A 71,619-nucleotide genomic window follows, 5' to 3' on the forward strand; every position below is an offset into this window, starting at 1 on the left:
CCCCAAATATCCATTACCATCAATTTGAGCAACAATTTTATTGTAGCAACAACCATAAAATTAATACGAGGCATGCAGCAAGAGGTTGTTTTTCACTTCCTGTTTCATAAAACCAATGCAATGCAGCGTACTGTAATATTCAGAGCAATGAGATTATAGAATGTTTTGCCATCAGACGTTACACATGTAACAAGTGCAGCTGTTTTTAAAAAGAGGTTAAAGAGACACCTGATGGCACAGAACACCTGATCAACGTAATACCTGACTGTGCTAAGATTAATGTGAAACTTTCCTGGTCTTTTCTTTTCTCAATCACTGTATATACTGTTTTCAGTAGTGTTACTATTACCCCTGAGCTGTAAAATTATTATTATTATTAGGGGCCGAGCCCGTACGCAGAGGACTCCTCACTGAGGAGTCCTTGCCCCTATTATTTTTGCTGCGTTTATTATAATTATTAGGGTCCGGGCAGCTAAGCTGACAGGACACTATTGTAATCCTAGGTATTCTTTCTTCTTCTTTCTTCTTGCGAGGAAATCATACTTCCCATGGGTGAAAACTCACCAAACTTTGCACAAAGGTCCAGTCTCATGCCAGATATCCTCAGCTGTAAACTCAAGCCAATAGTCCTGATGGTGGCGCTACAGCAAGCGTCTAAAGTTCAAAACTTTGAAAATTCATAACAAATCAACCATACGTGCTACAACTTCACACTTTCACCAAACTGTAGCCCCAATACTGAAGAAACTTTTGTACATTTAAACCTATTAAAAATTATGAAGTTCATCACTCTGTTTTTTCAAAAACTGTAAAACTTCTTAAACCTATCTCCTCCCACAGTTTTTGCTCAGTTGACACCAAACTTGCTACAGAGCATCTTCAGACTGTCCTACACAAACTATGTTTCTCAGATTTTTGATTTATCAAAAATTGAGCCTACAGTGCATCAAAATGTTTGACTGTAAACGGTACTGTAAACATATACATGCAAATTCTTGCTAAATAAATCTTCAATGTTCATGAAAAAAAAGACAAAATTCTAGAGTCATGGTAGATGATGTGTGGCAAATTTCAGAATTTTATCTCAAAAACTGAATTTTTGACAGCATTTTGAATTTTGCTCTAATGTGAACAATTGGAGTCAATGTAAAAATGGCAATTTTAAACATCAGTTTTTCACTTATGGAGCAAATCAATCATTGCTTTAAAAACAAATTACCAACATCTCCATGCTGTCTAGATGCAACATGTGTATTTTCAGATTTTTGTTTCGATAACTGAATTTTTTACAGTGGTGTGAAATCTGCTTTTCCATGCATGGACAGCTGCTAAACCTGCACGTCTGGCTTAGTCAGTTTGTGAAGCTACACATGAATTGTCTCTGACTAATTAGCTCAGTGAGATAGAAATTGATTCTTAGTCTCAGAGGTTGTGAGTTCAAGCCTCAGCTGATGCAAAAGGCAGATTGTGTTGCTGAATTCCTAAATGTCTTCCAATTCTTCTGCTTGTTGCTCAGAATTGCCTAAAAATGTCCGGACCCGACTCATCGCTGCGCAGCATCTTCCGCTCCTCTTTGAGTTGGAATTTGACCCCCTAAACATGCTCAAAAACTCACCAAAATTGGCACGCATGTCAGACCTGGCGAAAAATTTTATAAAATGAAAAAATGAACCCCTAAAGTGCCAAAATGTGCTCTCTAGCGCCACCTAGGCGCACTAAAATGGCCACTTATTTCTGACATTTTTGTGTTAAATATATTGTTTTTTTGGTTCATTTTTGTTTTATTTTGTAGTTTTCCTGTTTTTTGTTTGTGTTTTGTTTCTTTCTTCCTTGGATTTTTAATTATGTATTTGTTTTCCTCTGTGAAGTAATGTTTGCTTGTGTGGACCCTAAAAATAGTAGTTGCTACCTTGGTAGTGACTAATGGGGATCCAAATAAATAACTAAATAACGTGTGTTTATGTTTAGGCACAAAAACCACCTGGTTAAGGTCAGGAAAAGATCATGTTTTGGTCTAAAACATTCAGTTTTGGGGGCACAATTGTGGCGGGAAAAACAGCAATGTTTCAGTGAAAACATGCTTTTTATGACACTATCCCCAGTGACGGTTCGCTGCCTAAGACCGACGTTTGGAGGGTTAGGGAAACAATGACTTCCTAAAAGACAACTGCTTGTGTTGTTAGTTGGTCTTGAACTAACATCACCTTCTTGTTTTTATGTTCTCTTATTTTGCCTGTTTTGTTTTTTACTGTTTTTGATTATATTTAAATGTCCTTGTATAGTGTGTAGCTATGTGCACTATAAATAAATTCACCTTGACTTCCACATGGGCATGTGAGTGCTGTTTCAGGACAAATTTGAAAATTGGGAAACTGTCCTTTAACACTTCTGAAACTTGGAGCGACATCACTTTTCTTGTGCTGCTGCCAGACGTCTTTCTCAAGTGTTTAGACCGTTGAACCCTGAGCTAATTAGTGCAATTGCTTTCAAAAACATGGGGGAAAGGCAATGAGCAACTTTGTAGGAAATGTCCAACAAATTGCAAAAAAGAATAGATTTCAAAACATTACTTTTTAAAAAAAAAAAAAACTGGAAAAAAATATGGTACAGAATTATTAGAATTCTGAAGCACTTTTTTCAGGCCGTTTCCTTATTTGTTTATAACTTTTTTCTTTCTTTTTTTAATTTTTATTAAATTATTTTTCAACTACTTTTCTTGTTTCTCCATTTTCTCTTTTTACTAATTTCTTGCAGATTTTGGGGTCATTTATTTCATTGCTCATTGCCTTCTCTCCATGTTTTTTGCTGAGGTTTCAAAGGGTTAAATCAGACAAGGAAAAAAAACCAGGCCCTTAATTTAAACAGTAACTGTAGCTGACATTGCTCATGTGTGGATATAATATACAACAGTTGGGTTCAGTGCAGGTCAAACTGAACTGCATGTTGTACAAAAATACTCAGACATAAGAGTGCTTGTTGGGAATAACTCTCCCTTTAAATAATGAAGTCACCTTGGAGCATTCGTCAGTTTGTTCTGCTTGATGGGCCAATGTCAGGACCAAGTTTGAGAAGTTTCACTACACAATCACATATTCTCTGTTACTGGCATATAATCAAGTGTGTCCCTGAGCATGAGCAGCTACAGTACAATAAATACAGAGCAGGTAGACACAGAGGAGACTGAGAGAAACAGCACAGGAACGTTTGACTCTAAATACACTAAGTAGTTCAGTCGGTGGAATCAAAACAATGGTTCCCCCTCTTTCCTCTCTCTACACCTCCAGCCCTCCCCCAGACTCTTGGATGTTCTTGGCCTTATCTCCAACACCTCTATCCCCATGCATACAATTAACCCTCCCCCTCTCCCTGCACTCCATCCCACCTACTCTTGACCATTACCTTCATTAACATGAGCACAATGGCTAAATAGAGAAAAGGCAGCGAGCAAAAACCACAAAACTGGTCTCTGAGCTCATTTCTATTCTTTCGCCGCTGGCTCGGTTTGACCTCCTTGTTTGCACATGTGGATGTGGTTACACTCAGTGATTCTGCTCCTTTTCTTTCTTTATCTTTTGTACAGCACACTGGCTGTCAACACAAATTAACTTGGCAAGGCCCCACATGTCTTCTGGGTCATAACGTACTGCAGACCTTTAACACTAATGTGCAATGTGTTAAGCTGTCTAATTTATCCCACCAGAGAATCAAATCAAGATGCAGCAGATGGGGCAGAAGATTAGAAGTGCTTATTGGTATCACTTGAGCCAGAACAAGGATGCAGCGGCTTGGAAGGAAGAGCAATTGATTTGGGAAAATTGCAGATGTTTTACAGTTGCCTGACTTATTTCAGCGGCTGCTTCTGGACAATGTGGAGCATAAAACAACTGGTGGCTTCAACAGTTTATCAAGCATGGTCTGTGTTAAAGGGACAGTTCGCCCCAAAATCAAAAAGACATATTTTCTTCTTACCTTTAGTGTCATTTATTAATGTAGACTGTTCTGGTGTGAGCTGCAGAGTGTTGGAGATATCAGCTGTAGAGATGTCTGCCTTCTCTCCAGTATAATGGAACTAGATGGCACTCAGCTTGTGGTGCTCAAAGTGCCAAAAAATACATTTGAAAAACTCAACATCAATGTCTCTTTACAGAAATCATGACCCGGTTACTTACGATATTCCACAGACCTTGTTGTGAGCAGCTGCATGCAGGAACTGTTTTCTTTCTACTGAACTACACCCACCAACAGCATTATGGTGCAGAAGGAAGCGTGCATCTACTGCTAGCTCACCTAACAACACTAACCTAGCTAACGTGACAGCTCAGCTGAAGAGGATGCCATTAGGTGGATTCCTTCACCTTCTTGCTTAGTGACTTATAGCCAGTTTCTACTGTAGGAACCTTTCCAGGGGCGCAGGAACTATATCAGAAACCTTACTTTCATATGACTGGAGTAACCAGGGGCTAAATGTAGTTTATCTGCCATAGTTCCCAGTGACAAAACAGTCTGGCCCAGGAACTGAACAGTGCCTGCTGGCTGGGAGACTGTGGAGGTATCGGGTGAAGTCTACAGTGTTGAATAATGCTGATTGGTCTAACGCACAATTCATGGCTGCTGCAACCCCTTCACATCATCATTCGCACACACTGAGCAAGTACAGAGTGCCACTAGTGTCACTGCTGGGGTGAGGGCTGAAGACTTCTTGTAAGATTCATTGTCAGGTCTCCAGAAACAGCCAGACAAAGAGTGTGTGAACGACCTGAGAGCACGAGTGAGTTCAAGAAATGGAGCAGCGATCAAGTGATGATAGGAAGTAAAATTTAAAGGGACAGTTCACCTCAAAATGAAAAAAAAAAAAAAAAAAAGTTGCAGAGTGTTGGAGATATCAGCTGTAAGGTTGTCTGTCTTCTCTCCAATGTAATGAATCCGGATTGCACCGAAAACGCATCATCAATGTCTCTTTATAGAAATCATGAGCTGGTATGTCATCATGTAGGATTTTCTTTCTACTAGACTACACCCACCAACTGTAACACCGTGCAGAAGGAAGTATGCATCTACTTTTAGCTAGCTCTTAGCTAGCATTTAGGACTACAACCAATGATTGTTTTGGTTTGATTTTTATTTGATTAATCTGCCTGTTATTTTCTCTATAACTGATTCTTTGTTCAGTTTTAAAAATGTCAGAAAATAGTGAAAAATATCCGTCCCAGTTCCTGAAAGTCAAAGTTGATGTCTTTAAATGTCTCGCTCTGTCAGTCCAAAACCAAAGACATTTAGTTTACTGTGATATAAAACAGAGAGAAGTAGGAAAATCGTATTTTCTGACATTTTTTGCATTAAAAAGTTACTTTAAGAATTTATTGATTTGTCAGAATAGTTGATTATTTTTCTGTCTGCCAAGTAATCGTTAGTTGACTTATCGTTGCAGCCCCACTAGCACTACTGAGCTAACTAAGGCTACAGCTCAACCAAAGAGGACGCCATTAATGTTTACATCTCTTGCTGTCAAGAGCCTCTTGTCCATGAGTAGATGCACGCTTCCTTCTGCACATTGATTCACCTTATTCGGGTGGGTGTAGTTCTGTAGAAAGAAAATAGTTCCTACATGAAACTGCTCGCAACAAGGTCTGTGTAACCAGGGGCCTGTATCACGAAGCGAGATCAACCTATCCTGGGTTGACTAACCCTAAGAATGGCAATCAGGATAATTGGTATCACGACACTGGATGTGAACTCGGTAACTCAACCCAGGGTTGCTTTATCAAGAGCCGTGAACGCGCACGCAGTGGACCAATCACAATCATGAGAGAAGCACAGCGTCACTGAGCGTCCTCACAGAGCGCCGTATGTGAGGGGAAAAAGTATTTCTCATGTGAGGATCAGAGATTAATTCTACTAAAATATGAGGAGGAGAAAAGCAACATTAGAGAAAAGGCCAACACCGTGGCAGCTGCAGGAGGAGGAAACATGCGTGGCAACGCATAACGGGATGAATAATGTTTAGTTTTAGTTTAGATTAGTGTATTTGCACATAATGTTAAAAACAGACAGTATAACATTTACAAGATTAAAAAAAGAAAAGTGCTGGAGAGGTTAGAAGCCACTAAAAGCTTATCAAAGAAATTCCTGTCAAAACATCAATGACATCACATGATAGTGAAGAAAAAGAAACGGGTGAGGAAAGAAGAAATAGAGGAGGAGAGAGGGAAAAATCAAGACAACACAAGGCAGCAAATAAAATGATGTGTAGGTTAAATGACTCATCACTGGTTCAAGTAGCTCCAGTACCTGTACCTGTACATCTGACACTGATCACACCCTTGAATCCCATGAAATCAATGCTGCGCAGATGAACTGCGTGTATTACAATTATCGTCTAACATCATTGCGTCTGATAAACTGGTCTTCTTTGTCATAACGTTATATATGCTACAATAAAGCTTAAAGCTGACGCCACAGTTAAATCATATCAACACCAAACTGATAGTCTGAATAAAATCATCCTGATATTGAGCTGTGTTAGAAATTAACAGCTGTGCAGAAATATACCTAGTGTCCCTCTTTAAAAACAAAAAGGAAAATCCCTCAAACACCATGAAGTGTAGACATGATAGGCTACTTTCCACATTTCCAGCAGCAAAGCTGTCAGTTAGGCCCATTATCTTTAACAGGGATCATTTCCTCCAACAAAACAAAATGTTGGCACTAATTAATGGTGCTATTAAGTGTCCGCTAATGATCAGTTTCTTTCTTATGAAGGGCTGGGATGAAAGTTCCACTTCTTTCCACTCCTTTTTGAACAATCTTTTCATTCTGTTGTTGTTGCTTTCTTTTCTGTTTTAATGTTCAAAATAAACTTTCAAATCAAAATCAATCAAATGAATTAAACTTCCCGTCATGACTGGGCTGCATTTCTGTCAGCCATCAACAGCTGATTGGCCAGTGGGTGGTGCTTTTTATAGGATCAGATTCAACCCTGAACTTACCCTGCTCCGGAGCAGGATAGCCGTTCAGAGTAAGTTACCATGGTGATCTACCCCGATAAGAACTGAACCGGCTTCGTGAGACCGAAAACCCAGAGTTAACCCTGAAGTTACCTCGCTAAGACATTAATCCTGCTTCGTGATACAGGCCCCAGGTCATGAATTCTGGAAAGAGATATTGATGTTGAGTTTTTTCAGCACCAAAACAATCTGTCTCATCTTGGAGATGAACTGTGCCTTTAATGAGCTGACATGACGTGCCATTATTAAATAACCCATGATAATGAGAAGCAAGACTGAAGCACATGATTGATGCTGGACGACGGTTTATTGAACAGATTTCTTGACCTACAAACTGATTATAATGCAGGCTGCCAGTATGAACAGACGTGTAATGAAAAATAAAAATAAATACAGGAAGTACAGATGTAAACCAAGATCTATTGTTTCGGGTGGTTACTGCAGCAGCTCTCATTGAAGAGAGGTCAAACTTCATTTAATGAACAGCAGCAGACAAACATAGCTTATCAAGGCAGATATTTCCCAATCTGCCGAGGCAGTAGGTAGCTCTGGAGTGAAAGATTGTACAAAAATAAAACATCTTCATTTATATTCAGTTTCCATGTAAAGAAACCCTGTAAACATTTCTCAAAGATAGCACTGAAACCTAACCAAAGGGTGCACGATGGTTAAGACAATACATTCAACAGTGTAATGGGAACTATTTTAGTGCAAATACAGTGTGAGTGTGAGAAAACTCACAGTTAATATCATGGTCATCACCGGTAGAAAAGGAGGTATTTTTGAAGTAGCAGTAAACCTCGACAAAACTACCAAAAACTTTGGTGCATAAAGTGTGTTTACATTCAATAATCGAAAAGAAAAAAATGACTGGAAGCCTGTTTGCAGAGGATGTTTGAACGAGAGGGAGTAAACTCATCTCTGAAAACAAATACCGGCTGCTATTTACATTCAAAGAATTAAAAAAAAAACACACCAGGATTCTCCCGGATTAATATCAAGCATCAACAACAAAAACATACATTTAAGGCATAAGAATCTTACTACAATGAAAAGTGAAAAAATAAAGGACCCCGGGTACAATGCTTAGCAAGGATTAAAAGGAGAATGGAGGAGAATCGGCTTCAAACAGAAAGCCACCAAACAACAGCTTTGAACTGCCTTCTGCCTGCAGGGCAACATGCAGGGTTTAAACGGGCCCACGGCTCAGTGTCTTTTCACACACGTGCAAATGTCCAGGAGGGAGGAATGAGCTGTGGTGGTGGGGCAGAGGGGGGACACAAAGCATTTAGATGCTAAGCAAGAGTACGTCACAGTCTTTGGAACATGAGGTCAAATAGTGTAGGTAGTATGTTTGAAGTAAAATGCACAGAAGGAGAGATGTGAGGCGTTCGGGGCCCAGAAGTTCTTCAACAGAGCTCCCGTGCTGTGTCAGAAAGCCCTTTGTTTAGTCACCCATGAACCAGTGACACCCCGTGATGCAAGGCTCGCTTCCACATGTAGTACGTGGAGCGAGGGGTGAAGGGGAAGTAAGACCTGAATTCTTTAAATGTGGGGAATGATTTCTCCTCGAAGCGCTGCTGCAGGAACAGCTTGGCCTTGGCCTTGAAGTTGGCCAGAGCCACAACATCCATCGCAAACATCCGCTCGTCTATGGGTGCCTTGTGGTGAAGGGCGTGCTTTGTAAGTGGGGCATCAAAGGAGGGCATGGGGGAAGTTTGGAGATATTTAGGACTCTCAACAAACGGATGCACGTGCTGACTACTTTCAGCACTCCTCTCCGTGACCTTGTTTTCTGTTGCTGCGTTCTCCAGACTCTGTGGGAGGTTTATCACTGCGCTGGACGCGAGCATCTTCTTCTTGCGGTTCTGAGTGCTGCGCCACAGCCAGTAGAAACAAGGGGACATGGACGGGAACTTGAGCCTGAACTTGGTCAGGGACCATTTGGACTTTTGGATGTGCAGCTTTGCGACATCTCTGAGCTGTTTTTTACTCATGTAGGCCCGCCTGAAACTTTTGTGTTTCCGCCTGCAGATTCTCGCTCTAGGTGCAAACAGCTGGTTGGTGTTAGGCAGGACTGGCGACAGACTTTTGGGACTGTTGCTCTTGTCGGCGTCTGAGCTGTCCTCGCTGCTGCCGACGCTCCCTTTGTAACCGCGGTTGAACATCAAAGCTTCTCTCCTCCAGTTGTAGTAGGTCGATCTGGAGATCCCTGGGAAGTTTCTTTTGAAGACCCTGAAGGGGAGGGAGGCGTTCATGGTGATGCAATTCTGCAGACAGCGCTTAGCTTCCTGCATGTGAGCTACGTTTTGGGCCCGCTCCAGATCCAGCTTGCCGAGGCTGAGGCCAAACATACTGGCCACGCTGTCGTGGTGCTCCGGCTCATCCTGTTTCGCTTCAGGTGAAGACCAGGCTTCCTGTTCCGTGCTCTCTCCAGGACTTATCTCTCCGGTTGACGACGAGGTGGAGAAGTTTCCTCCAGATTTCAGGAGCTCGTGCTTCCAGTTGTAGTACGACGACCTTGAGATCTCAGGGAAAAACTCTTTGAACTGGTGCAGAGGGATGAGCTTCCCTTCCAAGTAGCAGGCCTGCAGGAAATACTTTGCCTCGTACCTGGCTGCAGACTTTTTGCAGTGCTCCTGCGTCTGCCTCTTCCAGCGGTAGAAGGTTCTCTTGGTGATGTTGTACTTTCCCTTCAGGCCTGCGTAAGAAAGCTGCAAGTCCTGGTTCAGCAGCTCCTCGCTCTTGGTCGGCGACGCCCTCTGCTCGCTGTCAGGGCTCCCAAACGTGAGGTCGCTCCTCTGGGCTAGCGCCACAAAGTGGTTCGGCCTGAACAAGGACTCGGACTGCATCGCACCAGACCACATGATGTGCAGGGTTAGTGGCTCACAGTCTTTCGGCCAGGTCCTTGGACGTATGACGCGGTTGAAATAGGGTCGGATCTTGTGGTTGAACATGGGGTAGATGGAGTAGATGTTAAACATCAGGACTGATGACAGCGCGTACACGTGCCACATGTTGGCGTAGGAGCCCGGGAAGCAGGATGCTTTGACATCTGCGTCAAAGATGGCCTCCAAGACTGTAACAGGCAGGTTGAGCATGTCCTCAGACTCTTCGGCGCAGAGGCTGAAGCGAACAGCCTGAAGCATCATTTTGGAATCGATCATCCCAGACAGGTAGTATCTCTTCCACAGCACCATCTCCAAAACTGTCCGGACCTGTGGGGACAAAATTAATGAAATCAGTCCTACGACACAGCTCGAAAGAATCTGTATTAATGCTCTAAGTGAAACACATTTGGACCCTAGAGACCAAAATCACTGCTCACCTGTAGCTCCAAGCTGAGTCCAGTGTTGCCCACAAGCAGCATGCTGACGGCATCAAACAGCAGGTTGCCTTCTCCCTTACAGTTCAGAGGCAGGAGGCCCACGGGTGCATCAGGCGGGTACAGGCCATGGGCCGTGTCATCCACACCCGCCCACTCAGGGAAATCATGACAGAGGCTCTCTGGCAGCTGAAAGGGAGCGAGGACCTGATCCACCTCCAGGGCCACTCTGGTCAGAGCGTCCAGGCCGGAGCTCTCTGTGGCCTCCTGGAGCTCCCCCAGCACAGACAGCACCACCTCCTTCCTCTGAATCATGCCTGGGGATGTGACGGGAGCTGGAGGGAAGAGGAGAGTTAAGATAATGGAGGAGGAGAGGGAAGCTCAGATAACTCTGAGAAGTTCAGAGGTATAAAACAAAAGGGAAAAGGCTGAGGAAACGTGTTCTTTGTTACCAGGAGAATAGATTATGTAGATGACTGTGGTCTATCCACACTCAAACAACAGCTGCAGCTTTAATCAAAACACTGCCGCTGCAGTTAATCAACACTTCTCACGTGTTCCTAATTCACTGCAACAGATTTGATTCCTGCACAGTCAAGAATCAAACTGATCTGTAAGAACTACTGAAATGCATTGTTGCTGTTACTCAACTGTTCCATCAAAGTTTAAAATATTTGTTTCAATCTCTGCAACAACAACAACAATGGCTGTTTAAAGGTCCAGAGTGAAGGATTAAGATGCATATATTGGCATGAATGGAGTATAACATAATGAGTATGTTTTCTTTAGTGTATAATCACCTGAAAATAAGACTCGGCATGTTTTCATTACCTTAGAACGAGCTGTTTATGTCTACATCAACTCCTGGTCTGCAGACGTTGCCATGATGCACTGGCATGTTTCTACAGCAGCCCAGAGCGGACAAACCAAACACTGGGTCTAGATTTGGGTTTTTTAGTTAGCCACCAAAGTCAGCAATCCCTCTGTGATGAGAGCTTCAGAAAAACACTGATTTTTTAACGTTAAACTGCTTTATTCAGTGTTTTTATCGGTTTAAACCGCCATTTGTTTTGGAGAAGAGACGTCTGCCGATAAATCAGCTCCCGGTAAAAACCTCCTGAACATCTGGATCAAAAATAAGGCGAGAACATACGAAGCCGTCTTTACTACATGTTAAACAGCATTGGAGAAACATTGGTTTGAATTGTGAAACTGCTCTACTCAGTGTTTTAACCAGTTTTAATCACTGGGTTTGTTGTTTTGGAGGAAGAGACCTCTGCAGATAATATGGCTTCTGGTAAAAACCTCCTGAGCGCCCAGATCAGAAATAAGGTGAGTGCATAGCCTGTAAGTTATCACAGAAAAAGGTGTGCACACATAGCAGGCTCTGGGCGAGCAGCATGCCAAACAGCATGGGCAAAACACTGATTTGTAACATGAAACTGCTTTATTCAGTGTTTTTGCTAGTTTAAATGATCTGGTTTGTTGTTTTGGAGAAGAAGAGACCTCTGTGGATAATTCGGCCCCCAGTAAAAACCTCCTGAACATTTACATCACATATAAGGTGAGCACACACTAAGCCCTACTCACTATGTGCCAAACTGCATAGGAAAAACACTGATTTGTCACATGAAACTGCTTTAGTCTGTGTTTTGACTTGTTTAAATCATCACATTTGTTGTTTTGGAAAGAAATTGGCCTCTATTGATAATTCAGCTCCCAGTAAAAACCTGAATATCTTGATCCAAGTTATCAGAGAACAGAGCTGAGCATAAATTAGCATGTACTGGGCGAACGACCCATTTGCTCTGTGCCAAACAGTGTAGGAGAAACACTGATTGTAACATGAAACTGCTTTGTTCTGTTTTTAGCAATTTAAATCACCAGGTTTGTTGTTTTGGAGAGAAGGGGACCTCAGCGAGTAATTCAGCTCCCAGTAAAAATCTCCTGAAATCTGGATCACAAATACAGTCAACACATACTAAGCCCTGTTTGCTACATGCCAAACTGCATAGGAAAAACACTGATTTGTAAAGTGAAACTGCTTCATAGTGTTTCTACTGCTTTAAATCACCCGACCTGACCTGATCTCAGAGGAAGAAATCACTGCTGATAATTCAGCTCACATTAAATGCCTCCTAAATGTCTCGATCTAAGTTATCAGAGAAAAAAGGTGGTGTCCAAAAAACAATGCAGACGGCTTTAATCCGTGTTTTTACCAGTATAAATCAACAGGTTTGATGTTTTGGAGAGCAAGAGGCCTCTGCAAATAATCCAGCTCCCAGTAAAGCCTCTTGAATATCTGGATCAGAAATAAGGTGAGCACATGCTAAGCCCTACTACCTATTTACCAAACCTCATAAGAAAAACACTGATTTGTAGCGTGAAACTGCTTCATTCTGTGTTTTTACTGATTTTGATCACTTGGTCTGACCTGATCTCAGATGAGGAGACCCCAGTGGATAATTCGGCTCCCTGTAAACTCCTCCTGAACAAGAAACACAGAAGAAAATCTGTGGAATCAAGTTTCAGCTGGTTTCAATCTGAAATCCTCACCACTGAATCCTCTAAATTTTACACACTGTTCCTTTAAAGTTACCCCTAAAGCACATCACATTTGATAGGAAGTCACTAACTGTAGTGTGCTTCAACTTTCTCGCGTTACACTAGCTGCAGAATATCACTTGGGTTGTTTAAACTGATCTCAGATCAAATTCAAAGTCATTACCTGCACGGCCTACTTTGTGCTGCGCAATCATTTTGGCTTGTTTTCCGGCCTTACGTGATTTATTTGCAGGTTTCTGTAGTTTCAAACATTAAATTGAACCTGCCGAGTTTAAACTGTTGATGTGGAGTTCATACGGGACTTTAAAAGAACATGAAGCGCGCATCTTAAATTAAAAGTAACAAATCGCTCCTGCTGAACCGTAAAACGATGTTAAGATAAAGTAACTTCTCACCTGAATGTCCAGAGACTGAAGAAAGGCACTCAAAGGAAGTCTCTTGTTTGTGTCGGGGGCCAGCTGATAGTGTTGATCTCTCTCCGGGAGTTTTAGTCCATTGTGCGCGTGCAGCTCCGGAGCGTCCTGTCCTCCTCCGCTGAGCCGGTGCAGAGATTTCTGGGAGCGATAAGCAGCACCTCCCTGCAGGAAAGTGTTACTCGTCGATTCGCTTTTTTGTCTCTGCGTCGAGAGACACCTCCTTCCTTCCCTCCTCCCCTCCTCCTCCTCCTCCTCCTCACAGCCAGGGTCAATTTCAATGTGAAGTGTTAACAAAAGCCAATGTATCAGAGGGCCATCAGAACACAGAGGCAGACTTGTAAGGCAACAGGTATCAGTGCTTTTAGCTTTTATCTATATGTTTTCTGCAGATGACAACAGGTCACTATCAAGGTTATTTGTCAAGTGCATTAAAGGACAGTCAGGGTTATTTCTCCCTCATGAATTAACTACTTTTATGTGGTCGCACACATATTTCTTCTGTAAAAACACGGAAAAATCAGACCCTTTGCAGCACTTAACTTTCCTGTACAATCACCGTGAACTGATTTTGTTTTCCTGCGATGCAATGTAAGGGCGGGTTTGTGGATTAGAGCCGATACGTGCAGACAGGGTGTGGACATGAGCTTTATGAGAGGAGAGGGGGGCCCCTGAGCTCCAGGTCTGCTCCACTGTATCACTTTTAACACCTCCTCTCCTGCCTTTTGCAGGATTTCAGTAATCAAGGCCTTTTGTTCCACACACGCACAACAATCCCAGCGACTGTCCCCCAACCCCCCACTGCCTCTACTGTAGACACACACACACACACACACACACACAACAGGGGACAGCAGCATTTGGCCCCCACTGATGTGTCCACTCTGAGCACTCTCACAGACAAGCTGGTGCCTGAGTTCACTGAGGTTCAAGGCTTTGACCTGGAGGCTTATCAGGTATTTGGACAATGTGTGAGTGTGTCGGGGGGGCTGACAAAAGAACAGGCACAATTTCACCTCTCTGACACAGCGAGCTGAGATAATGCATAGAGGCACCCACGTGTTAAAAGCTATGGTAATATGTGTGTGAATAAAAACTGAGCTTCCCTTACTCGCCACCTTTGACCTGGAGTGTTCTGGAAGTCTGTTGAAATACAGGCAGTGAGATAACTTTACATTTACTGTACATTTTGAAATGAGGATGACGACGTGTTACAGAGGAAAGCTCAAAGAAAGGGTCACACTGAAACCACCTAAACACCTTTTTCCTTTTATTTAAGGAGCTCTATCTGCAGTGGGCAATTTATCAATCAGTGGAATATTAAGTGTCCTATTTTCTGTGCCCTCAGTTCAGATTTGAGCGTTTACGTTTGCTCAGAAGATGCTCACATTGCTGCTTTTAATGATCTCAGGGTCTCACAACACATCATGCATATATGCGCAGATTTCAGGGGGGAAGCAGGGAACAACACGTCCCCCTCACTGATCATAGAACCTGTGCATTTGTCCCCCAAGTAAATATAAAAGGAGCAGAGAACTGTGGCGTCATTAAAGACATTAACGCCACAAATTGTTGCATAAAATTCACCAGAAAGCAAGAAATGAAGTGTCTGTTGGCATCTTGTGTTTCTGCAAACAACAGATAGGTTACGTTTGCACTAGAGGATGACTCCCGTCCCATCCCGCTCCCGTGTTGTGTTTCAGTTACAGTAAAAAAAATAAAAAAATACAGTACATGGATGACACAGTGCCTGCCTTAGTTGAATATAAACCCAAATATGACACCCAATGTTGTGTTTTGATGTTTATTGCCTAATTATTTTAACATTCACTCCACCTGTTGTGATGCTGTTCAGAATGATAAACACATTTGATTTCTGATGTGGTCAGACAACACGTCATAAGAACCAGTTCTGAGAGAGAAAAATGTCGTTAAAGTATTGCAGTAGAAGCAGTGTTTGGTTCCTCTGACTGATATTATTATATATGACATCATTAGATTATTAATACTGAAGCATCAGTGTTAGAGCAGCTGCTGGAGGGGGAGCTAGTTTCAACTACTTTAGAAAAACTTGACTATGATTCCCAGTCCCGCCCACTCCCCTTGACTTTTTTTCCCATCCCGTCCCAATCACGTGACAAATAGTGAAACTCATTCCCATCCTGTGGGAATCCCATGGGAACCACGTGACCTGTGGGATTCCTGAAAAAATGTCAGCCTCTAGTTTGCACATTATTATGTAGCAGTGTTTCAACAACTCTATGCAGAGCCTACGCTGTAGCTTACGCATGTGGCCCAAGCTGCCGCGGGCATCTAAACTTGTGTGGTAGTGTGTCTGTGTCACACAGATGATGATTCAAAACTCACATTAAACACACATTAAACACACATTAAACATGGCTTAATAGAGACAGTTTCAAACACAAGTACACAAATCAGCTTCACTATAACTCGCAGCATTCACAGACAAACACGTCTTTATCTGGACACATTTTCCCCACAAATACAACATGCTAACGTTATTAGCACAAGCCTATGGCATTTCACACTGTATAAATTAGCTCAGCTGCTAGTGGACTTTTCCTCTACTCATATAAAACCAGGGGCAACAGCAACATTTAACAAAGGTAACGTTACATAATTCAGCTCCATTACAGCTCACAAGGTTCACTGACAAAACAACTGTCTTATACTAAACACGTTTTCCAAACAAATACAACATGCTAACGTTATTAGCACAAGCCTATGGCATTTTACATTGTATAAATTAGCCTAGCAGCTAGCAGAGATTTCCTCTGCTCATATGAAGCCAGGATAAATCACACACAAGACTTAAAATGCTATTTTAGTGGAGGCTTTATTGTCTTCACAATTTATTGTTTCTGATCTGTTGAGTCAAAGTAAATAAAAGCTTTGTTTCGACACAGAACATACACACATAGCAGGACTGTCACAGAAAGTGTGATGTCACTCTCTGCTCAGGACGTCATCACTCCACCATGTCTTTACATAGCAACTAGTGGATTGCTGCTATATTCGTCCCTGAATGTTGCATACAGCTCCTTTAAAAGACACTAATGATGCAGTTGGTGATTTCATTGTAGCTAAATGTAAGAGGGCCCAAGAGACTTCCAGGTATGGAGCTGTTATTAAAATTTATGAATAGAGGTGATTCAATATGACTTCAGTACTCTGACCTTGTAGCAGCGTCTCACTGCTGAAATATACAGTAGTCTCAGCGCTGTACAAATTATGAATATGATACATTATCCACAGATCCTCAGCTCTGAGTATGAGTTCAGAGACATTTTATGTACCTTGATAACCTTTAAAGCATTTCACAGCTCACCAGTGGCTCTTGCTCTCTTACACTTCCTCTCTGCCTTCATCTTCTATTCACTTTAATGCCTTCGACAAATTTCGGGAAAATGTCGACCTGTCAGCTTTCAACCTTTGCATCCTGTTTGTGAAGGATGAAATCAAGGAAATGAACATATTCACATCCGAGCAGATCCATGCCATGTGGTAGCTATGTATCAAGGGCCTCTAACATATCCTCGCACGGCCTCTCTGCTTCCTTTAGTTATCATTTTGGAAACTTTGTGTCTGTGGCAACAGTCAGGCAAATACAACTACAGCAAAAACCCACTGCAATTAAAGACAGACATTTAACAACACAGTGCTCCACAACATCGTCACCATCAATCAAGAATGAAGTACAAAAAACTGTGTCAGATGTGTTTCACAGAGCTGTGCTGGAAGGTATGAAGGATCTCTGGGCTCCAGGTGGTACCCTGTGCCTCTGTCCTGATGCTTGAAGCTTCTGCATCAAGTATAATTGTCGTAATCCACTCCTGTAAATGACACATACGTTGAGTCCCATGACAGTTTTCATCCGTTACTATTCCTAGATAAAGTAAAGAGAAAAAACTCACTCAGTGTAAAAGTCCAAGAGTGCATCTGAGGCACTCTGACTGTAGGTAACAATCCTTTATTAATACATGGATAAAGCAGCGTGTTTCGTCTCCATCAGGGTGTAAAATGCATTGGAAACAGGTGTGCAATTTAAGAGCTCATGTGAGGGTCATGTGACACAGACCACGTGATATATAGGTATAGCCCTACAAGACAAAAAAACACATTGACAGAAAAGACAAATGAAAACGACGTTAAACGGGCACTGTGTAGGAATTTCTCCCATCTAGTGTTGAGATCGTATATTGCATTCAAACGGATAGCGCACTCTACAGCGCCTCACTGTTTCAAACGCGTATTACAACAACGGTAGCCGCTGTGGACCAAAAAGCTATGATAACACTGATGAAACCATGTCATCCGATACTTCATGGAGTATTCATTCAGGCTCCTACACAGACACACGCGACGCGAGTTGACAAACCCCCTCCTCACCATGCTGGCTGTGTTTACAACGTAGGACTGTTGGGGCGGGTGTAAATTGAAACAAACCAATCACGTCTTGTCCTTTGACAACTGACAAGTGGCTCAACCTCACACACCTCATCCCTCTCCTCGCAACACTGCGTCGCTAACAGCTGTGAGCGACCAGTGCCGCTAACAGCATTGACAGTGCTAACAGCTGTTAGCGGCACTGGTTGCTAACAGCTGTTAGCGGCACTGGTTGCTAACAGCTGTTAGCGGCGCTGTTAGCTGTGATTCTCCTTCAGCAGCTCTCTCCACCTGGGAAAGGCTACCACGATGCTGACCCTCGTTTTTTGAAATTGCCGGTCACGTTGCCTTTTTGCCTTTTTTCAAATGCACCAGCACTTGTGACTAGCCTGCTTGCTGCTGCTTTTCGTCACTCTACCTGCAGGCGGAAACCGACAAGTGAAAACGCGAAAGGCGATTCCGTATTTTTCAAGTATGTCCCTGTACCTACCTGTATTTTCAAGATGGCGCACGTACATGATGAGACACCGGTCACAGTGTGTATGTAAATAAGAATTTCGGAGCTTAAGGACATACTTAGATATGCTGATGGACATAAATACACATGTGCTAGGACACACTTTTGGGTGCAAAATTTGTTTGTCTTAAAGAACAACTGAAATTGTTACACATAGTGCCTTTAATGTACACTTTAAATAATTAACATATTTAGTGACAAGAAAAAGGGTTCAATGCCAAATAAATAGAACAGAAACATCAGTGAAATAAAACAAGAATTGTTCTATAAGATATATATATATACATGTATATATATATATATATATATACATGTATATATATATATATATATATATACATGTATATATATATATATATATATAAAATATATAAAGGACAAAACGAAATGTGTCTCATTCATGAAATGTTAGTAAATCAGAGTAAATTTGCACAAAAAATCTTCAAAGCTCTTCAAAGCCGGACTCCATTGAGAATTTTTTTAATATTTAATATCGCTGAACACAGGAGCTGCTCGTCTACTGCTGCCTCCATCAGTCAGTTTGTGTCTGTTATTGTGTGACTTTGGTGTTTTAGAGGGTTAGTTCAAATTCACAAAAGTCACTCAATAACATAAACTAACTAACTGATTGAGGCTGTGGTGAACCAGAAGCCCCTTTATTCAGAGAGCTTAAATTACTGTTTTTGTTAATGGAGTCTGGTGGCTTAGATGAGAGCGTAGATGAGGATTGAAGCAGTTAACAGCCTCCCATTGGAATGGGCAGTCTGATGAAGAGGTAAAGTGGTGGAAATACTCTCTATATAGCGTGAGTGGGGCTCTTTTTAGGAGGCTAAATTATGTTTTGCTGCTGAGCCTGTAGGTAGGTAATGAACTAACTATGGACACTACAGCCCCATATATACTCCCCCACTTAAAGAAATCCAAACTATCCCTTTAGTTGCTACTTGTTGGTGTCCTCCTGCTAAATCCAAAGTAAAATAATAATTCCTTGGTATTTAGCTGAAGAAAACTGATGCAACACCAGTCAACAAACTCCTCCACACACCTACAGGTCTTGGTCTCATCTCCAGTGATCCAACCAACCATCACTGTATCATCAGCAAATTAAACACTGAAAACATCAGATCAGAGTGTGTTTGTGTCTTCACCATCACGTCAACCCCCTCAGACTCTTGGCTGAAGACAGTCACACACCTTAGGTGTGTAGATTAGCTGTGCTGCACTGCACTGTGAACACAGTAGTGGGCTGGCTGCAAGCATTTAAAATGCAAATAGGGCAACACTGGGACCGGCTCCGGCAGTCTCTCACCTGCTGTGGCTGTGTGTGTGTGTGCAGGTGTGATTGTGTGTGTGTGTGTACTGGCAGGGGGGAGAAGAAAGAGCTGAAGACTAAAGCCAGCTCCGAACTAGATTTAATTCAGCATGTTTGCACAGGCAGAATAGCAGGTTTGTGTCCAGGATGAAATGCTGTGTTTGGCTGTGTCAGCTTGGCTGAAATGGTGCCACTGAATGCCAGTGCACCATCACCAAAATATAATGTCACTAAACAACCAGCCACAAAGCAAAAATACTCTGTGGCTGGTTGAGATTTTATGCAACAAACCCTGTGTTCTTTGTGTGTTTCTCATTTTGTCAGTCATGTTGCCTACCAGCACATCTCGCAAGTTCCTCTACAGCCCAGCTGTCAATAGAAAATGATGGATTTGTACATTTTTTCAAACCACAAGTACATTATATTTGCATATTTCAAACACATCATATCAGTGTTTCTAAAGTGACGCAATACATATAAGCTGGAGGGGATGGTGGATGGCGTGTCACCCAGATAGACAAACAACAACACTGCCTTTGTTTTAGCGAGTCATCCCAGTTTCCAGCTGCTTTTTAGGCTCCAAACATTAGATTTTTGTAGCGACCTGTCAGCAGGGCCAGTGCAACAGAAAATACTTGTTTTTTACTTAGACGTTGTTGCTTTTCCTGCTGGGGCTGTGCAATTCCTTACTACAACCAAGTGGTTTTTGTGCCTAAATCTAACCTCACGTTAAGCTGGATTCATACTTCTACATTGAATCCACGTCCTAACCTACACTGTAGCCTGACGTGCACCTCCCCAGAAGTGTAACTGCACTTCACTATTCACTTCTCTGTAAGCTGAAACCATTTCCCTCAGTGGAAACAAAGCTTTTATTTACTTTAATTTCACAGATAAGAAACAATAAATTGTGAAGACAATAAAGTCTCCACTAAAATAGCATTTTAAGTCTTGTGTGTGATTTATCCTGGCTTCATATGAGCAGAGGAAAAATCTGCTAGCTGCTAGGCTAATTTATACAATGTAAAATGCCATAGGCTTGTGCTAATAACGTTAACATGTTGTATTTGTTTGGAAAACGTGTTTAGTATAAGACAGTTGTTTGTCAGTGAACCTTGTGAGCTGTAATGGAGCTGAATTTTGTAACGTTACCTTTGTTACATGTTGCTGTTGTCCCTGGCTTCATATGAGTAGAGGAAATCTCTGCTAGCTGCTGGGCTAATTTATACAATGTAAAATGCCATAGGCTTGTGCTAATAACGTTAGCATGTTGTATTTGTGGGGAAAATGTGTCCAAATAAAGACAAGTGTTTGTCTGTGAATGCTGCGAGTTATAGTGAAGCTGATTTGTGTACTTGTGTTTGAAACTGTCTCTATTAAGCCATGTTTAATGTGTGTTTAATGTGTGTTTTGAATCAACTAAACTTTACAGCACTTCACAGAAACCTCTGACGCCGACTAGTGTTTTGGAGGTGTAACTGCAGAGTGACACAGACACACCAGTTGTTGAAACGCTGCTACATAATAATGTGCAAATTTAAAGTATCTGTGATTTGTAGAAACACACAATGACAACATTAGACTGACAAATGCGTTGTTGTCCTCCACCTGCTTTGGACACCATTTAATACACACACCTGTAGTTGCTGTCAGTATAATTTACTCTCACTGGTGTATTCATCTTCACTGCAACCAGCTTTTCCAATATCTCAAATTGGATTTTGTGCAGTTAATGCCAGCCTGAATTTACTGAAAGGGGGAATATTCAGATTGTCATTTGAGTGTGTACTTGACCTTGATACTGTACAGTTAAATGATGCAGGAAAATAACATTGCAGACTCCAAAAGAAACACATTTCATCTTTAGATGTAACACAAGGTTACACCAAAGTTGGTTTATTGTAATATATTTCTCTTTACAACCACTGTAGAGATTTGTTTAGTAAAATAACTGCAGTCATAAGAGCCAAGTTTGTCATCTTTTGATTTATTATAGACCTGAACACAGTTTTGCAAAGAAAATAACAAACCCCACAAACTTCAGTGAATACATCCTCTGGTAGAGAGAAAATACATTGTTGAAATATCTATAAAAGAGAAGTAAAACATAATGAGGTAGACTATTCAAATTATTATTGTTCCTGATTTAAGTAGCCTACAAACTATAGTTACAGTGCAGGGATGGTGTGGAGCAAATCACAGTATTAAAACACACAGTTGGAGCTCACAGATAAAGAAAGCACAAGCTGCAGGTTATATTTTGGATAGCAGTCTATTTGTGTAGGACACAGGCGTATTCAGTGGACTCATGGACCCACACTCTGTCAGGGGCCACGGGTAGAATAATGTCAGCGTAGATCACGTCCTCTTCGTTCATAATCTGAAAACAAACATGCTCATTAACTTAGAAAAATGACACATGGCACAAAATATTTTGCTCTATATATAAAGATAGTTGACTCACATTGTTGGTACTGATGGTGTAACAAGACTCATCCGGCAGCTGGCTGCCTGGATAGGAAAGCACAAAAAGTTTTACTACGACTGTGTTCACATAACCACAAATATAATGACATGTTGGTGCAGATTTCTCAAGCTCAGTTATGTGACTCTACAATTGCCATCATGTTACGAACAGTGAAAACGGAACTTGTAAGGTGTTGTAGCACATGTCACGTAAGAGATTGTGTCAAAGACCACAGAGTACACTTGTGCAAGGAAACACATGTTTGGAGGTGACTGTGTGTGTGTGGGCCAGTCTGTGCACAGGTATGAGACAATATTCCATGGTTTGGATTTCAACAGACCTCTTCTATAGGTTCAGGAAGTTTAGGAGAACTTACTTGTTCTTCTTCTGTTCACAGCAAACAATGCAACCAGCGCTGTCAAAACCAGACATCCCACCACCCCCACAGCCACGCCGATCGTGTCCTGGTTGCCACCTGATAATGCAAATTACAGTCATTTAATTTGTCAAGTAATGCTTTGTATAGCTGAAACAAGTCCTCCAAATTAATATCTAAACATAAAGGAATAGTTAGACATTAAGTTACACTCATCCTGAGGTTAGGCTAGCTTATGCTAAGCTAAGCTAAAATAAGCTAAGCTAACTGTCTCCTGGCTCAAGCTTCATGTTTTATGGACAAATATGAGAGTAGAAGCAACCCTGTTATTGAATTCTTGGAAAGACAGTGAAATAAGTGTCTCCCAAAAAAAATTGTACGGATAAAACAAGTCCTCTAAACCCTATCTTAACAAAGGAATAGTTTAAGAGAGTGTTCACACTCGTCTGTATGCTAAATATGAAGCTACAGCCAGTTAGCTTAGCTTAGCTAACCATGTACACAGGACGAAACAGCTAGCTTGGTTCAGGAACTGACATGTAGTATTTCATGTGTTTAATATGTACTAAAAAGTATATGTAGAAACAGTAGGGTGTGGTTTTATGACATGTTATGTGCAGGAGTAATGTCGGGCACAGTAACTTCCTGTAGGCTTGTCATTATCCTGAGGTTAGGCTAGCTCATGCCTGCTTCATATGTAGAAGACAATAATGACATTGAACTCGTAGTATGTGAATAAGTGTATCTCCAGAAATGTTTTGTATGACTGAGAAAAGTCCTCCAAATCCGTATCTAACCTTAGGGGAACAGTTTGAGAGTGCTAAATATGAAGCTACAGCCATTATAAGTTAGCGTAGCTTAGCTAACCCTGTAAAAAAGGGGACAGCAGCCAACTTGCTTCAGGAATAGACATTAATAAAACTGGATACAGCTTTAATAGGGCTACTAAAAACTGCATGTCAAAAAGTTGCTCAGTGCAGGGCATGCAGCCAAAGTGGGCTCAGCTGCTGTAGCCTAATTATCCTGAGATGATCCAAGGATGATCTAAGCTATGCTAACCATCCTCTGGGAAATATACTTCTTTGGTGTTCAGTGAGAATATTGCTACCACTCTCATACAGCGGCTGAGCTATTTGTTATACTGTCTGTTTTCCAGCCGAAGGGTTAGCTAAGCTGCTAGTTTAACTCCTCAGCTGCAAACAAGATGAGAACTAGCCATTTATTTATTTTTATTTTTTGTGCACTGGTTACTTGTGATAATGACCCCATTATTTCGTTGCTCAGTGGGGCATGAAGCCAAAGAGCAGCTCTAGGTCCTGCCAGATGCCTCCTGCTGCTGTCATCATCACACTTCTACTGTTATTATACACATATGATTATTGCTAACATACCAGCCGAATGGCTAAATAGATTAGTGCTCAGCTGGCAAATGAGCCCTATTGACCCCATTTTGTTTTCTCATTCATTGCCTCAAGGAGGGACAGCCCTGCCTGCTATTTGGAAATATACGGTATGTGACAATAATCATATGTGTATAATAACAGTAGAAGTGTGACTAATGATAACAGCAGCAGCAGGAGGCATCTGGCAGGACCAGAGCAGCTCTTGTAGGCTGAAATCAAGACGATCACATTAACCAGTGCGCAATCATCAGACTTGACAATTATCACAGGAAAACAATCTTTGTTATATCGAGATAATGAATTCGTTATCACGAGATAACAGTGCACAAAAAAAAAAAAAATACATGGCCGTTCTCGTCTTCTGTACTCAGCTTACTTGAATGGGGATAAAAAGATTTAATCTTCCGGCTTTTCTAGACTTTAGAAATATAGTTGGACCGAATGGATCAAATCGTGACAGTGAAACATGTCATTTCACAGGGGTTGTAACACCCAAAAAAGTGTGTCCACTGATTTACAGATTCTTCTTTCACCTTGTAAGTCTATGGGAAAAGGTCTTTTTTGGCTGAAAGGGTTTATGTGACAGTGTAATTACACTAGTTTACCACTACGAAAATGGCCTTGAAGTCTGGCGCACTTCCTGGGGGCCTTTTCAGGAATCAACATGTATGTGTTTAATATGTAGGCTACTAAAAATGACATCTAAAAACAGCAGGGTGGGTTTTAATGGTGGGTTATTTGCAGTAATAAGAGTCTTGTGATCATCCTAAGTTTAGTTTATACTAAGCTTCGCTAACCATTTCTGACCTCCAGCTTCATGTAGAACAGACCAATATGAGAGTAGCAGCAATCTTTACACTGAAGTCTTAGCAAGACAAAATATCAGACTCTTCTTTTAATATTTGAATTGAAATGAACTGGAAACTATTTAGTGCCTCTGTCGACATTAGGCCACTTCATAGGCAAACTGTGTGTTGCGTGTATGTGATGCAGATTTAAAAAATAATTAGCTGGAATATTATCAAAAATTCTGACTTTTTGCTGTCTTGGTAGAGTTATCCATATATTCATGGATTTTTTTTTTTTTTAGTTATTAAGCACATCTTCACAAAAGAAGTCAATATATAGGCTGTATGAGCAACAGAGCTGGTCTCTGAGAATAAAACTGTACCTTGATCTTCTGGTTCCAGCTCTATGAAGAGTCCTCTTCCCCTCCCTTTGAGAGCTACAAATAAAAAAAGTTGTTGTAATTAATTCTTTGCCTTAAACACCTTGGTGGAGTCTTCTTGTTAGGATCAGTCATACAGACCTGGGACTCGGACCCGCAACTCCACTGAAGTCTGGACTTCGTCGTCCACTGTCGCCTGGCACCTAAACTTCTTGTTTTCAGGACTTTTAAGTGTGACAGTCAGAGTGACAGCACAAGAAGAATCCTTTCTTATCTGATGTTGGGAGTCCTCTTGTATTTCAGTGCCAGCTTCATCCACCCACGTCAGGCTGACCTGGTGTAGTGGTGTTTGGCACTGTCCGTCCTCTACGTAGGAGAGGAGAATACACTGCAGGGACACTGTTTTACCAGGCATGAGGTTTAACTCTGGCATGGCTGTGGGGGCTGAAAGGAAGAAAGAAAACGTTGTATTTATTTATTTGTCCTTGGCACAGCTTTGTCATCAGGTGAATTAAATTCTGTATCAACCCACACTTTAATCTTGACAGTCTCAGTACTCACTGATGTCAGAAGAGAAGACATCTGGCCTTTGTTGGCAGCGATAACGTCCGACATCCTCCACTGTTAGATCTGTGATTTGCAGAGTGCATTTAGAGTCCTGGTCCTCTGATGCAGCAGTCTGGATCTCTCCATTACTGACTATAGCAATGTGATCACTGCTCTGGCTTGTGCTGAGCTGCCATATATAAAAGCAGACTAAATTGTCCTCACATGGGAATGTAATATCATAAACCCGTTCAGCAAATATCAGACCATCATCTCCAATTACACCTGGTGATAGAAGATAACACGGGTCAGATTTTCCACAAGAACTTTCAAGATAAGATTATGAAACTGACATGAGATGAGACTGTGTTTATGTCTCACTCACCTGCTGTGATCAAAGATAACAGCAGCAGCAGCAGCAGCCTCGCAGCACGTCCAGCCATCCTGTGTGCAAATCTGTTCAGTGTGAAGAGGTACACTTGAGGTTCACTGTTGTTGCCCTGAACATTAGTCAACAGACTTCCTGTGTTTGCCAACATCCTCGACCTGCGGACGTTAAAGCCTGGCAGCTACTGGTCAGACTGTTCTGAGAACATGATTTAATGTTTCTAACATTAGAGCTGTTTTAAGGCAGTGTGAAGATTTGTCATTGGGAAGTGGTGGATCTTCCTACAGGTGACACAGGTGGACGCATAGGGCGCCACCTAGAGGGGGGTTTGGTTTTTTCCTGACTTTTCTTTTTCTTTTCTTTTCATTTCTTTATTTCTTTATTTTTCTTTCCTTTTTTATATTTCTTTTTTCTTTTCTTTCATTTTATTTTATTTTTTCTTTTATTTTTTCTTTTCTTTCATTTTATTGTTTTTCTTTTCTTTGTTCTTTCATTTTATATTTTCTTTTCTTTCATTTTATTTTATTTTTTCTTTTCTTTTATTTATTTTTCTTCCATTTCATATTTTCTTTTCTTTCATTTTATTTTATTTTTTCCTTTTCGTTTTGAGATTACCACACACACATACACACACACACACGCACACACACACACACACACACAAACACACAGGAGTGTATGTGGAGGGCATCAGAGTAAGAGAAATGAAAAGGCAAAAGCCGTCTGGGGCGTGGTACATAATCAAACAAACAAACAAAAAAAACAAAACAAATATATATAAATTTATAATTATTTCTTAGCTAAATTATTTATTTGTATTTATCTTTTCTTCCTGTTGGTAAAAAACACAATAAATATACAAGACAATAATAAAACAAAAATAAAAATATGAATAAAATAATAATAAGAATAGAAATACAATTACAAAATAATAGTAAAAATAAGTGAATGAAAACAAGTTGCAGGAGAGAATCATGAAGAACTAATGTTACATTACTGAACGCCAGTTGTAAAAAATTTGGCAAAGATGTCGTTACTGTACACAACCTGTTTGGTGGACAACAAAAAAATGAATTGCATATGCAAAACATTGGATCAAACATTACAGACAGAGGTGCAACAGTTTCCACAAATGTTTTCAACAAATTGTTGAAATGCTGTTAGACCAGAGGAAGAGTGCATTGTGACTTTGTTTGGACTCAAAATTCAAAGTTTCGGACTTGAGACTTGACTTGGGGCTTTGGTGCCTTTTGGTGACTTGCAAAACAGTGACTTGGGCCCACCTCTGCTGGACACTCGTGGAAATAAGTCAACTGTAAAGAATAGCAAATGCTTTCTTTTTTCTGCTTGACATTGTCAGAAACTATACTAGACTGTACTTCCACACAAGAAGAAGAAGAAGAAGAAACGGACCAAACCAGATGGCAGACCTCGTTGATAACAAATTTTCTTTCTATTAATTTGTGTGAACTGACCCTTTAAGGTTTTGTTGCAGTTACCACTATTCACCAGCAGATGGCGCTCAGGTTGAGACTACAGTGACCAGATATTCTGTGGACAAGTGGTGCATCCTTTTGCAGCTCTTTGTGATTCTCACTTCAACTAGAAGCTACACAGGAAGTTGATTTTCAGCTATAATGAAAAGCTGTTCAGAGACATCCAAACGCCTTCATCAGAAACCGCAGTCTTCATCTCACAGAGCCGAGTGGCCCCTCAGTGTTGGTGTTGGATTGTGTTTTGTGCTGACAATCTAAACTGCACCCAGCTTCCCCTCACAGTGTTAAACCCCAGAGTGCCCTTGCTCCTGCGCTCATAAATAAATCCCATGGGTAATATACGAGGACTGGCCTCTCACTAATGCGTCCCACAGATTCCAGATGATTCACTGCGAGTTTGTTTGTCCTGTGTTACTGTTTCACTATGATCAGTGATTCACAGATCCACCCCATAAAGACTGCCTGAAGGTCCCTCGTCTCCACATCACAGTTTTCAAAAGGCCTATTTGGTGTCTCTGATTGAACCACTCAGAAATGAAGATCAGCATTTATATATTTTACAATACAGTGATTTAGTCTGCCTGTGGTTCACTCAACAGATGAGCAGCGAGGGCGGTGCTGGCTGGTCTCTTCTGCAGCATCGACGAATGCTTTATGAGCCGTACGATGGATATTAACAGACAGCAGGAAGCAATACACATACTTGTGCTGAGTGCTAAAAAAATCTGATGTATTAACAAATCTGTGTTGGAGGAAATGCACAAGTAAAGTAAAGCCTAACACATCCAGAGAACACGGAGTAAGATGCTGTGTCATCCCTGACTGTGACGATAGCAAGGACAGGAACTTAAAGGGCAGCTGTGGGATTTTTCAACCTGAACTGTGTTCTCATGTTTCTGTGTCTGAGAGACTAATGGCAGCAACTTTTGAAATTGGTCCAGAATTGAGGGAGAGCGCTGCATCAGGGGGCGGCAATACAAGCTGCAATGTTACCAATTGGGGCATTTGTGCACTGTCAATGTACATCTATTAAAAGTGTTTGTTTTTGCCACTGACAGGCTCAGATTGTTATTTTAAGGTTATGGACAACATTGTGGACGCATCACTACAGAGACTGACCTTTTTGTTAAGAGTAAGATCGTTATGTTTAACCAGAGACAGCCACAAAATCCCTATAACCAAATCCACCAGACTCCATTTAAAAAAAAACAGCAATTTTATTATTGTAAAACACACTTCATTCATAGCTGACCAAAACAAAATAAAACCAGACAAGCTGTCTTGGTGTGTCTTTCCACTGTTCCAACACTCACCAGTTCAAGTTTTGTTGAAATTAACCCTTAATTCACCCAGTTAGATGTGATAATATGTTGACTCTATACATGTTAAAATTACCCTTTATTTAAATGGAGTCTGGTGGGTTTGGCGAGACCAATTTAAGGGCTGTTTCTGGTAAAACAAAAGGATCTTACTCTTTAACAAAAGTAAGGATCCTTTCCATAATGTTGTCAGACACTTATAATAATAATCTGATCCTGTCAGTGGCAAAAACAAGCACTTTTAGTAGACGTACGTAACGATACGAACATGCTTTGGGTGGTAACATTGCAGCCTGTTTTGCTGCTGCTGGCTGCAGCACTCGACTGGACTGGACCAGGTTTAAAATTGTTGCTGCCGTGAGTCACTACACATAAATATGGGAGGATAAAGTCAAGACAAACTTACTGATCTTACCCAACCCTCAGACTCTTCAGGCATTTGAAAGGTTTAGTGACAGCAACTTTTTCCTCTTATGGCCGGTATACACTGTGCGATTTTGGGCTGTCCCTGACAAAAGATGACCATCGTGGGAGAAATGTGGTGATATCTTTGGTCGTGGCTCTAAAACGGTGGTCTTACGTTGCACTGTGAGATAGGCTCAAGGACGGCCGTTGTCAACGTCTTGTGACCAAAGATAACCTGAGATAAAATTCTGACGTGTCAGAAATTTAGGATGACTATCTCACAGTGTGACAGCTGCTACGACCTACGTCTACTAATCAACCAATAGAAATGCAGCACGAAATGATGCAATGGTCACCGCGACACTGGCGCTAAGCCCAAACAAATGATCGTTTGCCATGGAGGTAAAACGAACAAAAAGAAGTGTGTGGAACTCCCAGAAAGAGGAAAGTTTGGTGGAGCTGTGGCAGCAGAAGCCTTGTTGATTTGATGTTTCCTCCAGCTGCTATCATGACCGCCAGAAAAAAGACGCTGCATGGAAGGAAACTGCAACTGCAACTTCCAGGTGAGCAAGCTACCTGTGGTGGCGCAGACGCTAAAGTGGTGCATGCTGATGACGTTGCATATTGACGTACGTCGTAACCTGTGATTCAGTAGTAAACGGCCATCGTACAATCTGCACACTTCAAACTTGACGTCATACCAAAGTTTATTAGATCCACGTCTCACAGTGTGTCATGCAGTGGTCTTATAAGATTGCTAAAATCGCACAGTGTATAGGCTAGAGGACATTAGGGCATGGGTGTCAAACTCATTGTAGTTCATGGACCACATCCAGCCCAATTATATCTCAGATGGGCTGCACCAGTAAAACCACCCCACGTCTGTCCGTCCTGGAAGAGGGATCCCTTCTCAGTTGCTCTTCCTGAGGTTTCTACTGTTTTGTTTCCCCATTAAAGGGTTTTTGGGGAATTTTTCCTGATCAGCTGTGAGGGTCTTAAGGACAGGGGGATGTCGTATGCTGTAAAGCCCTGTGAGGCAAATTGTGATTTGTGATATTGGGCTTTATAAATAAAATTGATTGATTGATTGATTAACCTATAAGTTCCATCAGCTCCAATATTTTCCTTTTTTTTCTGTAAAGAATTACAAGTACATTCTGGTCAGAATTTCCATGTGGGAAAAATCCAGGAAGTAAAGCAAACGTTGAGGAAGAGTACACTTGCAAGATAAATGTGACACTTTCTAATGTCACAATGGAGGGACAACTACGCAGGTTGATTTTAGCGCTGCTCATCGTGGACTATATTGCTGTCATTGTTCATTTTAGTCAAAGCATACAGTTTGAAAACGAGGCAAACGCGGCTCCAACTAGAAAACAATGTTTTGATGCACTGGATGTGCTGAATGTGCATATTAAGGCAGTACAGGAGGAGGTGCACATTAATAATCCTCCAGGACTGTAACATGCTCATGTTTAACCCAAACAATGTGTCATGTGACTGCAGTTGCTTCACATCCAGGTCGCAACACCTTCTCACCACAAACCAACCGCACCAGAGTTCCTTTGGAACCGGACTGAGACCACCTCTTCAAGAAGGTCTCGGTCCGGTTGTTTTGCTGTGTTCACACCTGCACAAACGAACCACACTGAGGGGAAAACGAACTTGAGTTCAACTGAACTGAGCCAAACAGGTGTGAAAGCAGCCTTAGTGACGCACCCATATTAGGTCTCATCAGTTAATGCTGTTCATCATAGAAAAGAGATTAGAGACTTGTATCTTAGTCACAGGGAGCGGTCCATGAATATCATCATTTGTTAATTATGGGAATTATTGTCATAACCCACAAGAACAATAGCTGTATTTATCCGTAGAGACGTAGAGAGGGTTGGGTCAGAAACAAACAAACAGCTGCTGAATCATTTTTATTCACCCATTCGTACAGATCCTCAGTGACAAATCTAGACAAATAGGTTCTGCAGGACTATGTTACAAAAATATCACGTCTCAGTTTTTCAGGTAAAATCTCTTCAGCTGAATCAAACTGATTAAACAGAGACTTTAAAAACGGCAGACATTGAGGGAACCACACGACTACTTTAGACTGAAAAATATGTTACACACTATGTATGTGTTTATATATCTCACATTAATAACATCCTGTACATATTGCAGTTTCACATCAGCAGGACTACATGTTAGCGCTCACACGGCAAAGTTTCAGATGTAATCTACCGTACAGAGATAACAGTCACTGTTTAAAGAGGTGGAATTATTGAGCAACTTCTACACACATACCAAAAATCCCTTTGCACTTAACACACTTTGATTTCTCATCATCACACACCATCAAACCAGAGTACAAAGCCTCAGAGAGTTTCAAGTTTCTCAGCAGCATTGAATGACAATTAGCATTCTGTCCTTCAACCATAGCAGTACAGTAAAAATATATGTATTCCTATGCCTTCAACTCTTCAGCTGAAACACCTGCGGGTCAATACAGGTGTGTTACAATCAACATACTAAAGGTGCCTTTCATAGCAGTCTTAATGCACACATGACAGCAGTAACGCTGGGTCAGACGTCAGCTCAGAGAAGCATTCAGGGGAACAGGTTTTCAGCAGCGCTGACGACTTACTGCTTTAACAGGGACTGACACGTTAGCGTTTTAGAGGGGACAAACTTTGATTGCTTTGGAGCAAGATGTTTGACATTCAGGCATACATTACAAAAATATGACTGGTTACTGAGCACACACATGCAGAAAGCAGACAACTCCCACTCACTAACAATACCTGTACATCATTAAATTAATTAGAAAATAAATACGTCAAGTTAAAGCCCCAATCCAATGCAGTATATTAATATGGGGAGACACGCATTTGCCAAGTTAAGCTGACAAAACTTTCTGCCCAATAAACACTAACTTAAGTTATAAATTAACTTTCTGCATTTTAGAGGCTCATTAAAAGGCTCTGTCCTCCACTAATCATTCACACCTCGGGTTATTTTACATCGTTTAACCTTTAACAATGTTTGTTTTTTGTTGAAGCAACAGCTGGCTTCGAGTACTTTTGGGTACAAATTTAATTGTTCTTCAGTCACTTTTAATTCTGATTTCCTCCAACCGTCACGCACGTGAAACAATCTCAGAGTAAAGCCTCTTTTACACAGAGATTCAGCAACACTGCCATTAAGAAGATCCATCGTCACACTGGCTTTAGATTGTTTATACTGAAACACCGCCGGCATAATGCTGCCATGATTTATGATTGTGGATAGCATGCTGCTGTTTCGGAAGTAAAAGAGGAGTGATGTGCAAGGGGGGGATTTATACTTAGGCGTCAAATCAATGCCGTACCTATGTCGTAGGCTCGCATCAATGTAGAGCCTGCAATGTACCCTACTCCGCAGCCTGACGTGCACCTCCCCCCATGTAATTCAAGGTCTTGGTGATGCAGACCTCCTGTCTATGTCTTTGTAAGCTGAAACCATTTCCCTTCACAAAATAGCATTTTAAGTGTGGTAGGTTTTTTATTCTAGCTTCATATGAGCAGAGGAAATCTCTGCTAGTCGCTAGGCTAATTTACACAATGTAAAATGCCATAGGCTTGTGCTAATAACGTTAGCATGTTGTATTTGTGGGGGAAATGTGTCCAGATAAAGACAAGTGTTTGTCTGTGAATGCTGCGAGTTATAGTGAAGCTGATTTGTGTACTTGTGTTTGAAACTGTCTCTATTAAGCCATGTTTAATGTGTGTTTAATGTGTGTTTTGAATCAACTGAACTTTACAGCACTTCACAGAAACCCCACCACCAACTAGTGTTTTGGAGGTGTAACTGCAGAGTGACACAGACACACCACTGCACAACTATAAATGCTCACATAGGCGCAAGCTCTGCAGAGAGCTGGCACACAAGTATAAATCCTGCTTAACACAACCCCATCTAGTGTGTGTGTGTGTGTGTGTGTGTGTGTGCAGTCCCGTGTGCTGGCTGTCCCTTTTAGGGGCTGTTCACATGAAATGTTTTTGCCCCCATTAATTCATAACTGTCAAGTCACACAGGGCAACGTGGCTAGTGCATCTTCACTTGAGCTGAAATTTTTCATTTGCATGATGCTGTGTCGCGAAAGAATATCAGAGTTAAGATCTGGTTGAGATTCCTCTGATGTCACCGAGAATCAGAACAAACAATGTGGCCACCTGAGGCCACCCGGAGCTCTGCCACTGAACGTCAGTACTGTAGAGACAGAACAAAAAAAAGAAAGGACTTGGAGAAAAGTGAGCAAAGTCACAGGACTACATGCGAAGTTCTTAAGCTATGTATTTGTGACGTGTGTGGGCCATTTCATTTAGTTGCTTCTTAGCAAAGTGCTCTAAGTAATTAAAATTTGTGCGTGTCGCTGTCTTAGTTCATGCTGGTTAGAAGCACGGAGCCTCCATTTTCACATCCCTAAATTCTAGCTATTGGTTTTACTTTACTGCAAACCAAGTTAGCCGTTAGCTGCCTTCCCCAGTTAGTTAGCACGGCTGTTAGCACGACTGTTCAGGGCAAAAATTCACCAGCTGCAAAATACTACACAAAACACTCCAGCAGCTGTATATGTGTGAATAACAAGACGCATGAACACACCATTACTTAACGCCAACTCCGCTCTGTTACTGCCTCCAGTGCCTACTACAACTCCCTCCCCTCATTCAGTGCTCATACGCTTTAAACAGAGCGGTCAGGTGCAATGACAGCCTTGAGCAGGCTGTGTAAAGGGGGCTATAGTCTGCCACAAATCACCACCACAGTGGTCCCTATTACACATTAACATTTGACAACAAGTTAAATACAAATGGAGTAAAATGAACGAGGGCCATCCAAAATATTTGGACATTTAAAGGCCTCTCAGTTTTAACCATTTCCAAAACTTTAAAGAGAGCCCCTAGAATACATTTCTGACCCTGCTATAACCACATCAAGCGCAGACTTAAAAGCTATTCTTAGAAAAATAACAGCACTTTACAAAAATAAAATAAAACAGGGGGACACAACATGCTAAACAAGACATACAACATAACGCCATCTAACACCCAGATTTACACATGACCAGACTTTACATTCGGTCCCTGAAGAGCCCTTCAGACCAGTGGATTCTGTTTACAGTAGGTACTGATATGTTCAGTATGGAGTAATAGTGCTTCAGTGAGGATTCGGTTGTAGCTGCAATATGTTTTTTGGTTTGATAGCACACGCGAGTTCTTATCAAACGCTACATTCCCTCTCTCTTGCTTGCTCGGCTCTTAAGAGGCTACAGTTCAGGTACAAACAGGTGCTTCAGCTTCCTCAAACAAAAATAAAAGTATTCATATTATAAGGCAGGAAAAAGATTTCCAATATACATTAAAAAAAGATATAAGTCAACGATATATACAGGTTCAGTTAAACACTGCACTTTTCAAGATGCCAACCGTCAGGCTCTACGGTGCACACACTACCCAGCCACGGACTTACAGTACTTTAGTGGCTCAGTAACAAGTCTAGATCAGCTTCACACACGAGATTTAAGCTGCTGCTAAAACCGTCCCCTTTACCAGTCTGCCTCCTCAGAGGCAAACCTGAAATGTAAAATCATGGCTAAAAAATAAATACAGTTTTTTCCTTTTTGACATGAAGTATAAACGAGCGTTTATATAAACCGGGTATTTCTGTCTCAAATGTGGGAATGACTGGTCTGATGGGAGACTGAGTCAGACAGTAGTAAAGAGTCTGTTGTAGATTTTGTCTTTCCATGCTCTTGTAAAGTGCCTGCCGTGAGGGTGAGACCTGTGGGTCATCACAGGCTGGAGGGTTGGGCCTGCTGCTGCATCTGTGCGTGGTGGCTTGGCTGAGCCATCTCACAGTCTTTAGGCCCCTCCTCCGCCCCGCGGGCGTATATGAGGAAGAGTGTGACAGTAGCAAAGGTCGCCGCATTCACAGGGAAGGCTCGTAGCAGCGTGGAGGTGAGGCCCCGTGTGAACACCATGTAGCCCTCTCTCCTGACACTCTGTCGCACGCAGTCAGCAATGCCACTGTACTGGTTGACACCGCCCACCCCGTCCGCCTGCAGCCGCGATTTGATCACGTCCACAGGGTAGGTGGAGAGCCAGGACGCGATGCCAGCCATGCCCCCGGCAAACAGCAGTTTGGGGATCATGAAGCGGTCATCTGGCTCGCAACCAAGGCTGCGCGTCATCACATCATAGGCCAGGAAATACACTCCGAAGCCAGGTGTCTCGCGGAGAAATGTGGTGACCATGCCTCTGTTCACGCCCCGCAGCCCCTCCCGGTTGTAGATGCGTGCCAAGCAGTCCAGGGAATTCTTGTACAGCTTCCTTGTGGACTTCTTCTCTCCAGTGCCCTGCATTTGCATGCGGGTTTTCGCCAACTCCATGGGGCAGCAGATGACACACTGGATCGCACCTGCTGCGGCACCAGCGAGGAACTGGTTCATTGGGGTGTCCTGTCCCAGCAGCCGCATGGTGTTTCCCTGAACACCAAACACTATGGCATTGATGAACGTAAGGCCCATCATGGGGGAGCCAATGCCTTTGTACAAACCAAACACCTGTGGAGAGGGTCAGAGACGTCACGTTACACAAAATGTGTGAAAACATCAGCATAAAATCACAGATGGAGCTGATTTTTCTTTTAAATAAAAACATTCAGGTTCTTACTTTAAAGGGCAAATATAGTGTTTTTCAACCTGACCCTTATTCTCCCATGTTTTTGTGGCTAAATCGCTAAAGGGAACAGCAATGACCTGCAGATGGCGGCCAGAAAACAGGCTGCAATGCAACCACCTCAGGCACTTGTACACAGTCACTTAACGACACCTGAAAGTGTTTGTTTTGTCCACTGACAGGTTCAGATTATTATTCTAAGTGTCTGACAACATTGTGGATGGATCACTACAGAGACTGAGCTTTTTGTGAAACAGTAAGATCATTTCTGTTTAACCAGAAACGGCCCTGAAATCGCTCTCACCAAACCCACCAGACTCCATTTAAATAATCAGTGATTTTATAATCAGAAAACACGCTTCACTTAAAGTCAACAAAAATGAAATAAAACTGATAAAAACTATTTTGGCTCATCTTTTTACAATTACAACAATCATCAACACTGATTTAGTTGAAATAAACCCTTAATTTACTAAATTAGATGTGTAAATGTGCTGCCTCTATACACGCTAAAATTACTGTTTATTTAAATGGGGTCTGGTGGGTTTGGAGATGGTGATTTCAGGACTGTTTCTGGTTAAACAAAAAGGATCTTACTCTTTAATAAAGATGTCTATCTCTGCAGGGATCCTTTACATAATGCTGTCAGACACTTAGAATAATAATCTGACCTTTTTGTTGAACAAAAAGATCAGCTAATGATGATTCAGCAGCTGTTTGTTCCTAATCCAACCTTCTCTATGCCTGTACGGATAAATACAGCTATTGTTCTTGTGGGTTATGACAAAAATTCCCATATTAACAAATATTGATGATATTCATGGGTCGCTCCCTGTGACAAAGATACAAATCTCTAATCTCTTTTCTGTTATTTATTGCTTCATATGTTTGCATCATCAAGAGGAACTTTTTTTTGTACTTTTCACATATTATACAGCAAAAAAATGTTAACAAACAGGTCGACAAAGTCACTAAACCTGTCACATTGCTATTTTACAAATGCCTGAAGAGTCTGAGGGTTGGGTAAGTTCACTATGTTTCAGTCTTGACCCTGTCTTCAGATATTCTTGTCTAGTGACTCATGGCAACAACAGTTTCGAAACTGGTCCAGTCCAGTTGAGCGCTGCAGCAAACAGGCTGCAATGTTACCACCCAAAGCATGTTCGCATCGTTAGGTGCGTCCACTTAAAGTGTTTGTTTTTGCCACTGACAGGATCAGATTATTATTTAAGTGTCTGACAGCATTATGGAAAGGATCCCTACAGAGATAGACCTTTTTGTTAAAGAGTAAGATCCTTTTTGTTTAACTAGTCAGTCCTGAAATCGCTCTTGCCAAACCCACCAGACTCCATTTAAATAAAGGGTAATTTTAACATGTATAGAGTCAACATATTATCACATCTAACTGGGTGAATTAAAGGTTTATTTCAACCAAACCAGAGTTGGTGATTGTTGGAGCAGTGAAAAGACGAACCAAGAGGGATTTTGTGGTTTTATTTCTGCTTCTGTTGACTATAAATGAAGTGTGTTTTACAATGATAAAAATACTGTTTTTTTAAATGGAGTCTGGTGGGTTTGGCGGTAGTGATTTTGGGGCTGTTTGTGGTGAAACAGAAATGATGTTTCTCTGTAGTGATGTGTCCACAATGTTGTCCAGCACTTGAAATAACAATCTGAACCTGCCAATGGCAAAAACAAGCACCTCTATTAGACGTACAGTGAGGGCGCACAAATGCCCCAAGTGGTTATATTGCAGCCTGTTTTGTCAGCAACTGTAGATCAAATCAACTGTCTAATCTAACTTTGTCCTCTAGTTACATAACTCATGTAATGGATAAAACTGGGGACAACTCCTGCATGTGCAAAACTCTTTCAACATGGTTCACCTGTGTTCATCTTTCCTATCATAGTCTCAATTTGATAATGAACCTACATCCTCTCTAGCAACCTCCTAAAAGCAGAATATATTATAAAGTGTTCTAGTGTAAAAGACATCATGTACTTCTTTTCAGGACAGTCATTTCTATAATAAAGGTGCCTGTAGCATGAGTGAAAAGAGTGAAACACCCCGAGGCTATTTAAATACTGATTCTGGAAACAGGTGCTGCTTCAGTTTGCCTTTTCACAAAAAATATCTTTTCTCCCCCTAGCTGTGACCTGCTACTGTTAGTTATTCTATTAAACGTTGAATATTGAGTCCTGTAATGTAAATGAGGCTGAAAATAGTTGTCCTGATCACTCGGGAGAAAAAACAAATCCCAACGATTGCACCAAAAGTAAAAAGAGAACATGGAGAAATTAATTCAACAAAAAGGAAAACAAAACTTCACTGAGCTTGAAAATAACCCACCCAAACATGTCTGTCCACCTTCAACAAAACTACACTTATCCCCACTCAAACCGTCGCACACTTCAGCCTCACAAGTTTAGGTGTCCAATTCAGTCTTAAGACCAAGAGTGACGTAACTCTGCTATCAGGTCACTGACTGTTAACTGCTGACCATAACAGCCACAGTGGCTGGACCTGGCTAAAGATAGGCTCTGTCCAACATAACTTCTGCACAGGTGTCAACATGACAGGCAGACTTTAAATCCTGAAGGTGAATGACACAAACAACAAAACATCTAAAGATAAAACGCATATTTCTGTCAACTCAGAAAACCAGAAAACCCTCACATATATTAAAGCAAACAAACCGTACATAACATAACCTTAGTCACTTGCATATTCATATATAAACATTAGATTTGTATTGGAAATAAATCCACGTACCGACTCCTGATGTATGATGGACTGGAAACAGTGGAAAGTCCCGCGGTACAGAGGCTTGTCGATACTTTGGACCTGAAGTCTCACCTGGAACAGAAGACAGTGATCAGTTAAACCCTTGAAAACCAATCTGTTTCCCTTCTAATATACAATCCATAACAGATGAAAGGTAGTAACAAAGTTCAGTTTAGTTAGCCGTCTATAACGTACAGGGATGACATGGCAACTTGGTGAAAAACATTCAGCATGAAACGGTCTGATAAATATGGAGAAGTTGTTGATCATGTTAGAGCAGGGATACCCAGAGCCTTACATCTGTCCCACAGACAATAGGCCTACACACTTATAAACAGCTCCTGGAAGAAGATCAGCTCTGCTCTCAGGATTTCAGGTAAATTGGCTGTATGATGCTTGTTAAGGTTGCTTAGCGACCCCAGACACAAGCTGCCACTGCGCTCTTGAAAGCTGGCACAGAAAAGACACAAGAGCAGTGCGGATGGAGGGACAACTACGCAGGTTGATTTTAGCGCTGCTCATCGTGGACTACATTGCTGTCATTGTTCATTTTAGTCAAAGCATACAGTTTGAAAACGAGGCGCGGCTCCAACTAGAAAACAATGTTTAGAAAATTAACTTGAGTTCAACTGAACCGATGCAAACAGGGCAGGTGTGAAAGCAGCCTTACACAAGATTAATCATAGAGTATTTAAAAGTTGTCTGGAGGGGAAATTGTTGTTCTAAGTTTAATGGTTTGTTGGTTTAAAAGGAAAATTCCCTTAAAAAAGGCTTTTAAAGTTGTTATAATGACACTGCGCCTTAAAAAAACCTTTACCCACCTTAACTGTGTCAAAAGGGTGTCCAACCAAGACTCCAGCAGCACCTGGAGACAAAGGAAACAAACGTGAGAACCTCTGTTGAATTCATGCCACTTCTATCTGATTATTTTAAGAAATCTGAACCCACTGACACATCAGGCATGTTTAACCAGTTTTCTCCCTATTGGACCCGTCTTTGAAGGCCAAAGCTCCTGCTGGTGGCACTGTTGTGTAATTTTAGAGTACGCTGCCATCTCCTCCGGGATAATGCAGCCTTATCGAGCCTGAGCCAGCACACTCGGCATCGTCACCTCCTAAAACTTTCTTTAGTGAGCCTTTGAAAGTTACATAATCTAGGCACTGGTGCCAGTTTGGGCTTCTCAGCTCAGTCTGTGTTAAAAGCAGATAACAGTTCTTGGACAGAACACAAACAATATTAAAGAGTGAGCCCAGAAACAAAGAACGTACTGATACTACAATCCTAGATATGACAGCATTATGTTTTTACAGGCCATGTGACGATGTAATTGCGTCTTCTCAGACATTTTCAGGGTGTCTTCAGGTATCAGACAGTTAAATTTAATGCTTTTAGGGTGCGTTCAAGACATCTTTTAACCACATTTGGGACAGATTTTTGGACAAATCATGTTTTACTTATTAAAGCATCACAGGTAAGCATTGCAGGCGAGTAGTATATATGTCACTTAACTTTTTTCCAGTGGATAAAACATAATAAAACGTACTATATCATGAAAAATATCAATATTGTGGCATGAAATTAAACGGCACAGCGGATTCTATCCTTAAAGTCTACTCCAAGAAATCCATAACATCTACAAGTACTGAATGATCTAAGGATTATTTGATTTGATTAATCATTCATCATTAAGTCAGGTGTGTCCTAGCTGGTCTTTGTTATCATGCGTAGCTGCCACTATTTGCAATTATATTAGGCTTCACCTCTCGCACATATTAACATACTTTTTGGCTTTGCTTTGTAGTAATCTTATTTTGTTTTTTATATCGCTTGTTTGAGAGTTTCAAATTTTTATTCTGTGTTGTCTGTCTGTAACTTATGTTGCTGCCTGTCTCGTCCAGGACACTCTGGAAAAGAGATTTTTAATCTCATCTCAAGCGTTTTTTCTGATTTAAGCAGAGTAAAATCCATATTATTACAGTGTTTTAAGGGTTAAAAACAATGATTATTATAATTATTATATTATAATCCTTAGAATATTAATAAAGAAATGATAGGCCTGCAGTAACTGTCTGCCCACCTGTTTCACAACAGTAAACAAACACGCACAGCGAGCTTATCCGTCATAAGCACCTGCTTTTGTCACCTGACCCATTTGTAAAAAGAGCCAATCAGGACTGAGTCCCGGCTGTAAGCCAGGAAAAGAACACAAGCAGGCGTGTGTGTCTGATACAATGACAAGCGGTCATTGACCTCAGCACGCTGGTATGATCCAAGTACAGGAAAAACAAGCACACGAGGATGTGGCTTCATTGTTATGACAGTTCTCCTCACTGTGTTTCCACCCATCGTTAAATGTCTGAACATGCAGGTTTGAAAACTGCAAAGACAGAGGGTGTTGTACGCTGTAAATATTGTAAAGCCACCTGAGGCATGTTTGGCTTTGTAAATAATATTCACAGGACATGTCACTTCGTTACGAGTTTGAGCCAAACTAGGCCGTCCTCAAACAGCAGCATCCAGCTTCCTGCTAAACTGCAGATGGCTTTCTGAATTATACCACCCTGTGAGAGAGGTGGAAAACCACATGGTCTGCCATGCCAGGCGCCCTTAAGAAAAGAAAGCATGGGATTGGTCTGCGAAGAGGTGTGTACTGTGATTCACGTCATCTGCCTTTGGTGTGGGTGTGTGTGTGTGTGTGTGTGTGTGGAAACTTTGCCAAGCCTACTGCCAAGCTCGAAAGCTCGGGTTGCACTTGTGTAATGTTTGCATGCTTTTAATTCAGCAGGGTGTACAAGTGACACCGGGGAGAAGGTTGGAGCACCCTTGGTGAGCTAGCACATCCCTGAAACAAAGAAATCATATCATCATATAATCAGGGTTGAATATTAGGGTTAAATATTAAGGTTTTTTCCATTTGTCACAGTGGCTGGTGGTTTCCAAACTCCATAAGCCACTCAGTAGATTAACATGTTTGTTTTGGCTGGCGGGTGAAACAAGTCTAGCCGCCACTTGCATATTTTATCAGTATTTGGCTGGCTGCTGATGCTGCGCTCCACCCCTGCTTGTAATATGCAGTAGGAGACAAACCATGCACCTGTTAGACTGAATGAAATTCAGATTGTGTCTTTGTAGGTTCACATATATAACTGTACCTTGTGATTTTTTAGCAATCACCAAACTGCAGCAGGGGAACAACACCAGATAGAAAGAAGTAACTGTTTCACAGTATCATATTCAACTTGACCCTGCAGCGGAGCCCAGTCACAGTGAGCTACCAGGTCTGATGCAATCAGGGGCATTTACAGGATTTGCCTCAGTGTGCCGACCTGCGGTGGAATTTAGAAAATGCACTGGTAATCTTGTGATGGAGTTGCATCACGTTAAAAGGGCGGTGTGTGGTTTGCTGCTACTGTGAGAGACACAGACAGAAATTCATCAGCGCTGTGTCACGCTGTAATGTCTCATAACAATGTCTCTTTGCCAGCTGCACTCATTTAATACAGACAGTATAATGTGGCTAACACAAGTGCAGCTTTGGAGCGACTTACCTCCTACGCATCCAGCAAGGAAGTCCATCGCAGCTCCTCAACGTCACCGAGCTGAAGGACTAAATATCACCGACTGAGGATGCTCACAGCGATTCAATGAAACGCTTTAATTATTCTTAAAAACCGTTTAACTCGATGTACAACTAACAGCCACTGTCCCTGTTTAATCTAGCTAATGGACTAATTGATGATGTTAGCTAGCTCTGTCTAGCTAACTTAGCCCGCCTTCAACACCTGACACACAAAAAACACTAATAACTGTGTTTTATTTCTTATTTTATGCTTCAGCTAGTTCTCTACCTGTGCTAATAAACCTCTCCTGCTGACCTACTCGACCTCAGTGAACCGTTGTGGCGTTTACAGTCAGTGCGGACACCGTCTCCGCTGCTGCCTGTGTGAAGGAGCTTTATTTCTGTAGCCGACAAGCTAGCGCCGCCGCAGGAAGTAACTAGTAAGGGGCGGGGCTTACCGGCATCGGGTCGGGTTTCCGTCCAATCAGAGTGAAGAGATGACGCCCACACCCCGCGCCACCTCCCGCTTCCAGACGTAATCCTCGTCACTGATTGGCTGTTCACCGCTCGCAGGGTTGAGCTGCGTCACAGGATCCGTGTGATGTTTTGCTTTTGAATGGACCGTGTATCAAGTCTCGTGTCAGAGGACGAAGGAAGTGTTGTCATTCACAAATGACATCGTAAACTGACGCTTTTTACCGGAACGCCTCTGAAACAGCCCCACATGTTGTATCACACTCCACTGTACAATGTTAGACTCAGTTAAATGGCGTCCTCTTGATACAAACGGGCTCCAGTTTATTTTAAATGCACCAACTTTAACTATCCCAATTGTTTCAAACTTTTTTGTTCCCTGAGAGTCAAATTATTGACAAAGAAGCTCTGAGATAGTGTTCATGGTGCCCCTTGTGTCTCAAGAAGTTGGTAAAACAAACACAAAAACCTACGTCTCGAGCTCCATCTCACTGAAATGCTCTGAACTATCATGACAATGTTTTCAGCAATGACGTCACTATTCCTCTTTCTACTTAGAAACGATTCATTTTTCTTTTGATTATGTTTAGTTTAAGGTTGTATTTATTTATTTATTTATTCTTTTCCTTTGCTTGACATTAGTTTGTTGTTTGTTAAATTGTTATACCATACAACACTGTGTCATTCATGTTATATTAATAATGTTATCTATAATTATGTAATAATGATAATAACTATCATTATTATTATTATTATTATTAGCCTATTACTATTTAATTTTATATACTTTATTAATGCCCCTGAGGGCAAATTCAATTTTTCACTCTGTTGTTAATTACACACAGGTCCGAACACACACATGCACAAACTGGACCTATACACTAAGTGAAGAGATGTCAGAGTGAGGGGGCTGCACATGACAGGCGCTCCGAGCGGTTGGGGGTTCGGTGCCTTGCTCAGGGGCAGTGCCCAGGAGTTGAACTGGCACCTCTCCAGCTACCAGTCCACGCTCCATATTTTGGTCCGGACGGGGACTTGAGCAGGCGACCCTCCGGTTCCCAACCCGAGTCCCTATGGACTGAGCTACTGCCGCCTCAAATTTTATTAATTTATTACATAATTATAGATAACCTTATTAATATAACATTAATGACACAATAGTAGTATTTCTAATAATTATGTCTTCTTTCTTCTATAATATAATAATAATCTTGTTATTAATAATATATTAATATAATTGTTATTATCTCTAAAACGAGATGATGCGTCTTAAGCGGTTTATCCTAATTAAATAATAGCAATAATAATAATAATAATAATAATCATAATAATAATTATTATTATGATTATTGTTATTATTATTATTATTGTTATTATTATTATTATTATATTAGTAGAAGTAGTAGTTGTGTTATAATTACTATTATTTCTTCTATTAAAATAATGATAATTATGAATACATCATTAATTCTCTCTAAAACGAGGTGATGTATCTCAAATGGTTTTTCCTGATGTAACAACAATAATACTATTACTAATAATAATCATCATCATAATAATAATAATAATTATTATTATTATTGTTATTATTATTATTAGTTGTTGTAGTCTCTAATAATTATTATTTATTATATTATAATTATTATTAATATATCATTAATTTAATTATAATCTCTAAAACGAGATGATGTATCTCAAATGGTTTATCCTGATGTAATAACAACAATACTACTACTAATGATAATTATCATTATTATTGTTATTATTATTATAATTGTTATTATTATTATTATGAGAAAGAAAGGTGCATCTTAAAGAAATGATATCATATCTGACAATTAATTTCATCTTCGCTATATTTCAGTTTATATGACAAACAATACAAAAGGTTGCAGCAGTAAAATCATATATATAAGTTGTATTGAAAAGTTTTTGACAAGTAATTTATTTGTATATAACGCCTGATGTGAAATAATTAGAACATTTAAATATTAATCTTTCATGTCATTTTGTTATACACACACGGCGCGCGCACACAAAGTCAACTCGCGTTCGCTGAGACACAATAAATCTTTCGGCCATCTTCGGCTCAAGTCGGAGCCAATGTTTTCAGCCGTTGCGTCACGCCTCTTCTCCACGTCACCGCAGCAGGATACTCAAGGTTACGGTGAGCAGTAGCACGCTGGAGGAAGAATGGACTCATATCTGAGCAGTGTCCGTCGGTCAGTCACCATCTGACAGGATGCATATCGCTGACTTTGTGTCCGGATCATTTGCAGGTAACCGCTCGTGCAGCCTGTAGCTAACTGTTAGCTTACTGTTAGCATTAGCCGGCTGGGTGTGTGCTAAGTGGCTAGCTACTGTATTAGCATGGTGCTGATGAGACAGCATGGGGGAAGATCAGGTAATCCGTGACGTGTAGTTTGAACGTTATGCGTCTTGTAAAACGGGTTGAGCTTGATCTCTTATATCTATGCAGATTTAATATTTGTTGAGTTATATGAGTTAAAGCAGCAGCAGCAGCAGTAAACACAGCACACACACTAGTGTTGTCATATGTACACTTGTGTTTCATACATGTAGACAGCCTGAGATCATCTCACTGAGAGAACACAGCTACACAGTACACAGCACAGTTAAAGCCCACAACCTTGGCTGTGCTCTTGTTGTGTCCTTGATGCTCTGTTGTCTCTGCAAACACAAACAGGGGCATGTGGAGTTGCAGTGGGATACCCTCTGGACACGGTCAAGGTACACTGAACATTACATATATCTCAAACAGCCAAGATGTTTGTGCGACAAATTAACATCTTAACATTCTTTATATTTCTAGGTGCGGATCCAGACCCAGAAACAGTTCACAGGGATATGGCAGTGTTTTGTTGCGACATTTTCAAAAGAAGGGGTGAGTGGAACAGTGTAGACTACATGATACCAGGTGTTTTACTTTATTGCCTCAAGGGGAATTTGCATTGCACAACTGAGCATGAACACATCAACACCACAAAACAAAACATAAAAACACACATTAAAAAAGTATCACCATTGGTGCCAGTTCGACTATAAGATGACTGCTTTATCCTCTTGCACTCCACACCCATTTTGTAGCAAAAACGCCTAAAATGACATACCCAAATTTAAATGACTGTAGCTTCTGAACCGCTCTGACTACATGCATGCATGAGGTCTTGCCAGAAAGAAAACTCCCTGAGGTTTCTTGTGAAAGTGTCAGAAACACTCTAGGTGATACAGAGACAGAGTAATGGGCCTCTGAAGTCAGTCAAAAATTGAAGATTGTGCCTAAAATAAAATAAGGTGAATAACTGTCTGTGGCTTCATCTGAGCAGGTAAATGACACCGTGGGGCTGTAGGCACACTATCAATGAACACTTGTTTCAAATTTGAAGAAGACTGCTCAAAGTATGACCATTCTACAGTGTTTTTTCCATGAAAAGATCCAGGCGGAGCTCGGCTTCAAAACAGTACTGTCAGTGATCAAACAACACTCAGCCAGCTTCAAACATTGTACCTTATTGAAATCAGGTGTGATTATGATAGCTGATGTTGTTTATGACACAGAAACACCATAAAATATCACCAAATAAAGCCATATGAAACGTGAAAGTTATGATCCCACTTTCAAGACGGTATATCTCAGCCAAAAATAGTGGTAGGAGTGAGACTCTTACCTTTTATAAAACAGCTACGTGCCCGCTAACAGCTCCACATAAGATCGCGAGTAATCCTTTAACTTTTCCCGTCGAAAAACAGCATGACATGACTTGTCACCACTCATCGCGATTTTGGACTTTGTGTGTTTAGGCTGCTCTGGTGCCAAATACATAATAAATAAAAGAAAAACAATGTTATTTTTGAAAAGTCGAGAGCTTCCTGACTCCAGCAATACCAAACATCACATGGTTTGATGACATAGTGCGCCTGGGAGATACCATTTAACAGGAGGGGGGGAGCGAGGACGTCGACGTCCTGGCAGAGTTAGAGGTTTTAATACCACTTTCAGTCCACATCCTGGGCATGCTATACCTGCACCCTGGAGCCTTAGTACATGTTCAGACCATAGAGGGTGCAGTGCATCTATCTTGTGAGCTAGATTCATTCTGCACTGCTCTGTCATGTGAGTAAAAGTTTCTTTATTCTAGTCGTAGTCGCTGTGTGCATATCATAGTATCAGTGTCCCGTTGGTGTATGTTGCTATGCAATTCCCCACCAAAGCACTTGGGGGCGCGGTGTTCTTTTATACACCTACCTAGACTCTGACGTCTATGGTCGCTGCTCGTTCATTGTTTATCTTCTGGCTTTGCTCAAGTCACAGTGAAGATGGCGACCAAGAGAGAAAGACTGTTGCTCGAAATGATCGACATTGAACAACAAATGCTCTTGTTAAATTACATCCATCTTTTAATCAAATCTCAAAACACAACTGATCACAATGGAGACTTTTGAAAATGGCGGTGTTGTGGTACTGCAGCAGGAAGTGAAACCTTGCAAAATGCTGGGAATGATGTAGTTTGAAGGACCAATCATAGCTCTTGCGGTCTGTGTTGGGTCTGCGCTGCCTCAACGTGTGGTTACAGTTTTTTGGAGGTGCACGTCGCATCTCTGCATCGGTCGCAGAGGGACGCAGACGCATAAACCTGGCTTAACACTGCACATTTGTTCTCCAGTTATCTTGCCACGGAGTTTAATAACCCGATCTATTTAAGAACAAACTTTTCTCAGATCACTGAGAAGTTGAGACGCAACAACATTGGGTGTGTAGAAAGCATTGTTAAGTCAGGAAGCTGCAGATGAAAAGAATATGAGAAGAGCAGTTAAGTGTCCGAACCAAGTTCATGTCACACCATCCAAGGTGTTCCAGTCATGCTCGGATGCCAGTTTGGGCTCGCAAAGTCAGGAGCAACACATGTGAAGAGACAATGTAGCTGCTGTGCTATAATTGGCGTTTGTGTTTCTGGGAAAGCATTTACAGATGTATAGAGTGAGGCAATGACATGGCTCTGTAGCCTGTGGAATAGCAAATTGAATAAAGTGAACCAGCACCAGGCAGGCCAGCTTTATTGGGACAGCACATTTCATACACCAGGGCAATTCAAAGTGCTTTACAGAGCAATATTATCTACATATAATAAAGGATACAGATTTACAACAAGTAGGTACAATTACTAAATGTACAATTTAAAAAAAAAAAAAAAAAGACAAGAGGTGCAACGATACTGAAATGGAGTAAAACTAGAACGACAGGTTCATATCATCTGAAATGGAGGCAGGACCAATTTATGATACACGGCATAAGAGTGAACAGTGTTGAACATTTTTGAATGATTTGTGAAAGCTGCAAGGCTGATGTGTTCATTCATGAGATCAACATTTATCGTAAATAATGTTGTAAATGGCCTTTACTGTGTGAGGAGCTTAAGTTTTCTAGGTTTTTCTTGCTCCCTTGTTCTTTCGTTTTCTTCAGCGTTGGATATAATGGTGTTGAACACTCTTGACGACAGTCTAGTAGGACCAACATGTTAGTGTTACTAATAAACTGAAGCTGAGCAGGAGCAGTGTGGGATTTTCTGTTGAAAGTCTCAAGCAACTGCTGAGCAGGAATAATGTTGGAAACAGAGCGTTCATGTGGTAAATGTGTCACTGAAGGTTAGGTAACAACGTCAAAAGGTGTAACGTGAACTAGAGCTGCAATAATTAACCTATTAAAGGCATAGTGCACCCAAAAATGAAAATTCAGCCATTATCTACTCACCCATATGCCGAGGGAGGCTCAGGTGAAGTTTTAGAGTCCTCACATCACTTGCAGAGATCCAAGGGGAGAGGAGGTAGCAACACAACTCCACCTAATGGAGGCTGACGGCGCCCCAGATTCAAATGTCCAAAAACACATAATTGAAACCACAAAATATCTCCATACTGCTCGCAGCGTCCGTGCTGATCCAAGTGTCCTGAAGCCCCGACATAAAAAGTTGTTTGGAAAAACCTCATTTGCGCTCACGTGTGTGTGCTCACGTGTGTGTGCTCACGTGTGCTCACGTGTGCTCACGTGTGTGTGCTCACGTGTGTGTGTGTGTGCTCACGTGTGTGTGCTCACGTGAGACCAGCGAAAGCACCTGAACACACAGGAAGGCGGTGCCCAGAGAGGCAGTCAGAGCTACAGGCTACAGTGAGGCTAAAAACAGAGTTCAAATGAGGTTTTTCCAAACAACTTTTTATGTCGGGGCTTCAGGACACTTGGATCACTACGGACGAGCAGTATGGAGATATTTTGTGGTTTCAATTATGTGTTTTTGGACGTTTGAATCTGGGGCACCATCAGCCTCCATTAGGTGGAGTCGTGTTGCTACCTCCTCTCCCCTTGGATCTCTGCAAGTGATGTGAGGACTCTAAAACTTCACCTGAGCCTCCCTCGGCATATGGGTGAGTAGATAATGGTAGTTTTCATTTTTGGGTGCACTATCCCTTTAACCAGTTTGAGTTTAATGGAAAAAAACCCCCAACAAATTCAGAATGTTTCTCCTTTTTCAAAAGCTGTAAAATATGAGGAATATTCTGATTACCAGAGGCTTGGATTGACGCCATATGCAGTCGGAACAAGAGTCCACTTCATCTCTGAGTTATTGCAGAGAAGTCTGGCACCAGTCGCTGCTGCTGGTTTCATCTAAACAGAAAATAAGTACAGTTTTCAAAATCGAATACATAAGGAGCAAATATCTGGCTTCCAGATAAGAATTAACAGGATGTACAATTATAATTTAGCATTAACCCTTTGAAACCTGGAGTGACATCACTTTTCTTGTGCTGCTTTCAGATGCCTTTCACAAGTATTTAAATCTTTAAACCCTGATCGAATTGGTGTGATTCTTTCAAAAACATGGGCAGTGAAGAACTTGGTAAGAAGTGTCCTACAAATTGTGGGGGAGAAAAACAGCTAGGGAAGCATTTATAATTGTTATATTTAAAAAAAAACCAAAAAAAACAAATTCTAATTTTCATGTTTTGAATTTTCCGTTTTTAGTTTTCTTACAAATGCTTTGCTTATTTTTTCTTTTGTTTGTTGCCTTCATCCCAGGTTTTTTAAAGAAACAAGCCAATTTGCTGAAGTTTCAAAGGGTTAAATAACAAGCATCAATGTGCTTCAAACGAAAATGCACCAAGAGTAAAGGAACTCACATTTTCACCTAGACACACAATTATTGCCAGAGCTCAGTGTCCTGCTGCAGGTCCTTCAACAAGAGCTCACACCTGAATTCAGTCACCTATAAATGGGCTCTCATCAGGCCAGGCTCCTTCCGCTTCCTGCTCCTCCTCCAGACCTGTTTTTCACAACAAAAGTAAACTGGATATCTTTGTGATGTGGACAGAAAAAGACATTTGAGGATGTTGTCTTGGACTTTAATGTTTTACATCATTTTCTGACATTTTATAGACCAAACAAGAATCAATTAATCATTCAAATATCACCAGATTGACAATGAAAATGGCAGCCTTAATGTGAATCTACACATGTTCATCAACTTTCTTAGACAAGCATTATTCTGGTTATCTGCAAATCATCAGAGTGGACTTGGTCTTGGATGCCAGTTAGCCTGCAGCAGAATGTAAAGACAGTTTAATTGCTGAAAGAAGTAAAGTGGTAGATGAGGAGCAGGGAGCTTTGTCTGCCACTGCTCACTGGTTTATCATTGGTTCTCTCTCATTTGTGTCTTCAGGTGCATGGCTTCTTCAAAGGCATGTCCTTCCCCGTCACCACCATCTCTTTGACGTCCTCAGTGGTGTTTGGCACGTACAGGAACTGCCTGCAGTGTCTGAGTCAGGCCAGAGGAGCTGGTTTTGGTCCGAACACCAAACTAGAAATCTTCCTGTCTGGCTTGGCGGGAGGTATAGCTCAGGTGACACATAGGGTTTTACACATCCTCTGAAAATGGGTGAATCATGTGCCTCAATAATCTGTGTTCTATCATCTGCAATTTAGACTTTAAAGGGTAATGCATAGTTTACCTCCATGTGTATATTTGGCACCTGAACACATTTCCCTCACCCCCCAGGTGTTTACGCCTTGTAGGCAGTTTTATTTGCTCATGTTTTGAGATATCTGCTTCTGAGACTTCTGCTGTTGCGTCTCTCCTTATCTGCCTCCAACAGACGTCAGTGATGTCTCCAGGTGACATCGTGAAAGTTCGTCTGCAGTGTCAGACGGAGTCCAAGAGAGGAGGCACCAACATGCCCAAACCCAAGTACCGTGGTCCAGTTCATTGTCTGCTGAGCATTATCAAAGAGGAGGGGTTCATGGGGCTGTACAGAGGAGCGCTCCCGCTCATGCTGAGAGATGGGCCGTCCTACGCTACGTACTTTCTGACTTATGCAACCATTTGTGAATGGCTGACAGGCGGCAGCAAGAAAAGACCAGGTGAGCGAAGTCAAGTCAGCGTTTTCTTTCATGTAAAGGCTTCAGTTCTTTGTGATATACAAACGTGTAGCAGACGATCGGATCACAGGTGGACAGCAACATTTACAGGTGTGAATGCACCCTCACTCTTTAGATCCAATCGAACTGGTACGCATATGACCACATGCTTTCAGCAGTGTGTACACTCATGTGTCCGCCCACCTATCTGATGTCATTGCTTATCTGACGCCTCACTGGATGAGAAAATTTTTGTTGGTGCAGTTGCACAGATGCAGAGCTAAAGGACCATCTCTGGGGTCGCTCTACCCTCAGCGAACAGTCTGTTCAACGTCTGCCTGGTTAGCACAATCTAGCATAGCAGCAGCTGTTAAAAGGTCCCAGCAAACTCACACCAACACCAAAATGGCTCAACTCTGGCGTTAAGTTATGTGAGCCGCGTGATGTTAACAGTTATTCCTGTCCTTGTGTGTGTGCAGGCAGACTCTCCCTAACTCCTCTCAGCATGGAGCTCACACTCCTGCAGCAGTAGTCTTCTTTCTTAGGCTTTTCACAGTGCATATTAGCCCGGGGCCAAAGATAGTCCTGGGCTCCTTCTCACACACTCATCATTGACTCAGAGTTAACCAAAGCCCAGGGCTGTTTGATTCACACCGCACTTCCACAGTCCCTGGGCTCAATGTCCTTTGAACAACACAACTAATGTTTACATTTGAGAATAATGAGCGATGACTCTTTAACAACAAGAAGCAACATGAAGATGTCCCCATTAGCAGGGCTTCATGTGAGAGCTGTGCTGAAAAGAAGACCTCTATTATTTATCTTTAAGGAAGTTTTTTCTGGTCATATTGTTGTTTTAATTTGCTTGCTAGGTACCTCCAGTTTCGTTTAGCAATAGTTACCTTGGTTACATTATAAACATACAGCATGCATGTACTGATGGCATGATGAAGAAGTCGTGTGACTGGACAACAAAAATGTGATGAAAATTTCATTAGCTCTGTTTCACGTTGGCAACTTTTAGCCTCGTGTTTAGTAGATATTCAGGGGATAAACTGCAGGCTAACCCTGCCCTGGAGCAGGGCCAGAAAACCAAAAGCTACACATTGGGATGTGCCAGCGTGAAAAGGATCCTCAACCTCAGGCTAACAGCTTCCTTAAGCTGGAGGTAAGTGCAGTGTGAAAAGGGCTTTGCAGCAGTGAAGCAGAGGGACTGCAGGGTGCGCTAGCTTGTCTCATGACGGACACAGAAATGTCACATTTGGTCTTTGCAAATGGAAAAGATGTAGCCTACATGTTTACTTCACTACAGAGGGGGACCAAGTAGTTACTCGAGGCATGTCGAGACGCATTGTCATGGCAGGAGTGAACAGACAGATTTAGAGTTTAGTTTCGTTTATTTAAGGGGATAGTGCACCCAAAAATGAAAATTCAGCCATTATCTACTCACCCATATGCCGAGGGAGGCTCAGGTGAAGTTTTAGAGTCCTCACATCACTTGCAGAGATCCAAGGGGAGAGGAGGTAGCAACACAACTCCACCTAATGGAGGCTGACGGCGCCCCAGATTCAAACGTCCAAAAACACATAACTGAAACCACAAAATATCTCCATACTGCTCGTCCGTAGTGATCCAAGTGTCCTGAAGCCCCGACATAAAAAGTTGTTTGGAAAAACCTCATTTGAACTCTGTTTTTAGCCTCATTGTAGCCTGTAGCTCTGACTGCCTCTCTGGGCACTGCCTTCCTGTGTGTTCAGGTGCTTTCGCTGGTCTCACGTGAGCACACACACGTGAGCGCAAATGAGGTTTTTCCAAACAACTTTTTATGTCGGGGCTTCAGGACACTTGGATCACTACGGACAAGCAGTATGGAGATATTTTGTGGTTTCAGTTATGTGTTTTTGGACGTTTGAATCTGGGGCGCCGTCAGCCTCCATTAGGTGGAGTTGTGTTGCTACCTCCTCTCCCCTTGGATCTCTGCAAGTGATGTGAGGACTCTAAAACTTCACCTGAGCCTCCCTCGGCATAAGGGTGAGTAGATAATGGCTGAATTTTCATTTTTGGGTGCACTATCCCTTTAATGGGGCCATGCACAACACAGCTGTTGAGCCAGACTTAGCTGTATAGCTAATTCCCATCTGCGTTCCCTGAGCAGGAGAATAATAAAAAGAGTACAATATAGTCAGTTGAAAGCAACAGGGATGCACCCGACTCAGATTTATGTTAGTTGAATGAGATTCATACAAATATTCAATGATTTTCTTTTTTTCCCAAATACATTTTAAAGTGTGAACAGGCTCAGTGAGACGTGGCATTCACTCGTAATAGTGAACAAGCTAACTATGCTTACGATGATCGGAAACGTGCAACATTATATTTTTGCCAACACTACATGTCAAACAAAAGCCAGAGACTGTGTCGTATTGAGCAGCTGTGAGCTGTGAACTCAACAAGTCCAAGAAGAAGAGAGAAGAACGTTATCTGGGAGCCTTACGGTTGAAAGTTTCTCCTCCTCTGTGCCGCTGCATCATGTCCACAGCTGTCTGTAACAAAGAATACCGTGAAAGACGAGCGATCGCTCTGCAGCATAATCTGGGGTCCAGAATGTCCCCAGAAGTAACATACTGGCTGCTCGACTTGAAGCAATCTCAGTCGACTGAGGGGTCTCCGACTGATGATTCCAATCTCCAGCTTGGGAGGCAGCCCAAGAAAGCACATCGGTTTGCAAGCAACGCATCACACATAAACACATCAAACAGATATATATCAGTGAGTTATGTGATGATTTTTGCTCTTAAATATAATCAACATCCATAGTAATAAAATATCTGATAAACGTGTGAAGGTAACTGTTCAATCAAAGCTCTCATTCGTATCTCTGGTTCAGTTATTATGTTATAAAGTCATGTGCTTAAAATTAGATACTAAAAATCTTTCCCCTTTACGGTACAAATTCCTTGAGGATTTAAAAAGACACGTTAAAAATTAAAATGTCAGTGTATCCCTTTAACGTCACTGTCTTTTCCTTTCCTCCAGATTGGAGTGGTGTGATGTTTGCTGGTGGAGTAGCAGGGATGGTAGGTTGGACTATAGGAACACCCATGGACGTGATCAAAGCCCGCCTGCAGGTGGACGGAGCGCGGGAGACGAGGCGATACAAAGGCTTCTTCCACTGCATCACGGAGACGGTGAGGGTGGAGGGAGCGGGGGTGTTCTTCAAGAGCTTAGGCATCAACTGTCTGCGCGCTTTCCCCGTCAACATGGTGGTGTTTGTTACGTACGAGGTTCTCACCGGGTTCCTGCGAGACGGACCCGACAGCGTTGACCCTCCTCGGATGGGGTTCGAATAGCATTGACTGACGCTGTTGTCCAGGCCACGTATTCTGTTGGAGTTTATGTTTAATGCTGATGTTTTACAGACATGATGGCGAGGAGATCTGGCAACTGTTGCACTGCAGTATTTTAATATTTGAGCTGTTACGTGTTTAATAATCAGTTAGGTCAGTATTACATCCTAATATGCTCAGGGACTAATGTATCAGTAATATAGGCACTTCTGGTACCAGATTGAACCAGCAAACGTTTCACCACTAGATGGCTCCCCAGGCCAGCTTGTTACCGTCTTCTGTCCTTGAGCTGTATATTTATGACGAGAGAACACTCTGCACAACTGGTGTAGTGTTTCACCAGAGGAGCAGCACACTAATAAACCTCACCGGTGTTTAGATTGCTAAAACATAAGCTATATTTAACTGCTCTCAAGACCCATTGATGGCCTTGACTGTGGAGTTTTATGAATGAGCTGCAGGATGCACAGTCTACAGTGTGATACCCGTCCAGTCCCACTCTGCATGTATGCATATTTAAACAGCCATGACTCACACGCAGCTCAGCAGCAAAATGGCAAAGCTGGACGATTTGAATTAAACACATTATGTTGGTATTTTTAAACCCTGATGAACTGGATCTATGAAAGAAGTGTTTTATAAATAGAATTGTAATAAGAAAGCAGCCCAGGAGCCTGAAGGGAATGTTGGCATTGTACGTTTCTGCAAACCACCGTTTCTGTTTCTATGAGCTGACTTTGCCATCAGGTGTTAGAGGGAATGGCTGATGACATGGCACCTTGGCGAGACCACCGTTCAAGACCAGCAAACAGCAAAACTGGTTGTTTTTTTTTAGAGCTGTCGCCGTGTATCCAGCGGCTTTTTAGTCATCAAACGTTGGTGTTTTTTAGTGACTCACCGCTGTTTTTCCACCGAGGATACTGAGATGTTGCTGCATTTCCTGCCGGGATTGTTCCCTACAAGAAATGGTTTATATTTTACAGACATTGCTGTGTTTTCTGCCGGAACAGGTCTTTGAAAAAAGTCGTTTTTTACTGAGACATTGGCGCTTTTTCAGCTGTGATCGTGCTGCTGCTTTAAAACTAAACATGATCTTTTCTTAACGTTTTGAGCCTTAACCTAACCACACGTCTACCACATTCATTCATTCATTGATTTTCCATAACCGCTTATCCTATTCAGGGTCGGGGGGGGGGGGCTGGAGCCGATCCCAGCCGACATTTGTACGCCCTGCACAGGTCACCAGACTATCACAAGGCTGACACACTAGCCCTTTTTAAACAGGAAGTGTGCAAAAAGCCCAATCAGTCTTTTTTCAGCATTGGCAGTATAAAAACAAAATCGTGGAGTGCAGCAAAATGCCGCCTACCTACTGTTGTTTATACAGAATGTGCCTTTTTCGGGGCAATGGGGGGCGTGAGCAAGTAACAAAACGTGTAGCTCAGCGTGTGACGTAAACAGTGACGTGGGAGGGAAGCCGCGGCTGGTCAGTCCTTCGGTGATTCTCTCATAAGTCGGCCCGTCCTTCACCGTCCCCGTCATCTGATGGTTAATGGCCTCTTCGTTTGCGAGGATAAGGAGGGCGCGCAATTCCTTGTCTCCCCAGTTGCTCATCTTTACAGTGTCTGTCAGGTTTGTGTTTCCCTCTTGCTACTGGCTGCTCGCTAATTCCTGCTATCAGCTGTTTCCTGTTTATCCACCGCCAGTGGCTCGCATGTGCAGCGTCATCAACAGCTCCTCCCGTTGCGGAAGGCCGCCTCGGTCTGTTTAAACTAAAAGGGTTCCACCAATATGTCTACCCTGCGAGGAGGAAAATTGGGCACCTCAGATCAACTCACCAATCCGGCTCTGTGTGTCTAAACGCTCGCAGCTTGCCGGCAAAACGGCCCAACATTCGTGGAAAATTTGGCAGTGTAAAAGGGGTTATAGAGACAGACAACCATTCACACTCACATTTACACCTACGGACAATTTAGAGTCACCAATAGAGCTCGTAAGTCACGCCCCTTCACAAAGCGCTCTGACACAAAACCTAACAGTATCAAACTTCTTCCCGCTAAATTGTAGCCTTCTTTGCACGAAAAAATATATTAAAAATTCACCAACAACACCTGTGAAATTCATGGCACAATTCAAACGGGACCAGAAAATAATTTTCATCTAGCCATTGGAATACATTATGAGAAATCGATTTTTAAGGTCCCATGTACCAGAAACACGCAACTTAAGAGCTCAATTAACCTGCATGTCTTTGGACTGTGGGAGGAAGCTGGAGTACCTGGAGGAAACCCACGCTGACACGGGGAGAACATGCAAACTCCACACAGAAGGGCTCCCCCACCCTGGGTTAGGACCAGGAACCCTCTTGCTGTGAGGCGACAGTGCTAACCACTGCACCACAGCGTTGTTCAAATGTAAAGTTTTATTGTATCTGCTACTTAATGACATACAAATGTGTCGCACGATGCCAACATTGTCCTGGCGATTGGGCTGTAAGAAACAGAAAACCCAACATAATAATTGTATGTTTGCGTATCTTCCACTCATACATTCATAGTTTTGCTTTAACGCACAATACAAAACATTTTAAGTACTGACATCTTGACATTTAAAGGGCACAGGTTTGGTCTCGGAGTGGGGCACACCGTGAAATCAGGGTTCTTCTACTTGGGAAAAAAATGTGAATTTATTTGTGCAATTTATTTGTATCATCATCATCATCATCATGAAAATGCTTATTGTGCCTTCCATAATAAAGGAAGTTTAACAAAATCTCCCAGAGTCTCTGTTTCATTACTGAACACTGCTAACTGAAGTCCTGAAGCTCTAAAGGAAAGAAATAGGAAATATTAATGACTTTATTTGTAGAGCAAATTTCGAGCTGAAGGTGAAGAAAATACCAAACAAAAGTGATACTAATAATTGAACACATAATGCAGGCTTACATATACACATGGCTACAAATACATACACTCACATACACACAGGAAGTCTATCAACATGTAAGTAAGCAGACGGTGAGTGTTTAGTCATCGAAAATCATTATTATATCAAGAGCACTTTCCTTTAGCTCTTTAGCTTTGTATTAGCATCTTGAAGTGAGGTCAAGGTGTTTATAGTCACATGAACAGAAACAGGTTTCACTGGACAATGAAATTCTTCCTTTGCCTTCCACTCTGGAGGTTGTTCATAAAAACAATAAAACTCCAGGTATTAAAAAAATGTAACTACAAGAATAAGGGAAAATATAAAAGACATAACAAAAGCTATAGAAATGAAGATGAATAAAATATCCAAAGAACACTATGTACGATCTACAAATATGCAGCATCAATACAAATACACAGTGTATTGTATGTATACAGTGTGTGTGTGTGTGGGTGAGTACACCACAAACACACCTGTAAATGGAAATGAATGCACGAGTCAGAGAGTAAGCAAATGACTACGAGCGCAGCGCCCTCACCTGAGGTCAAGGGCACGACACCAAATGAATGTACACATGAATATGAAATGTTTGCCTCTGTGTTCGTCACATGATGATGACAACAGGGCCAGCTGAGGGCACATGGAGCACAAAGATATACAGGTATGTTCAGGTGGATAGATACAGAAGCGTATTGCATGAGTAAATTTTTTATTTTTCTGTTTTTCGTAGTAATTTTGTTTTTGTTTTTTGTGGGGTTTTTTTTTTGTTGTTTTTCGGGGTATTTTTTTCTGAGTTAAGAGAGCAATAGAACAACAGACGCTTTCATTCCTTTCTTGAGAGCTCGATACAATGGAAGCAAACATGAGCCGCTTGTTAAGTTTAATCCAGTTTTACTTTGTTTTGGGTTGAGACACTGGGAGTTCCTCTTGTCTTTAAGTCATATAGATGGTGTTATCATTAGTTTGTCAACTTAATGCAGGCACCTTAAGACTTTGCGGTTGTTCAGACGAAAAGCCCATTCAGATCTGCTGGACATTGCAGTGTTTCTCCACAATCAGTTGGACACATATGGCAAGCTCCATGGATACAAGATGATGCATCTGAAATGCATTCAGGCTGGCTACGTGGTGACTCATAAGGTGCCTGCATAAAGTCGACAAACTAATGATGACACCATCTATATGACTTAAAGACAAGAGGAACTCCCAGTGTCTCAAACCCAAAACAAAGTAAAACTGGATTAAACTAAACAAGCGGGTCATGTTTGCTTCCATTATATCGAGCTCTCAAGAAAGGAATGAAAGCGTCTGTTGTTCTATTGCTCTCTTAACTCAGAAAAAAATACTCAGAAAAAACAGAAAAAATGACCCTGGAAAAAACAAACAAAAAACCCACACAAAAAAACAGAAAAAAATTACACCGAAAAACAGAAACATAAAAAATTACTCTGAAAAACAGGAAAAATTACCCCGAAAAAAAAAACAAACAAAAAAACCCACAAAAAAACAGAAAAATAAAAAAATTACTCCGAAAATAAAACAAACAAAAAACCAGAAAAAAATTACACCGATAAACAGAAAAATAAAAAAATTACTCAATAAAACAGATTTTTATTATTTGTCGAGTGAATGCAATACGCTTCCGTAGATAGACATTGTTAAATGTGTCCTGTATGATTGTACAGATCAGATGTTGCTATGAACCCTGGTCTAATCTGTTCTGTGGGGTTGTACCACCATCTAGTGTACGAGCTGGACACCATCTTGGTCACGTCATGCACATCGGTGTCTGTAAACACAAACAAGATGCACATGGCGTCGCTCCAAACAAGACAGCGTTCACATCTGCTTCCAATTAAAATGTCCCGAAACGTTGAACTCTGACAGACTGTGTGTGATGTCATGTGTGGATCATGACTGTATCACTCTGATTTGTTTTGAGGAGTCAAAGATGTGTCGTCACATCGATAGATAGATGGCGTTTTGTGCCTTCTCCCATCCTAATGTTCATCTTTTACTCATCGTTTGTTCTTTTAACTTTTGACCTTCTGCATAGCACTTTGTAACCTTGGTTTCAAAAGCTGCTTTATAAATACAGTTTTACTTACTTATAATATTTGTTGCCACAGTCTGCACAAAGCCTCACATAAACACACAGCTTGGCCTTTTTTAACAGGCAATAATTGGTGCAATGATTCAACTGCAATATTCTTAGCACCTATTGAATGTAAATAATTATTCAGCATACAATGCACATGATTGAACATACTTCTAATGTCTGTTCTTATTCTTGTCTTTCTTCATTATTGTTGTAACCATTGAAACACAATACATATTTTATGTTTCTGAATGTACACACTCACAGACCCAGCACAGTGAAGATGTACATTTTATTCTTACTATTTTAAGTACTCGTCCCTACTCTTCTCTGTGAGCCCTCGAGCCCACCAGGCTCATGGAGAAGAGTAGGGACGTTAGCATTAGCTCCCAGAGTTAGCACTAGAGCTACTACGGCTACTGGAGTAACTTACAGCTATGGAGCGCTCCTACCAGCTCTTCTAGTCACTGAGCCTCGCCTCCATCTCAGCAAATATATTACATTTATTACAGGGACCATCATCATTGAAGTAGGCAGGAAAATAGCTAAACACAGCCGCCAGGCTGCCCGCCGGGCTACATTTTACAATGCTAATTGCAAATGTTAGCTGCGCTGCCGGGCTACTCACCTAACACAACCGTAACGCCTGACCCATTGCTGGGACAGAGCCGCTAATAACTCAAGCTCCGGACATTAACCCATGCTACGACTGTAACATTAATTTAATTGAATCGACATAGCGACATGTGCCTAACGTTACTGTAACACTAATTAAAACAGACATTTGACTTTATGTTGTACCTGTCCAGGAGAAGAAGAGCTAGCTCCGAGTCAGATTGTAGCCCCTTTAGCTCTCGCAGTGCTCTCCACCTTGGAAATGCAAGGCCAATGTTAATCCGAGTTCTGTCCCTTTTTTTATCCAACAACTTCTTCGCCAACAACCGTTGTTTCTTTAGAGGTAATGTCAGATCCTGGTCGTCTTCAGGTGGACGTTCCACTCTCTGCCATTTCATTTCGAAAATACGTGCTGCCATTGCTCACTGGCTGTAGCCTTTTATAGGGAGGGAGGGCCAAGGGCTCCGGGGGGGGGGGGGTTCACATGAACGTACATGAACGCGCAGCCGGACCGGCTTGTAAACAATGGGCTGGAGATCAACACAGAGAGAGGGTGTGTGAGGTCATGCTATACTCCAGATGAAACTACACCTCTAGTTCTTCACATAGCCATTTTTTAATTCCTTCAATCTAGAAATGATGAATTTCCGCTTATTGCCCCTTTAAAAGTCATTAAATAGTCTTACATTTCAATGTGTGAGGTCTTTTATCTAACTTCATTTATCAATTTTTCAATGTTTTTATGTGAAAATGAGTGAAACCTTTCTGTGTAAAAAATAATATCACAAATCTTTAAAAAAAAAAGTATGATAAAGTGACTGTAATGTTAAAGTATTATCAGAAATGGTAATTGTGGCGATCTTCTCAGCTGTAGCTTTCATTTATTGCATATTATATGTCTAGTATGAATCAAATCAAAATGTTTGTTTACAGTAACTTTCAGGTAGAAACCCCTGTGTCATGAACAGGAAGTGAAGCAGTGCTGAGCAACATCATCTTGTTTCGTTTTTAGCCACTTTTAAAAAAGACTGACCTAAAAAGTCAACATGTTTAAGTGTACGCTATATTTAGAACATTCTCTCCATTTTACCTGCCGCCAGACAGACAGCCCCGTCTGACAAGACCTTGTTATCTCAAAGCCACCAGACTCCATTACAAAACCAGTCATTTTTCTATCGAGGACAGAAGAGTTGCTGGTCTACCACTACCTCCAACACATGTAAAGTAATGGGATTAAAATATACATAGCCTATATTATATATAAATAGTATAATATAGCATACACCTAAACTGATAGTGATTTTTTTTAGGTGGCTAAAATGCATTCTGCTGCGGCTCCCATCCACAGCAGCACATTTCTTAGCCTCTGTGCTGGTAGATTTGTTTTATCAAAGATGCTAGCAAAGCAAAAAAGTATGTAACATAAGCACAGACCAAATGTAAGATAGGTCGGACCACCGTGTCTAACTATACAGCTTTAAATTTTACAGTTACGGCTGAAAATGACGACAGAAATAAACAAATTTCTACATATCTTAACATAACTGCCAGTTGTCAACTCAGAAGTCATTGTTGTTTGTTGTTAACACAATGATGGTCTGACTGTTTAGCTGTACTTGCTTATGATAAATAATAAATAATAAATAAATAATTTCCCCTCGGGGATCAATAAAGTATATCTGATTCTGATTCTGATTGATTCTGATTCTGATAAATAATAAAACAGCAAATGGGTTTTCAAATTTAATTTTTTTTTTCCGAGGGGGGAGCCACAGACCTCCCAGCAGATTTGGACCCCTAGTGTTGACTCTACAGCTACGTCCTTGCTTTATCTATCTATCCATCTATTTTCAACCACGTATCCGAGCTGGGTGGCAGGGGGCAAACACAAATCAGCTTCACTATAACTTGCAGCATTCACAGACAAACACTTGTCTTTATCTGGACACATTTTCCCCACAAATACAACATGCTAACGTTATTAGCACAAGCCTATGGCATTTTACATTGTATAAATTAGCCTAGCAGCTAGCAGACTTTTCCTCTACTCATATAAAACCAGGGACAACAGCAACATGTAACAAAGGTAACGGCACAAAATTCAGCTCCATTACAGCTCACAAGGTTCACTGACAAAACAACTGCCTTATACTAAACACATTTTCCAAACAAATACAACATGCTAACGTTATTGGATTAGAGACTGCACAACTGCAGAGTAAATTTTTAGTTGGAAGTGATGTGTGTGTGTGTGTGTGTGTGTGTGTGTGTGGAGAAAGGAAAATAAAAGAGGAATGAGATGCCATCTGCCCGAAATTTCCAAAAATGTCCCTGGGTTACATCCCTTCTTGATTGTAGCAGCCACCTCTTAAATTCCCCTCCGAATTCTAAGTAAGAGGGACAAACAGGCCTATTGTTGAATTAATTAAGTGAATCAGATTATCCCACAAGCAATATCAAGTGGAATCCAGGAAACATTTTAAGAGCTGATTGAGTGAACCGCCAACGCTCCGACCAGCCCACAGACATTATTGCTGCAACAACCCCGTCTCTCTCACCCTCTTTTCTTTGGGTACTTGTTGTGTGAACTGACAATTATGAACTCTGCATGGGATATGTGTTAAATTAATGTTTTCGTCTGTTTTACGTGTGTAATTGGCTCATGTTTATCCCACCATGGGTGCAATAAAGCCCTATTATAAAGAACTCAACTGTAATGATTTAATTGCTTTACGAATAACAGATTTACTCAATGGATGAAGTGGGGTCATACTGGGTGAGACCCCAGGAGATCTGTTTTCTGTCAGTTCTGTGGCAGGCCTTTGGAGTACACGCTGTAAACAAGGACAAACCAAACAGTAAAGAAGGGTCTTTTTAGCATATTCAGTGTTCGCCACTGTGCGTCTGAACATCCGCTTTAACTGCAAAGCTGGTCTTAAACGTGCTTTACGACTTGTTAAGATATTAATTGGTGTTAATTGGTTTAAAGTGACCGAGTAAAGCAGTTTGTGAGAAGTTCAGTGTAGTTCACAGCCTTTGATCTACGAGGGTTGACGGTTTGGCCCATGCATAAAACGCCAAACGCCAAATGCCTTTATTTCAGTTCCAAGCCGAGCTTCATAAACCAGGCTTTTCCACAATGGGCTGAAATTCTAGGAATTGCAGACTGTACAGTAACAAAAAAAGGAAAACCCCTGAATGTTGCCTTTGTTAGCTGCTTTTAATTAAACCCTGCATGTCTTTTCCCCCCTTATGCAACTATAGCCTGCAATTATGCAAGCATCTAGGGATCTTGTTGAAGTCACAGGCTGGTTAGGTTGCGAACTGACAAGAATTGAATGACACCTTTTTACAGATATTTTTGATTAATTTATTTGCTTCCATGTTGCTGTAATTGCTCACATAACATGCCCCTGTGGATGAGAGCTGCACAAGAGACCTGAGCTGTTTGTAGGATTTGTGAGTGAGGATGATGTCTCTGACCCGTTTATTGCATGTTGTGGATGATCTTCAGACGTTTTAAAAAGGCAACAAGATAGTATCACTTGTGTTACACAAAGCAGATCATGCAACCGATTATTATCCCGGTCGTGGATATTGTGTTGGTGGCATTTTAGTAAGCAAATCGGTGGGATGAGTTCTAACACATGACTCACATCAGAAGAGGCTTTCATGTCTTTCAGCTGTGTTGTCCATATGTTATAGATTTAGTGATCACATAGAAACCCTCATCAATAACAGCCCCTGATTATTAAGAGGCATGTGCTTCAGAAAATAGAATAATTGCTTCAAAACATAACCTTCCAAACTTGCAGTGGCTGTCCAGAGAAGTGCTGAAACACATGATATATCAAGCGGCAGGGTTATTGCGTGGGTGACTCATTAAATGATGGGTGTTCACATAATGTTGGAAAGCTTCATTTTGTTGTCAGAATCGGTCCTCGGTAACTACCACTTGGGCCCCCATTCACCAATTGCTGTTTGGGCTATTTTGGGAGCTCTGCGCTCCCCTGTTAGTGACGTGTGCTGCTGGGTAAATTTGCAGCTCCGGCGGCCTGGGCCTGCAACCTCAGATGGCATCAATCGGGAGAACATGGAGGGGTGGGAGGGATGAGACGGATGGGTAACAGCGAAGATACTAGAAGGAGAGGAGCAGAGGGGGAGGAACTGGACAGAAAAAACATTAAAAATACAACTACTGCGAGATGACGTAAGAACATGAGTGGGGTTTGAATAAGAAGACATGATGTTCTAATTGGCAAAAAATAGAAACTGATCAAAACTAATGTAATAGAAATGGATATTTTTTATGTGAATCTGAAGAGGAAAAATCTGTTTGCATCAGATGGGAGAGATGAAGGCTGCATTCAGGAGGAAAAATAAACTCTTATTCTTCCTGATGACTAACAAGTGTAGGGAAGAGTGATAAGTGATGATGGAGGTGGAGGAGTGGGGGCGCTATTGTACTTCATACTAACTGTGGCAAAGGGAAGGAGGAAAGGACATACTGAATAAATCTTTTTGATGCTCAGAGCAAATTCTGCCTGAAATGCTGTGCTTGGTAACGTGTTTGTGTCACACTTGTTTTGTTTCTTGCGTTGAAGGCTGCCTAATGTTGTTAAATGGAAATGTTTTCAATATTCATTTGCAAAAAAAGAAGACAATGTCCATCACTGGTGAAGTCATTCCTCTTTTAAAATAATAACCCAATACAGTTGTTTAGGTTTATTTATTTGGGAAGTCTAATAGAGATCAGTGTTACCCATCACACACACAGACACACACTCTATGATACAACCACAGATTTCATTTAAAATAAAACTTTCCTTAGAGGAATGAGTTGCAAGATTCATTGAAATCATCTCCATAATACTGGATACCAGTTATGTGTCGCTACACTGTGATATGCTGCCAGTTATTAGCTGTGAAATTAAATCTGTCTAATTAGGTTTGAGAACCGATGCATCATCCATCCTGTGGACGAGGTCAAAGAGTGCAAAACAGTTGCGTTAATTAATCAGATGGGCCATTTGCAGACCATGATACTTTTCCATGCTGGAACTGGAATTACTTTGACTCAGCCAAAGAAGTAAAGGAAGCGGCACTGGAGAGCAAAACAAACCGACAGGTTAGTCTGTAGCATAAAAGGCAGGAGAGCCAATATGCATCCTTGCGGAACACCTACTTTAGCATTTTAGCAGTTTGATTTAAAAATAAAAAAAATTGTTAGGTCCAAGCTAAGTGTTGCAGAATTATCATATAAAACTATGACGAGGTCTAACACCTAATTTCCTTTATGTATGTGTACGGAGACGAGGCAACTGGAAGTCCATTCATTCCTATGGGAATCTCAGTGATATCCAATGTGCCCAGTATGTTGAAGAAATGTAACTTTTCTGGAGGATTTCAGAGAGACAGTATGACAGTGTGCTAGCTTAGCTAACTGGCTAACAGGCTTTTTTCCTTCAGTTCAGTTGCCTGTTGATTGTCAAGTGAGTTTGTGTGATTAAAAAGAACTTGTTTATCTTTTAACACATTGTGAATCTGAGTAATGATATTCTGTTAAAATATGGTTTTACATTATATACAATCAGATTGTCATTATGACTCCTTCAGCCGTTCATATGTCTTTTTAATTAAACATTTAACAAAACATGACACGTACCTGGTCCTGTTTCTGTCCCGGTAATGTTTCAAGCACATATTCCAAATTACTGGATAGCAAAATTAGCCTCTACCCGACGGCTACAGGTAGTTTCTATCAAGTTTCTATCTATCCGCAAAGAAATGCACTTCCTTATGTTAAACACTAGAGGTATCATCCATATATTTACAGATCTAAGGACAACAGTTAGATATGTAAGCGGAAAGAAGGCGTGAATCCTCAGGCTGTTCTCATGCACTGTTTGAACGTATATCTATGAAAAATAATGCACCACAGTTCATATATAACCCACGTAATGGGGGAGGCTACAATCATGTAACTAATGATGGAAGTCAAGAAAGTAATCATCGTTAGGAGGCAGGATGGAGTGGTAGATGGTTTACAAAATACAGAACGTTTCCCAAGAGTCCTGTGTCCGTTTTGAAACCAAGTTGTTTTAAGGTAGTCGTTACCATGTTTCTTTTCCTAAGCCTAACTTGTGCAACTTTATGTCAAAGTAGGTAACTTTAACTTATATACCTAACATCCTGGGGCACTAATTTGTTAGATATCATTTGAATCGTTGTGCATTTTTGTACGATACCATACGGACTGTTGAGGATATGTTAAAAATCCTGGTGCTGTGAGCCGTCTCAACGTGAAATGGACATGACCGCGGTGGTGGGCAGGAAATGTGTGCTTGCAACACGACAACAACGCCAACGCTAATGTCAAATGTCGCAGTTTCAGTATGAAACAGTCGCCATTTGGTTAGCTTAGGGAAAGAAAAACACTTGGTCATGTAAGAGAACAAAAAAATACTTGGTTAAGTTTTGGAAAAGATTTTGATTTAGGTTAAAGTAACTACGTGTGGGAAGTACATGATACAAACTGATGTACTTTGTTCAGTTACATAAAGTTCCTACTTAAAGTGCTTTGCATAATTACGTAACATCATGTCACTACGTCGACTTTCGGTTTCACATGTGACGCATACAGCAGCCTGCTGGTTGAAAGTCAATGTTTCTTTGACCCACCTGCCCTCCACAGCCTTTTTTCGCTCTTTGTACTTAATTTGTATGCTCATCACGACAAAAGATGCTTATTGACTTTGCTTTGGCATTGCTTCTGTGTTGCCAGCATATAATTATAACACATTCTATGACCACCATCGTGTAATGGGTTGTTAAAACTTTGTGTCCATTTCACATATTTCTGTAAGACCGCGCTGGGACAAAGGACATAGCTAGTCTTTAGAACCTACCACATTTCTTGTGTTGAATAGTGATTCTTGAATTTGAGCCAAAAATGTCATAAAAACTGTGTCAAAGTGATGTTGGATTCAGGCTGCTCTCATGCTCTGCCCGTACGTTTTCCTACAAAAAGTAATGCACCAAAATTCGTATTCCACGTAATCATGAGCCAGTAATTCGTGCATAACCCACATATTTTAGAAGGCTGTGATCACGTGGCCAACGCACTGAGGGGAGTAAAGGAGAAAGCGATCCAGTAAGGAGGTAGGTTGGGCTGGTCAAAAAATACAGAAGTTTACCCCAGGAGACGGTGTGCAGAACCATGTGAACTTTGATTGAATTTTGGGTCATTTTAAGGTATGTAATCATCATGTTTCTTTACCAAAACCTAACCACAGTAACTTTACTTGCCCAAACGTAACCTCCATAACTTACTTACATAATCTTACGTTAAGGATGCAACATGATTTGTGGAGTGCTATTCCATAGGATATCATACGAACCATGAGGATACGATGAGTGATGTGAGAGAACAAGCTACTGTATACAACATAAAATATCCAAATTAGTTTTTTTCCAGCTAACTGTCTTGCTATCTGAGCATGTTGCTTTCTGTCCTGCTTGGTTCGGTTCAATCGAACTCAAGTTCGTTTGCCCCCTCAGTGCGGTTTGTTTGGGCAGGTGTGAACACACCAAAACAACCAGGCAGAGACCTTGAAGAGGTGGTCTCGGTCCGGTTCCAAAGGAACTCTGGTGCGGTTGGTTTGTGGTGAGAAGGTGTTCCGACCTGGATGTGAAGCAACTGCAGTCACATGACACATTGTTTGGGTTAAACATGAGCATGTTACAGTCCTGGAGGATTATTAATGTGCACCTCCTCCTGTACTGCCTTAATATGCACATTCAGCACATCCAATGCATCAAAACATTGTTTTCTAGTTGGAGCCGCGCCTCGTTTTCAAACTGTATGCTTTGACTAAAATGAACAATGACAGCAATATAGTCCACGATGAGCAGCGCTAAAATCAACCTGCGTAGTTGTCCCTCCATTGTGACATTAGAAAGTGTCACATTTATCTTGCAAGTGTACTCTTCTTCAACGTTTGCTTTACTTCCTGGATTTTTCCCACATGGAAATTCTGACCAATCAAGAGCAGCTTTCTCACACAAGGCATTTGATCTGGTCCTCTTGTAAATGCTGCCGTGAGAACACCAACCAACTCTAGGCAATTATGCAACTCTGTAGTAAAATCAGTCCCTGATTTGGACCAAAGCAAAACAACTCTATAGGTCTGAAAGCACCCTTAGTGAATATTTGGTTTTGTGGTAAAAAAAAAAAAAAAATGTGACAAAGCACTGAGATAATGAAATATTTGCTTAGCGTTCTTGTACAGTCAAGTCATCAAAAAGCTCATATGGTGGTGATGAAAGGCTTCAGCCACATTACTGTTATTAATAGTGGGTCCATATTCACAATGATCACTGGTAGGAGTGTTTCTGGCAGTTCTTCACAGAATGAAAACACCAGAGGCAGAGGATGGTTCTGGTCCACTTCCCAGGATAAGATCTTTTGAAACTGATTATCAAGATTCTTCACTTTATCGGTCTGCTTGGTTTGAATATCAACGGAGACTGATTTAATTCAAAACAGGTCTTTCAGCTTGTCTGAGGTGCTGGGAAACCAGTTGAGGTTAAGGTCACCCATAATAGGCAGCTCAGAGGATGTATAAGCTGACCATAAATTCCTAAAACTTTCACTAATTGCAGAGGTGGGGCAGTGAACGCCCATAACAGTGATGCAGGCATTGCCTCCTGCACCACCTATTCAAATCTCTCCGCACTGGAGAGTAGCTAAGGAGACATACAGGGAAGTTTGCATACATCATTACACCTTCCTGTCTCTTCCTGTCACATCTCATCACAGCGCAAGTTTTGTTTTCATTTGAAACACTGGCACGGTGTCAGGTTTCTGTAGGGACATCCTGTGCAGTTTCACTTCACATCATGTACAAATTCCAAAACAGAATTTGGTATCATATATGCTGTGAACTTTTGCATTGCTTCATTTTAAAAACAGATTATTGTAGATATTTGATATTTATTTCTACATACATGTATAGAAAATACAGAGAAAAAGTTGTAATAAAAAGTTGAAAGATTGAACGAACTGTATTTAAGATACCAATTGACTTCATGGTCTTTTTTACAGACAAGTTGAATATGGCATTTCCAAGTTTGTTTTTTGTCTGCTATGACCCCTAGAAATGCAGGAACCTGAGTTATTTTGATTTTTGTTTTTGTCACAAAGTATCATGAAGTTAGATTTTTCTATATTGAGAGATAGTTTGTTCATCTGAAACCGATTAGAAATAGATGATAGGTCTTCACTTGCTTCTTGCGTGAGTGAGCTAACATTTTCATGTGAAGATGTCAGACGTGTATCATCAGCAAATAAAAATGGCAGTACATTTTTGCAGACCCTAGGTAGGTCATTTATGTAAATCAAGAACAAAAGAGGTCCAAGAATGGAGCCCTGAGGTACTCCACAAAGTAGCGTAGCTCTTTGTGATACCTGTAAATAAAGACGCACTGTTCTCTGTCTATTTCTATTATATTTATGTTCCTTGACTTGCTTTTATCGTTTCTTTCTCCTTTTACTGTTTTTATTATTATGCACCAAAACACCAAATTCCTTCTCATGTATGTGAAAATCTACTCAGCAATAAACCTGATTTCAACTCCGATAGAAGCCCAAGCTTGTGTAATATCTTAAACTCAGGTGGGAATGTAACGCTCTGAGACACACCATACCTATTTTTGTCCTTTTAGGGGAGACATGCGATCTTTGTGGGGAGATATCAGGTCAACAGTGTGTGCCACAAACATGTGGTATTTCTAGTAACAAATATTGGATACACATTGTGATTTGGTAAGGTGCCTATTCAAATTTTTAAAGTTCATAGAATATAGGGGCTCAAAACATTATGATGGAGGTATATCATGGCCATTCCCATGCTCAGTCATGTCTCAAAGGTTGTTTGTTGTTGGTCTTTTTTGTTGTTGTTGTTTTTCAGCAATTTTTGGGTTGATACCAGGGACGTAAATATAGACAGTGCAGGCAGTGTGGTTGCACTGGGGCCCTTGGGGTGGAGGGGCCCGATTGCCACCTGGAAATATGCCCCTGTTCATGTGAAGTCAAAAATGGTGCAATTTTGTATATATGCCCTCACGCCAATTCCATTGTGGTTTTCTGTTTGTGTAAAATAGTGTCAATCTATAACAAAATTATATGCTTATTGTCTATAAAATAAACTACAATTTAACTATAAAAATCTATCTAGTTAAGCTAATAATTTCCTACTTTCTTTTGTAGTTTTTGTCGTATGTAGATATGTATCAAGTCTCTGTGGAAAGAGACAATTTAAAGCAAGCTAATTTAAAGCAGCTAGTTTAGGTGTAAAATCTCTGAAGACTAACAAACAGGCACATCTGCAGGTGGATATAACATAAAAGCTGCAGTAAGACACACATCTTAAACTCTATGAGTGGGCACGTGCTTCATAACTACTAACTAGAGCGCACTAGGGTCATAATAGCGTGCACTGGGACCCATTTGTTACGCAGATTTGGTGCAAAATTTAAGCTTTTTGTAACACTTGAAAATTGATTTAAAATGATCAAAAATCTTTCCAAAATACCACACTGCAACACCAAGACCTTGAGGAACACCACAGAACTGTGATTTTTTTATTATTATTATTTTTTAATCAAAAAAGGGCTGCATTTTTCAGTAACTGGATGGTGAACACTGCTGCTCTGAAAATTGAAGAGAACAAGAGAACCCCGTTTATTGTCAATATACCTGTGAAAGCCATCCATCCTCAGAATGCCCACGGTCTCTAGTTTGTGGTTGTAAAGTTTCACGAGGCTGTGATTGTCCTAGAGGTCACAATAAGTCATTTTCTGCAATGATGTCCTTTTAAAAACAATTTGGAGCAGCGACTGCAAAGGCCCGATCTCCCTCGATCGTGGACAGATTAAAGACATGGTTCTGAGGGTGGAAGAGGTCCAGAGTTAGCGTGGGGCCAGAGAAGTTCAGCAAATTGTGTTTCTGTCAACATAACATCCATGTTGTTAACACTTTGACTAACCAAGACCACGCCAATAAGGTTAGGATATCAAATGATTTATTGCATATGATGGATTATGGGTTTGGAGGAAAGCTTGAAGGGGTGAGGATCAAGGGATTAGAGAATGAACGAATGGAGGGATGAAGGGATGAGGGTCGAGGGTCAAATGGATGAGGGATGGAGGGATGAAGGGATGAGGGTCAAGGGCCAGATAGATGAAAGGTTAGGGATGACAGGGTAAGGATCAAGGGATATAGAGTGAGGAATGAAGGGATGAAGGGATGAGGGGATGAGGGATGAAGGGTTGAAGGATGAGGGGATGAGGGATGAAGGATTGAGGGATGAGGGTTGAGAGTCGAATGGATGAGGGATGAAGGGATGAGGGATGTAGGGATGAGGGGATGAGGGATGAGGGATGAAGGGATGAGGGTTGAGGGTCGAATGGATGAGGGATGAAGGGATGAGGAATGTAGGGATGAGGGTCAAGGGCCAGATGGATGAAAGGTTAGGGATGACAGGGTAAGGATCAAGAGATATAGA

The 71,619-nt window shown here is 41.3% G+C and overlaps 4 protein-coding genes across 5 annotated transcripts; 1 reads left to right on the forward strand and 3 right to left on the reverse strand.

Moving 5' to 3' along the window:
* Nucleotides 1-7,309: 7,309 nt before the first annotated feature.
* Nucleotides 7,310-13,515, reverse strand: vrtn (vertebrae development associated). 2 transcript variants are annotated; one of them, XM_049590489.1, is made up of 4 exons: nucleotides 13,290-13,515; nucleotides 12,764-12,817; nucleotides 10,333-10,664; nucleotides 7,310-10,222 (listed from the first exon to the last, which is right to left on the reverse strand). In XM_049590489.1, exons 3-4 carry the CDS (start codon nucleotides 10,642-10,644, stop codon nucleotides 8,456-8,458), a joined length of 2,079 nt encoding a protein of 692 aa, XP_049446446.1. In that variant the 5' UTR covers nucleotides 10,645-10,664; nucleotides 12,764-12,817; nucleotides 13,290-13,515; the 3' UTR covers nucleotides 7,310-8,455. The 2 variants fall into 2 exon arrangements, with proteins under 2 accessions (XP_049446446.1, XP_049446445.1); XM_049590488.1 differs by lacking the exon at nucleotides 12,764-12,817.
* An 8,008-nt stretch (nucleotides 13,516-21,523) lies between these two features.
* LOC125897297 (uncharacterized) lies at nucleotides 21,524-26,122 on the reverse strand. The gene is made up of 7 exons (XM_049590526.1): nucleotides 25,889-26,122; nucleotides 25,519-25,788; nucleotides 25,099-25,401; nucleotides 24,961-25,014; nucleotides 22,387-22,485; nucleotides 22,008-22,054; nucleotides 21,524-21,923 (listed from the first exon to the last, which is right to left on the reverse strand). Exons 1-7 carry the CDS (start codon nucleotides 26,040-26,042, stop codon nucleotides 21,816-21,818), a joined length of 1,035 nt encoding a protein of 344 aa, XP_049446483.1. The 5' UTR covers nucleotides 26,043-26,122; the 3' UTR covers nucleotides 21,524-21,815.
* Nucleotides 26,123-31,027: 4,905 nt separating this feature from the next.
* On the reverse strand, nucleotides 31,028-42,583 carry slc25a29 (solute carrier family 25 member 29). Its single transcript, XM_049590527.1, has 4 exons — nucleotides 42,155-42,583; nucleotides 39,428-39,471; nucleotides 38,595-38,678; nucleotides 31,028-35,706 (listed from the first exon to the last, which is right to left on the reverse strand). The coding sequence occupies exons 1-4, from the start codon at nucleotides 42,180-42,182 to the stop codon at nucleotides 34,936-34,938; spliced, it is 927 nt and encodes a 308-aa protein (XP_049446484.1). The 5' UTR covers nucleotides 42,183-42,583; the 3' UTR covers nucleotides 31,028-34,935.
* Nucleotides 42,584-44,782: 2,199 nt separating this feature from the next.
* Nucleotides 44,783-56,740, forward strand: slc25a47a (solute carrier family 25 member 47a). Its single transcript, XM_049590531.1, has 6 exons — nucleotides 44,783-44,918; nucleotides 45,347-45,390; nucleotides 45,473-45,544; nucleotides 50,370-50,549; nucleotides 50,803-51,067; nucleotides 54,101-56,740. The coding sequence occupies exons 1-6, from the start codon at nucleotides 44,882-44,884 to the stop codon at nucleotides 54,412-54,414; spliced, it is 912 nt and encodes a 303-aa protein (XP_049446488.1). The 5' UTR covers nucleotides 44,783-44,881; the 3' UTR covers nucleotides 54,415-56,740.
* The last annotated feature ends 14,879 nt before the right edge of the window (nucleotides 56,741-71,619 follow it).

Source organism: Epinephelus fuscoguttatus, linkage group LG11, assembly GCF_011397635.1.
Source record: "Epinephelus fuscoguttatus linkage group LG11, E.fuscoguttatus.final_Chr_v1".
NCBI lineage: Eukaryota > Metazoa > Chordata > Actinopteri > Perciformes > Serranidae > Epinephelus > Epinephelus fuscoguttatus.

What these genes read in the sequence shown, in the direction of transcription:
- slc25a29 (XM_049590527.1), bottom strand. Translation starts at nt 42,182, where the DNA reads ATGGACTTCCTTGCTGGATGCGTAGGAG. An exon ending in CCTTGCTGGATGCGTAGGAG is followed by an intron (nt 39,472 to 42,154) that starts GTAAGTCGCTCC and finishes CTTTGTCTCCAG; the next exon opens with GTGCTGCTGGAGTCTTGGTT. An exon ending in ACCCTTTTGACACAGTTAAG is followed by an intron (nt 38,679 to 39,427) that starts GTGGGTAAAGGT and finishes CTTCTGTTCCAG; the next exon opens with GTGAGACTTCAGGTCCAAAG.
- slc25a47a (XM_049590531.1), top strand. Translation starts at nt 44,882, where the DNA reads ATGCATATCGCTGACTTTGTGTCCGGATCATTTGCAG. An exon ending in TGGCGGGAGGTATAGCTCAG is followed by an intron (nt 50,550 to 50,802) that starts GTGACACATAGG and finishes TGCCTCCAACAG; the next exon opens with ACGTCAGTGATGTCTCCAGG. An exon ending in CGGCAGCAAGAAAAGACCAG is followed by an intron (nt 51,068 to 54,100) that starts GTGAGCGAAGTC and finishes CCTTTCCTCCAG; the next exon opens with ATTGGAGTGGTGTGATGTTT.
- vrtn (XM_049590488.1), bottom strand. Translation starts at nt 10,644, where the DNA reads ATGATTCAGAGGAAGGAGGTGGTGCTGTCTGTGCTGGGGGAGCTCCAG. An exon ending in GACTCAGCTTGGAGCTACAG is followed by an intron (nt 10,223 to 10,332) that starts GTGAGCAGTGAT and finishes TTGTCCCCACAG; the next exon opens with GTCCGGACAGTTTTGGAGAT.
- LOC125897297 (XM_049590526.1), bottom strand. Translation starts at nt 26,042, where the DNA reads ATGTTGGCAAACACAGGAAGTCTGTTGACTAATGTTCAGGGCAACAAC. An exon ending in GTTGCGGGTCCGAGTCCCAG is followed by an intron (nt 25,015 to 25,098) that starts GTCTGTATGACT and finishes TTTTATTTGTAG; the next exon opens with CTCTCAAAGGGAGGGGAAGA. An exon ending in GCTGGAACCAGAAGATCAAG is followed by an intron (nt 22,486 to 24,960) that starts GTACAGTTTTAT and finishes TTGCATTATCAG; the next exon opens with GTGGCAACCAGGACACGATC.